The sequence below is a fragment of the Lactuca serriola genome, chromosome 5, assembly GCF_051521515.1.
Source record: "Lactuca serriola cultivar US96UC23 chromosome 5, Lser_US96UC23_V15, whole genome shotgun sequence".
Lineage (NCBI taxonomy): Eukaryota > Viridiplantae > Streptophyta > Magnoliopsida > Asterales > Asteraceae > Lactuca > Lactuca serriola.
The window spans coordinates 83,648,301-83,720,389 of record NC_136412.1 but is presented as its reverse complement, the minus strand read 5'-3'; the positions used below and the strand labels follow the sequence as shown (position 1 = coordinate 83,720,389).

Sequence of the window (72,089 nt, the reverse complement as noted above, 5' to 3'; positions counted from 1 at the left end):
TCGGACTCAATTTGATATGACCACTAGGGTCGGAATAACAATCATCTTCTTAGTCATTACCGAAACGATGATAACAACATACTTGAATAAAACGAAATCAATTACTAGCTTCTTGGTAACCTTGTGACGTTCCCTGATCCAAGCGTGAGTCATGTGCTTTCGATAGTATATGCATCTACTACCTTTCACACCTATTCATACTAGTCCCAAGTATTGTCTCGTAGTCCCCAAGTCCTAAAATCACAAAACAATTTAACACATACGAGTTTTACCAAATAATCATAAAAATTTCCCTAGACTCTACTAGGACTTCTTCCATGCATATCTTCAATCATCAATTATGCTTCAACTCGGTTGGTGATGGACATTCCAGATGATAGGAAAACTTTAGGAATTACACCAATCATTCTGTCATCCCGCCAATAAAATGTGTACATTCAGATGTACCCTACTTCTATAGACGTACTGCTATTTTATCAGACATATTCTAAAGGCAAGATCCCACTCTTAAAATATCTTCCGATAGGTATCATTCACCATCGTAAGCCTTATCATTTCCTCCATTTGCTCAGTCTGCTATGAGTCCTTATCATGACATTCTATACACCAAAACCGACGTTCGGTGTATCGAGAAGAGAATATAGACAAAGGAAGATTTAGACGCATATTCCTCCGTATTATTCCGAAAAGTTACATGTCAGTTCTAATATCGTAATTAAACGTTTAGAAACCTGAGCACATAAAATTTCCAGATCTGGTCGGCAACAGACCATAGATCCAATCAAACAATAGCATATAGCATAACAAATCATTTAGCACGTAAAAGCAATTTAGGCATCATTTCTAAAATAAGCTAGTGCTTGTGTCTATTCAGGTGTATTACCTAAATCTATTAGACACACTCCTCACAATCATTGCTTATCATTCTAAGTTTAAGTCTAGAAATAAATCCATATTCCTAGTTCGCTTAAACTAATGCTCTGATACCAACTGTGACATCCCCATTTTCAGGGCTAGAAAAGACCGATTTTGTTTATGCTTTATAAAAATCAGAGTATCTCTTTCAATAAAAACATTGCGGAATTTGTTCCTAGAAAAACATGATAATTTCATTATCAAAGCGTTTCCAAAGAAAGGTATTTTTATTCTTTTTTAAAACATTTGGGATGTCATCGTCAATACAGAAACATAAGCATAAACAGAACTTACGTTCATTTACACAAGTGATCTATATCTCCTTAATCTCTCAGTGTAATGTAACTTCACATCGTCACCTGTGATACAAGTAAACTGAGTGGGTCAGGTTGGGAAACCTGGTGAGTGCATAGGGTTTTCAACCCACAATAGTATAATTATTATGTTTAAATAGTCAAACAATCAACCCAATTACCCATCTGTATTATCTTCTTTACTCTTAAGGATCTATCTTAAGAGTCATCTATCCTGCATTCGTTTATTACGAAGTCCCTTGCTTCCAGGGTTATAGGACTGGCACTAAATCCATAGCTGCCAATACTCGTTCATAAAGCACTAATTCCATAGTTGCTATAACCAGTGTTTATCTAATAGGTACTAAGTCTATAGCTACCAATTCCTATCAGGTACTAAGTCCATAGCTACCAGTATTTGTCGAATAGGCACTAAGTCCATAGCTGCCGATGTTTATTAGGCACTAAGTCTATAGCTGTCAATGTTTACTTACATCATCTTTTATCTCTCATCATTTATCTACCCATGTCATACCCAACATATTCGTATATATAAAATACGTATACAGTTTAAATCATTTAAAACATATATAAAAATCTTTCACCAGCATAGACCGCAAGTATTCCAACAATATGCACATATAGCACGTAATTTATATTAAAATACTTCATATCTATGTGTAAGATGAAAGTAACTATGCACTCACTTGATATGGTGGTGACTCGGTACTCGGACAGCACTTCGTTACTCTTAAAACAATTTTCCTCGACAAAACCTAGTATCAATACCACTAGGGTTTAGTTTTAACGTTAACCGCGACTAATTAACAGTCTAGCTATTATTACTATTATATAAGCGTTAAATAACACTCAATATAACTCATAATAATAGCCCAAATAATTATTTTAAGGTCCTAATGATGTTACTATAATTAAATAAAAGGTATATTAAATATAGTATAGGCGTAGCTCACTTATAACGAGTTTTTATTAAAAACCGGGCTTCACTGGAGCAGCGTTTCTGAGCTGAAAGCTTTTCTTCTCGAAGCCGTCGGTCGCTCCGGAGCTTTCTTCTCGTGCTAAGGAGGTTCCCTAGACTTCGTAGGGGTTTAGGAAGGCTAGAGAGAAGTTAGAGAGAGAAAGAAAGGCTTATGGTGTGAAGAAAATATGAGGAGTTCACCCTTTATTTATAGGAGTTTTATAGTAAAGTACTCTCTAAGCTTCGTTCGTATCTTCCGCGTACGAGCTCCGTTTTCTACGTTATTTATATCCACGCGTTGGTATTTACGAGTACTACAACTTTTATTTAGACCCCGTCGGCTAATTCTCCTTCTATCTCATATTTACAAAAACCGTATCGAATTCGCCGCGCTCGAAAAGTAGAGACTAAGCTTCGTCCATAACTTTCGCATACGATCTCCGTTTTTGTCGATATTTATATCCACACGTTGGTATTTACGAGTACTACACCTTTCATTTAGACCTCTTTAGCTAATTCTCATTCTATCTCGGATTTACAAAACTGTATTGAATTTGCCGCGCTCGAAAAGTAGAGACTAAGCTTCGTCCATAACTTTCGCATACGAGCTCCGTTTTTTACTGTCTTTTTATCGTTTAGCTCCTATTAACGATATCTTCATTTCTCGTTTAGATTATTTTGGTTGAAAATCGACTGATCTAAAATTTGAATTTTCGGGCTATGCATTGTTATGCTAAATCTTAGAAAATTCATAACTTCCTCATACGAAGTCATATTTGGGCGTTCTTTTTATGGACGCTCTCAGTTTAACATATTCTACAAATTTTGTTTAGATTACTAAGGCTAAAAAGTCCTCCATCATAAATTCACTATTTACGTCTCCCGGTGTCGTGCCGGTTTTGCCGTAAAACTTCGACGAGCCATAACTTCTTCGTTATAACTCAGATTCCGGCGCTCTTTATATGTACGGAACCCTTGAGACATTTTCTAAAACTTGGTTAAGATTATTTTTTCTAAATAATCTTTTCTCGAAAAGTCGTTTTCGACCCTTATTATCTCTAAATTGACTAGTCCGGATCTACGGGCGTTACAACAACACTCTTTAAAAAGTTTTTCTTCCTAGATTGAGAGCCTTTACAGTACTTAACACTCTCTCTAACTTTAGTGACAACATTTCAAACCTCTTTTAAGCCATCCTGCATAATGAGGTTCATGATATGTGCACAGCACCTAACATGAAAATAACCACCTTCACAAACTAAATCAATTTCAGTCTTTAAATAGTCAACCATCGCATCATTAGCAGAAGCATTATCTAAAGTAATGGAAAAAACTTTTTTTTGAAGTGCCTAATCCTTCAAAAGATCAAATACATGATCACTCATAGCTAGACCGGTGTGTGGCGGAGGTAAAAAACTAAAATTTAAAATCATTTTCCGCGAATTCCAAGAACTATCAATGAAACGGGCGGTCAAAGAAAGATAACATCAGTGGTTATAGATGACCAGCAATCTGATGTCAAACAAATCCTACCTGGGATACAACTCAAAGCCTTTTTCATTTTCATCTTTTCCATTTTATATATATCAAGAATTTCGGATTTTATTGTATTCCTTGCAACCATTTTAACTTCAGGATTTAGATAAGTAAAGCATTTCCTAATACCTTCGTATTCAACAAAATTAAATGGCAGGTCATGCCTGACTATGGCAGTGGCTAACATCTCAAGGAAGGTATCAGGATTAAACTCAAGGACCCTGCTAGTTATTGAACCACCATTGCTACCAATATCCAAAACCATTTGCCCAATATCCTTAAAACGACTTGGTTTACAGCTCCTAAGATGGCGTTTTAAATTTCCAGTACCCATTCTAATTTCATCATTATAAACTTGACCATACTTTTTACATTTACAATGCAATTCACCATTTTCATAAGTATCCAGAACTTCAAAATCTTTCAAAACCTCTGATGTAAGTTTTATGTGACGTTTGACATCCACACTAGTTGTTTGTGGCTTTAATTGCTTGATGGGCTTTGGATTCTTTTCATTGTCCCCTGTTGGAGGTGTAGGAGACCATACCCCATGGACATCTTCTTCCGATATTTCAAAAATATTCGTCACTGAAAAAAGAAAGTGTTAATCTAACACTTAACATAAATCAAATTAACTAGAAAACATCTTAATGGAAGAACTTGAATAGAAATATCTTACTTTTGTTTTCATTTTTAGATGTCAAATTCTCCATGGAATCGGAGGTAAATTGCTGCCAGAGAGAATTAGAGAAGGAATATGAAGTGAAATTTGAAGTTTGCTTCTTGCTTCTTGCGTATAATCAAGTCGTACTATACTATTACTGGTTGTATAGTGTTCCAATGAAAATTGTATTGAGGAGCACATCGAGGAGCTGTGAAATCCAAATGCCAAAATTGAAACGTCAAAAAGATGAAACAACTAAAGGATATTAAGAAACCTGATGTGTAAAGCAGTAAGCTTCTAATTAATATGTAATAATTTTAAAAAAAATGTATTCTAATCTTTTGCCGACTCTAACTTAGGTCTGCGTATGGGATTCATTCACTGATTTTTCTGTGTAAAAACTAAAAAGGCTACATAGAAACTAAGACCTTTAATAAATTAGTAGGGTTATAGAAATACGGTTAAACATATTATATATATATATATATATATATATATATATATATATATATATATATATATATATATATATATATATATTACTTAAATGGGTTGGCGGGTTGAAAATAGGTCGATAATTTTTACCCAAGCCAACCTATTTAATTAAATGGGTTAGACGGGTTGACCTGTATAACTTAAACGGGTTGAAAATCTAAACCCAACCTGCTAATTTTGGGTTGGGTTGGTGGGTTGGATCGCTTTTTGCCAGCTCTATTATGGATCGTAGTCAAGAGTGATGTTTTGATCAAGGTTGTATCTTTGTATTCTTAGACATGAAATACATATTTGGGATTTGAAGTGTAAGAATTGTTGTGCTTTGACATGGTTTAACGTTGTTCCGTAAAAGGCAGTCATAAGGGCCATCGTTGGGTATGACATGAACTACATTGTGTTTGATTCGGCGTTAGGTCCTTATTTCTAATGCAAGCAAGTGTGTTTTATTTACTTGTTTTGTTCAGAGTTATGTTAGTCCCTCTTTTGGTTTATAGTTGCATATCAATGTGTGGCTCGACATGCTAGTTCACTATAAACAAAGCTCTGATACCAACCTGTCACACCCCCGAACCAGACGGCGGAAACGTCTGGGGGCTGTTGTGACTCAATTGAATACCATAACATTGAATATATATATATGAAACATAACAACATTCGTCACCATGCATTAATATAGTACAACCAGTAGCGTTTACATGAAATACATTGTTTAAACATTACATTCCCAAAAATAAATTGTTCGACTCGTACATAAATAAACTGCAGGCCACCACTGAATATTATTTCCTTTGTATCACTGGTTCCCTGAGAATACAAGTATTTTGAAAAAAAAACATCAACATATGAAATGTTGGTGAGTTCATAAGCGGTATTTGAAGAAAACAATGTTCGTATCGTTTGAAAACCACCAGAAAATCCGATATTTTCTGAAATGAAAAGCTTTCGAAAATGTTTGTGAAGATCCATAGGTATGCTTGTTTGTTTCTATACTTATAAAAATCATTCATTAAAGTTGTGTGCGTTTCGAGTCCGTATGTATTGAAAAACCCTAGGAAAACCCGATGTTTTCCTAATCCTTTGAATCCCATGAAGTTGCATTGAAACCATTGCAAAAAGAGTAGTCTCATTCCCAGGCGACGTTGGATTATTTTTTAGCATGATTAATTGCTACAAACTCGCATTACACAAACGACCAGTTTATAGCTATACTAACGATCCCGAAGGCGTCGTCCGTACTAATCACGTTATCCAACCGCCCTGACTACGTGTCGTCCCACATCCGAAGAGAAAGAGGACACGAAGACCTCGATGACTCTATTAACCGGTTGGGGGTAAAAAATGTGTACGAGGGGTCCCCGACCCGCCTCGCAAAAAAATGTAGACTTTACTAGCAATACCAAAGGACCCTTGGGGACCAGTAGTATACAAGCCATTGAAAGTCCCTCTACGTTGTGCCAAGTCGGTGAAACCCAACACTTCGTAGAAAAAAAAAGTCTTCGGGCCTTAAGATCAGGTCATTGGGCTAGCTAGGCCCAACAAACAAGATTTTACACTTTTGGGGCCCAAAGATGGTGCGTAGACGTCTGTGCACACTCACATGTATATTGAATTCCCAAACATTATTTGTATGAATCGTAGTGTCGTCGTGTTAGTAGTTTCGGATTTTCATTGGTTCGAGACCGAACCAATTCGTTTCACAACGATTTTGGTATTGTAGTGTATTGTATTTCGTCGATAGTCGCGGTACCATTGTTTGATCAAATTGCATGTATTGAATTAGCCTTGAAAGTTTTCTGTTTTCAGTCCCTCATTGTCTGAAAAATTTACTTTTTCAACCCTTTAATTAAATACTTTCCGGTTTGGTCCTTCAATCAATTTTCTTGACATTTTAACACCAAAAATCATTGAAGTTGAGGTTTTTCAGCATATTTTTCAATGAAAACAGTTTAAGTCCCTGAAATTTCAGTTTTCTCGGTTATACCCCTTCTTTTTCGAAACTTGACAATTTTGGCCCAAATTGTAAAATTTTTGCAACTTTGGTCCTTTTTAAATTTAAAAAGCATTTTAAACCTTTGAAAAGGATTTGGAACACTTATAGTCCACTGTTTTACAGAAAAATACAGTTTTGGCCCTCCAAAACAGAAAATCTCGCATAATGGGCCTCATTGGGCCGAAAATGTCATTTTTAGCCCATTAAGCTTGAAATTTATATTTTTAATCCTCTAAATGAGTATATTTCCAGAAATTGTTTTATTGAAACTGTTTTGGCACACCTCATCCATCAAAATTCGTGATATGTCAATTTGGACCCTTAATTTTGTATTTTTCACATTTTAGGCCCAAAATTTGTGTTTTTAGCCCAAAGAAAATTGTTACTAAACCACTTAGCCATTTTTCTTGAAACACTTTGTATGTAGAAATATATTTGATGCTAAAACCATTTAACATAAGATATATCTCGGTTTTGAGGGGTTTTATGGCTAGATCCAACATTATAGCACACAAAAGCATACATGTAAGCATGGAAATCATACAAGGCATACAAAACACATATAGATCTACACTTTCACTTGTATTCCCCCCCCCCCCCCACAAAACTCATAAAAACAGAAAATAGGGGGTATGAAGCTCACCTTAAGGGGGTAGTTTCGGTTTTGGAGAGAAGATGGAAGAGAAGTGAAGTGATTTTCGGCCTTAGCACCCTTCCTTGGTAGATCTCGAGTTTGGTGACTTCTAAGGTGCATGATCACAAGTTGGAATAGATTTAGAAGAGATTTTTGATGAAATGAAGTAGCTAGATCATGGATTAGTCATCAACTTACCTTAGATGATGATTTTTGGTGATGGATTTTCCTTGTGAAGCCCTTGATTCACGAAATTTTTGAAGGAGGAGGGAGGATTGTTCTTCAAGACTTGGAGAGTTTGGAATAGATTTTTGTGGTGTGTGTGTGTGTTTTCGGCCGAAAGAGAGAGAGAAAGGAGAAATAGACCATGAAGTGATACTTGCATGGAGGTATGTGACATGTTGCATGGAAGTCCTTTGGTTAATTATGAGGTGTCACTTGAAAGTCAACTCTTTCTTGGATTTGGGCCTTGGGCCGAGATTTTTGGGAGAGAAAGAAAAAAAATTGGGCCTTTGCCCCTAAGACCACTATTAGAGTTAATTTGGGTGTTTATTGACCTTATAAAATAAAATTGTGATTTTTATGCTTTAATAAGCTATATTAGGTTAATCATGGATCAAAGCTTTCAATTCATTTCATTCTAGGCCCAATATGGCCCAAAATGTTGAAATAAATTAGTGTGGGTCCAATTAGAGCCCAATTAGGGTTCTAAGCCCATGATAGTCTAATTGGAAGCTTATTGGTCCTTTTGGATCCAATAAGGAAGTCCTAGTCCAAAATGGACTTAAACAAGGACTTTTAGGGTCTCCAATTGTTTGATGACTATTTGTAGTACTTGTATAATGTATTTGATTGAAGTTTTTGATTCACATTAGCTTGAATGTATATATTACATGACACAAAATTTCCAGTTGTGACATCATCCCCCCGTTAGAGGGAATTTCGTCCCGAAATTCTGTTTGAAAGCTAGATTTGAGAATGCTAGAATAGGTGAGGGTACTTTTGCTTCATTTGATCTTCGCGTTCCCACGTGAATTCTGGCCCACGCTTTGCGTTCCACCGTACCTTCACGATCGGGATGCGACTTTGCTTAGTACGCTTCACCTCCCTGTCCATGATTTCAATTGGTTCTTCGACGAACAGGAGATTCTCATTGATTTCGATTTCGTCAAGAGGAATGACAAGGGTTTCATCTGATAGGCACTTCTTCAGATTAGAGACATGAAACACGGGGTGTACACCGTTTAGTTCTGCGGGTAGTTGTAGTCTGTATGCTACTGGGCCTATTCGGGCGACGATTTCGAAAGGTCCAATGTATCGCGGGTTCAGCTTTCCCCGTTTTCCGAAACGTATAACCCCTTTCCAGGGTGAGACTTTCAACAGTACTCGATCACCGACCTGGAATTCTAAGGGTTTTCGTCGTTTATCGGCGTAGCTCTTTTGTCTGTCACGCGATGCTTGTAATCGGGCTCTGATCTGAACGATCTTTTCTGTGGTTTCGCGAATAATCTCTGGTCCTGTTAGTGCCCTGTTTGACGTATGCGTTCTTGCTAGTTGGGTGTCACCTACTTCAGCCCAACATAACGGTGATCTACATTTACGCCCGTACAATGCTTCGAAAGGAGCCACTTTGATGCTCGAATGGTAACTATTGTTATATGAGAATTCGATCAACGGTAGGTGGGTATCCCAAGACTTTCCAAAGTCTATCACACAAGCACGAAGCATGTCTTCAAGCGTTTGGATGGTTCGTTCACTTTGACCGTCCGTTTGTGGGTGATATGCGGTACTCATATCGAGATGAGTTCCCATTGCCTTGTGGAGTGATTGCCAAAAGCGCGATGTGAACCTACTGTCCCTATCCGAGATGATAGATTTTGGCACTCCATGGAGTCTTACGTTTTCTCGTAGGTACAACCGCGTCAGTCTCTCCATCTTGTAGGATTCTTTGATTGGCAGGAAGTGGGCAGATTTCGTCAGTCGGTCGATTATTACCCATATGGTGTCCAGTCCGTCCGACGTCTTGGGCAGCTTGGTCACGAAATCCATAGAAATCCCCTCCCATTTCCACTCAGGGATTGTCGGTTGCTATAACAATCCGGAAGGTTTCTGGTATTCCACCTTTACTTTGGCGCACGTAAGGCACTTACTAACATAGGTTGCGATTTCCGCCTTCATGTTAGGCCACCAATAGTGTTGTTTAATGTCCAAATACATCTTGTCCGAACCGGGATGAATGGAGTATCGTGTCTTGTGGGCTTCCTTCATAACGGTCTCCCTAAATCCTCCGATTTTCGGGACCCAAATACGGTTCATGAAGTAGTATACCCCATTCTCTTTGGCTTCTAGGTTCTTCTCCATCCCGCGTAATGCCTCGCTAGTTCTATTTTCCGCTTTCATAGCCTCTGCCTGGGCTGATGCAATTTGAGTGGCCAGATGAGATTGAATGGTTATCGAGTGTGTTTTCGTACGGCAATTAGAGTACTTCTTCCGACTTAATGCATCAGCTACCACGTTGGCCTTGCCTGGATGGTACTTGATCTCGCATTCATAGTCGTTTAGCAATTCCACCCATCTTCGTTGTCTCATGTTCAGCTCCTTCTGATTCAAGATGTGCTGGAGGCTCTTGTGGTCCGTGAAGATGGTGCACTTTGTACCGTACAGGTAGTGCCTCCAAATTTTCAGAGCGAAGACCACGGCTCCCAGTTCTAGGTCATGGGTCGTGTAATTTACTTCGTGCGTCTTTAGTTGGCGGGACGCATATGCTATCACTCTTCCACGTTGCATGAGAACGCAACCTAAACCCTGATTCGACGCGTCACAGTAGACTACAAAATCTTCCGTTCCTTCAGGTAGAGATAGTACAGGAGCGCTGCAGAGAGCTTGCTTCAAGGTTCGAAACGCAATCTCTTGTCGGTCTGTCCACTTGAATGGAACGCCCTTTTGCGTAAGCAAGGTAAGCGGTTTGGCGATCTTAGAGAAGTTTTGGATGAATCTTCTATAGTAGCCTGCTAGGCCTAAGAACTGACGAATTTCTGTGGGCGTAGTCGGAGTTGCCCATCCTTCCACAGCTTTGACCTTAGAGGGATCCACATGAATTCCGTCCTGGCTAACTACGTGGCCTAGAAAATTCACGCTTCGGAGCCAGAACTCACACTTGGAGAGTTTGGCGTAAAGCTTTTCCGATCGCAGGGTCTCTAGGACTTGTCGGAGATGTTGGCCATGCTCCTCTTTGCTTCGAGAATAGACGAGGATGTCATCGATAAACACAATGACGAAGTTGTCGAGGAACGGTCGACAAATTAGGTCCATGAACGCGGCAGGTGCATTTGTTAGACCGAAGGGAATTACGACGAATTCATAATGTCCGTAGCGGGTTCGGAAAGCGGTTTTAGGAATATCCTCTTCTCGGACTTTGAGTTGGTGGTATCCGGACCGTAGATCTATTTTAGAAAAATAGCTAGCTCCTTGGAGCTGGTCGAATAGATCATCGATTCGTGGGAGTGGGTAGCGGTTTTTAACAGTGAGTTTATTTAACTCTCTGTAATCGATGCACATTCTGAAGGATCCGTCCTTCTTTTTGACAAAGAGCACCGGAGCTCCCCATGGCGAGTAGCTAGGTCGGATAAATCCCTTGTCCAGAAGCTCACTGAGTTGGCTGGACAATTCCTGCATTTCAGCAGGAGCCAACCGATATGGTGATTTAGCGAGAGGAGTTGCTCCTGGAATGAGGTCGATTCGGAACTCAACCTGTCTCTCTGGGGGTACTCCTGGAAGATCTTCAGGAAACACGTCCGGAAATTCACACGCTACCGGAATATCTTGGATGTTAGTTTCTTCTTTGGTCTTGTCCACTATGTGAGCCAAGAACGCCAAATTGTTCTTTCGCAGATGTTTTTGTGCTTTGATGCACGAGATAAGACGAATATTCGTGCTAGGTTTGTCTCCGTAAATTACTAGGGTTTCGTGATTCGGGAGACGAAGGCGAACGGCCTTCTCGTGGCACATAATCTCAGCATGGTGGGGGCTTAGCCAATCCATGCCGATAATCACATCGAAACTCCTAATTGATATTGGCATTAGGTCTATTCGAAAAACGTGTTGGTTGAGGGTTAGGGTACATCCGATGTAGATTTCCCTAGTGGATTCGGTTTTCCCATTGGCCATTTCCACCGTATAGGTTTCATTTAGCTTCTGGGGTTGTTGTTTCAATAAATGTTTAAACTTCTCGCTTACGAAACTTCGCTCCGCTCCGGTATCAAATAAGATGCATGCATATGTGTGGTTTAGGAGAAACGTACTGGTCACAACTGCGGGGTCCTGAACTGCATCACTCTGACCCATAGTCAGCATTCTTCCTGTTCCCCTGTTTCCTGAGTTGTTGTTAGGGCAATCTCGGCGGAAATGCCCCGTCCTTCCGCACCCGAAACAGGTGTGGCTAGGCCCTGCATTGTTGCCGCCGGCATTGGTGTTGTTGGTATTGCGGTGGTTGTTGTTGTTGTTGTTCTGATTGTTTCCCTGACTCTGATTCTGGGGAGGATAAGTCCTGCAGAACCTTGCAGTGTGTCCCCTTCGGTTGCAACTGGTGCAATGGAACTCCCTACATTCTCCATGGTGATGGAAACCGCACTTGTTGCACTTGGGAAAATTACCGGAATAGGGTTTTGAAGCATTTGAAGCAGCTGAGGCTGGAGCATGTGGTGTGGCTGGAACCGGTGCGGTGACAGCGTTAACTGCCACTGTCTGCTGCTTTTTAGAGGTCTCGGGGCCCTGACGCCCCTTTCTCTTGTTGTTCCACCCTTTCTTACCATCACCCTCCTTTTTCTTCTCAGTCTCCACTGGCTTCTCGCCCTTCTTGTTGTTATGATCATATAGCCTCTTTGCCAATCTCTTCGCACTGTCAAATGTTTCAGGGTTCGCAGCTATCACATTCCCCTGAATGGGAGGTGTCAGTCCCCAGATGAATCGTTCGATCTTCTTTCCTTCTGATGTGATCATACCCGGGCACAACAGAGATAGTTCGCTAAATCTCGATATGTAGGCATCGATGTTCGCATTCTGCACAGTGAGGTTCCATAGTTCCTGCTCCATCTTTTGTATTTCGCCTCGGGGGCAGTACTCAGCCATTAACATTTCTTTCATTTCTGCCCAGGGGATAGAGTTGGCGACAGGGAGCGTCATAGCTTCCACGTGTCCGTTCCACCAAGTGAGTGCTTGGTCCACAAAAGTACAGGCCGCGAACTTCACCTTCATCTGCTCGGGGCACTCGCATATCTCGAATACCGACTCTACCTTCTCGATCTATCGCTTCAGAGTGATCACTCCTCCAGTGCCGTTGAAAGCTCGTGGTTTAGCGTTGGTGAAGTCCTTGTAGGTGCACGTTTTAGTGGGTCCTTGGTTCGTCCCGTTGTTCGAACTTCCGGATCCTTGCCCGTTACCTCCTCCGTTGTTCCCTCGGTGAAGTTGTGCCATAGCTGCTGTGACCGCAGCAGACACGGCTGCCTGGAAAGCAGTGGTGTCAACTTCGGGCGGGGTTGGTTCGGGATTTCCGCGAGTAGCTCGGCGAGGCATCTTTCTGTCATGAAACGGAAAGATGTTGAGTGTACGTGGTTTTTGTGAGGTTGTGATCCTACTAACTAGGTGTATGGTACGAACCTAAACTTTACTACTATCGGGCATACAATCATAACGTCTCAACACATAACAACTGATAATATCATAGCAAAACACACAAAAGTTCATTAATATTATCCGCATGTAATACAAGAAAATTTGCTCGTAAGAGCATACATAAGTGACACTAATCCGACAGCATAACGGCTCCATGAGTAGTGTAGTCACTTAAACATAGAGCCGGAGTACATAACATAGTTCCTAATGACCTACTATGATAAGTCTATCCCTAACCGCAATGAGCTGCGTCAGGAGGTGGTGCCGAGGTCATATGCCGAAATGTTGCGCCAGTAGCTGCGCCATCTCTGCCATGTCTCCAATAACCTCATCCTTCTCATGCTCTGCTTGCACTGCCCGAGCCTCCATAGCATACAGCTATTGTCGCAGTGCGACGATCTCAGCTTCGAGGGAACGGTTCTCTCTTGGGGGGTTCGCTGGTGGAGCGGGGTGATCTGGTTGTGCCTCGTTCTCGCATGGCGGGACGGGGTCCTGGTCCCCGACCTAACCTTCTTCGTCGTCATCGTCGATCTCTCCAAATTCGTAGTCAGTGTCTACGTATTCGTCGGGTCTGACGTCGTGTGCTTCCCCTGGGTTCCCTCCCGGCTCATCCACAAGCATCCCGTGAGCTACTAAGACCTGATGAAACTGGATACCCTGCTGCTCTTCCTCAGGCTCCTCCTCCTCTAGCCATCCGTTGTTTCCCTGATTAGGGAAGTAGGGGTCTCCAGGGTGATGAAAACCAGCCATGCTGTCTGTGCGAGTACGTAAATATGCTAACATTATTCCTAGGTGCTATGACTACATTGTGTTTGATTCGGCGTTAGGTCCTTATTTCTAATGCAAGCAAGTGTGTTTTATTTACTTGTTTTGTTCAGAGTTATGTTAGTCCCTCTTTTGGTTTATAGTTGCATATCAATGTGTGGCTCGACATGCTAGTTCACTATAAACAAAGCTCTGATACCAACCTGTCACACCCCCGAACCAGACGGCGGAAACGTCTGGGGGCTGTTGTGACTCAATTGAATACCATAACATTGAATATATATATATGAAACATAACAACATTCGTCACCATGCATTAATATAGTACAACCAGTAGCGTTTACATGAAATACATTGTTTAAACATTACATTCCCAAAAATAAATTGTTCGACTCGTACATAAATAAACTGCAGGCCACCACTGAATATTATTTCCTTTGTATCACTGGTTCCCTGAGAATACAAGTATTTTGAAAAAAAAACATCAACATATGAAATGTTGGTGAGTTCATAAGCGGTATTTGAAGAAAACAATGTTCGTATCGTTTGAAAACCACCAGAAAATCCGATATTTTCTGAAATGAAAAGCTTTCGAAAATGTTTGTGAAGATCCATAGGTATGCTTGTTTGTTTCTATACTTATAAAAATCATTCATTAAAGTTGTGTGCGTTTCGAGTCCGTATGTATTGAAAAACCCTAGGAAAACCCGATGTTTTCCTAATCCTTTGAATCCCATGAAGTTGCATTGAAACCATTGCAAAAAGAGTAGTCTCATTCCCAGGCGACGTTGGATTATTTTTTAGCATGATTAATTGCTACAAACTCGCATTACACAAACGACCAGTTTATAGCTATACTAACGATCCCGAAGGCGTCGTCCGTACTAATCACGTTATCCAACCGCCCTGACTACGTGTCGTCCCACATCCGAAGAGAAAGAGGACACGAAGACCTCGATGACTCTATTAACCGGTTGGGGGTAAAAAATGTGTACGAGGGGTCCCCGACCCGCCTCGCAAAAAAATGTAGACTTTACTAGCAATACCAAAGGACCCTTGGGGACCAGTAGTATACAAGCCATTGAAAGTCCCTCTACGTTGTGCCAAGTCGGTGAAACCCAACACTTCGTAGAAAAAAAAAGTCTTCGGGCCTTAAGATCAGGTCATTGGGCTAGCTAGGCCCAACAAACAAGATTTTACACTTTTGGGGCCCAAAGATGGTGCGTAGACGTCTGTGCACACTCACATGTATATTGAATTCCCAAACATTATTTGTATGAATCGTAGTGTCGTCGTGTTAGTAGTTTCGGATTTTCATTGGTTCGAGACCGAACCAATTCGTTTCACAACGATTTTGGTATTGTAGTGTATTGTATTTCGTCGATAGTCGCGGTACCATTGTTTGATCAAATTGCATGTATTGAATTAGCCTTGAAAGTTTTCTGTTTTCAGTCCCTCATTGTCTGAAAAATTTACTTTTTCAACCCTTTAATTAAATACTTTCCGGTTTGGTCCTTCAATCAATTTTCTTGACATTTTAACACCAAAAATCATTGAAGTTGAGGTTTTTCAGCATATTTTTCAATGAAAACAGTTTAAGTCCCTGAAATTTCAGTTTTCTCGGTTATACCCCTTCTTTTTCGAAACTTGACAATTTTGGCCCAAATTGTAAAATTTTTGCAACTTTGGTCCTTTTTAAATTTAAAAAGCATTTTAAACCTTTGAAAAGGATTTGGAACACTTATAGTCCACTGTTTTACAGAAAAATACAGTTTTGGCCCTCCAAAACAGAAAATCTCGCATAATGGGCCTCATTGGGCCGAAAATGTCATTTTTAGCCCATTAAGCTTGAAATTTATATTTTTAATCCTCTAAATGAGTATATTTCCAGAAATTGTTTTATTGAAACTGTTTTGGCACACCTCATCCATCAAAATTCGTGATATGTCAATTTGGACCCTTAATTTTGTATTTTTCACATTTTAGGCCCAAAATTTGTGTTTTTAGCCCAAAGAAAATTGTTACTAAACCACTTAGCCATTTTTCTTGAAACACTTTGTATGTAGAAATATATTTGATGCTAAAACCATTTAACATAAGATATATCTCGGTTTTGAGGGGTTTTATGGCTAGATCCAACATTATAGCACACAAAAGCATACATGTAAGCATGGAAATCATACAAGGCATACAAAACACATATAGATCTACACTTTCACTTGTATTCCCCCCCCCCCCCACAAAACTCATAAAAACAGAAAATAGGGGGTATGAAGCTCACCTTAAGGGGGTAGTTTCGGTTTTGGAGAGAAGATGGAAGAGAAGTGAAGTGATTTTCGGCCTTAGCACCCTTCCTTGGTAGATCTCGAGTTTGGTGACTTCTAAGGTGCATGATCACAAGTTGGAATAGATTTAGAAGAGATTTTTGATGAAATGAAGTAGCTAGATCATGGATTAGTCATCAACTTACCTTAGATGATGATTTTTGGTGATGGATTTTCCTTGTGAAGCCCTTGATTCACGAAATTTTTGAAGGAGGAGGGAGGATTGTTCTTCAAGACTTGGAGAGTTTGGAATAGATTTTTGTGGTGTGTGTGTGTGTTTTCGGCCGAAAGAGAGAGAGAAAGGAGAAATAGACCATGAAGTGATACTTGCATGGAGGTATGTGACATGTTGCATGGAAGTCCTTTGGTTAATTATGAGGTGTCACTTGAAAGTCAACTCTTTCTTGGATTTGGGCCTTGGGCCGAGATTTTTGGGAGAGAAAGAAAAAAAATTGGGCCTTTGCCCCTAAGACCACTATTAGAGTTAATTTGGGTGTTTATTGACCTTATAAAATAAAATTGTGATTTTTATGCTTTAATAAGCTATATTAGGTTAATCATGGATCAAAGCTTTCAATTCATTTCATTCTAGGCCCAATATGGCCCAAAATGTTGAAATAAATTAGTGTGGGTCCAATTAGAGCCCAATTAGGGTTCTAAGCCCATGATAGTCTAATTGGAAGCTTATTGGTCCTTTTGGATCCAATAAGGAAGTCCTAGTCCAAAATGGACTTAAACAAGGACTTTTAGGGTCTCCAATTGTTTGATGACTATTTGTAGTACTTGTATAATGTATTTGATTGAAGTTTTTGATTCACATTAGCTTGAATGTATATATTACATGACACAAAATTTCCAGTTGTGACAAAAATAATGGAGGTTGCTTGTCAACCTCCATGCTTTGTCTCCCCATGCTTCTAAAGGCTATTAATACTTTAGAGTATTTTAATGGTTAGACTTTACTTCGCATGGAGTATATAAAGGATGTATCTTGCATGATTTTTGGCTAGTTTTTGTGTCTTAATACCTCTCTTAAAGAGATGGCCGGAAATTCTCTTTCTCTCCTCCTCTCTCTCTTTTGAAGTTAGTTTGGTGATTTAGAAGCCTTCTTGAGTTGTATCCTTTAGTGCTTATTTGAGTTAAACAATTAAAGGATTAAGACACTCAAGAATACAAGAAGGAACTAGCATTCCAAGTGGCTTACTCTTGATGGTGGATAAAAATAGGGAAATCACATTCTTTGATTTTTACTATCTTCATCAACACCCTAAAACCAAGTGGGTTCAAAGGCTTCAAATGTTGTCATTCTAAAAATTCTTTGGTTGTTTTTATTTCATTCTAACCTCTATAAATGGATCCTTGATGGTTTGTTTTTATTATAAACTAAAAAATAAACTTGTTATTATTTATTTATTTTTTTTAACGAAAGGGGTATTATTAAAAACTAGCAAGGAGCTAGAAAAGAAACATTACAAATGATTGGAAGCTAAGGTTGGATTATGAAGCCAAGCAATCTTAGCTTTATTACACCTATTAGAAATCCAATACGATCTATCTATGACATTATCAAAAATAAGAGATTTCCGAGGTAAGGTTGGACCAAACAGTAAGGAATTTCGATAATTCCAAAGACACCAAAAAGAAATCAAAACCACGACGCCAAATGCCTTCCGTTGTCCTCCTCGTAGAGGAATATGGTCTGCCCATGAAAGTAGAGTCAGAACAGAAATTTGGTTCGGGAGATGAACGTCCCACCAAATAGCAATATGGGTCCAAATATCACACAAGTCGCTACATCCAATGAATAGATGTTCAATAGTTTCCACTCCATTATGACAAATAGGGCATAAAATCATATCTACCTCAATACCTCTGTAAGACAACCTCTCCCGTGTGGGAATGCTATGAAAGGAACAATGACCAGATAAAAACGTTTAGTTTAATGGGAACCCAGTTATTCCATCTAGTTTCCATGACGTCCACATAAAGGAATTTATTGTCGATTAAAGCACGAATCGAAGCGACTGGGAAAATGTCTGAAGCGTCAAAGAGACGCCCTAATCTGTCCGGACTAGAATTGAGGTGAACACTCTGCATTAACAACATGAACTAGTCCCACTGAGATTGCTCAATTTCACCTCTAGGCAATCGGCGATAGTTCTCTTCGCCCCATCCAAGAGAAACACGATCTCTAACAAACACCTGTTTGTAACTGTCCAAGGAAAAAATCCTATGAAAAGCAACCACAAGAGGAACATTTCCTTTCCAAACATCATGCAAAAACAAGTAGCAGCCCCATTACCAACACGAATTGGAGTGAGGGAATGTAAGTCTAAGCCATGGTCACAGAGTTGAACTAACATCCGTATCAAACTAATCCAAGGCCCTGATCCAGCCCTTAAGGGTTTCAAATCAACACAACCCCCATCAGAACCATAGATGGTTTTAACAACCTGCACCCAAATGAGATCAGGATGGTGGTAAAATCTCCACCGCCAACGAAAGATCATTGATATATTAAACGAGAACATACTCCCAACACCTAAGCCACCATTAGATTTAGGAGCCAAAACTCTATCCCACTTGACCCAGTGCATGTGTCTGTCATCCAAATCAGCACCCCAAAAGAATCTGGCTCGTAAGGACTCCAATAGGCTAAGGACCGTGACTGGAGTAGGGTAGACCGACATCAAGTAACTACCAATAGAGCCCAATACTGACTTGATTAAAGTCAATCTACCACTAAAAGAAAGGGTTTTAGCCTTCCAACTCGCTAATCTATTTCGACATCTATCTATAATGGAAGACCAAGCAGTGACCCTAGACATGTTTTTGCCCACCAGAATGCCAAGATGCATGAAAGTAAGGGATTCCGAAGTACATCCCATCTGATTAGCAGTAGTCGTAACTTGGGAAGAATCAACCCCCACTCCAATTAATTTGCTTTTATGCAAATTAATTTTAAGACCCGAAGCCAAGAAAAAACATCACAAAATATGAACAATATAGGAAGCATTTTCCAAAGACCAAGGAGAAAGCAACACTACATCATCAGCATACATAAGGTGAGAGATAGTAATGCCACCAATAGAAATCCCCCTTAAAATATTAGCCTCCTGAGCTCTAGTAAGTGCAATACGTAACCCTTCCATAGCAAGAATAAAGAGAAAGGGAGAGAGTGGATCTCCATGTCTCAATCCTCTATGTATCTGGAATTCCTGTGTTGGGGATCCATTAACAAGGACAGAAGCCCTAGCAAATGAGAGTAACTCCATAATCCAACGACACCAAGTCGAACGAAATCCCATAATCTCCATAATTTCATGAAGATATTCCCATGAGAGGGAATCGAAGGCTTTTTCGAAATCCACTTTAAAGACCATAAGAAGATTTTTATAGGCCTTACACCAAGCTACCACCTCATTAAGAAGAAAATGCCCATCTAAAATATGTATGCCTTTAATGAAAGCAGACTGCAAACTTATTATTTTAAAGACTTCCGTTACGGTTTTTATAAAAAACTAACTTATAGTTTGTATCAAAATCCATCATTATCAAACTTATTCTTGAAAATTTTGTGTACAAGTTAGGGCTTAAAAATTTATAGAACATATCACTCAATGGTTACATTAGACATATTCATTACCCAAGTGTAATACTTAGAAGACCCCCGACTTATAATTGTTAATCTTTGTGAGCGAGAGAGTAATGTATAGATCTATACTGGTTGACACCCCCACCTATAGTTGCTAACTACAACCTTGACGACCGAGTCATAATGGGTGATAATTATCTATCATTTACGACGTCCAATGAAGCATTGAGAGGGGCATTTTGATCTAGTCGGTAGTTCAGTTATAACGACTCATTGTAATGTTGATAGAGTACTTAATTTATTCATAATATTTTAGATGGGATGACACTTATATACATATTTGAGAACCTACTTTTGTTTAAAAGTATATTTAATTCAAACATTTCAAACATGTGAACTTACCAACATCATGTTGACACTCTTCAAAATCACATGTATTCTCAGGGAATTAAGAGCTAGAAGTTTACACTCACAGAATAATCATGGGATTACATACTACTTAGTTTAGTATAGTACTTTTATAGAGTGGCCTACTGTTTAAGGCTTGTTTTTGTAGTTTCAAGTTATTGTACCCGTAGAATATGGCTTATGTAATTTCCCTTCAGTAATAAAGTTTTCACTTTTATGTTATTTTTTGTATCTATTTTATGTATGCAATGACTGTGATCTATGATGTTGTCCCACCGCCTGACGTTTTAGCAACCGGCTAGGGGTGTGATAGTTTTGTCATATCACTATTTGTTTGGTATTCAAACATATTATTTTGAAAATGATAAGTGATTTAGGCAATGAAAATGGTTAATTATAGATCATATTGAATTGTTAAAATGACTAATTATAAGTTACACTACATAACAAAAGTATTTGTTAAAACTATCTACCTAGCCACTCTTTGTTTAGCCATTCTTTACCCAATGGTTAATCGTATGTAATGTTATGAACCAATTTTTAAGTCCTTTTATATTGATGAAATATTTGCGTTTAAGTGTAGTTTCACATTTATTCACACATTTGTTACATTCTAAAAATGTGTGACATGCAATGACACAATTCCCTTCACTTGTATATAAACCACCACAATTTTTTAAATGCATTTTCAACGACTCAGAAGCCCTTTCAACCAAATCAAAAGTTGCCTATTAGTTTGTCGTTAAATTGTCAAAACAAATACAACAATATCTTTCGAGATTGTAACCATTAATTTGAATTAAAAGAGTTTTTTTTTTTCTACGTGTGGTTACACAAACCCAATTATCACATATTTTTAGGATCTTGGAAGGATAAATGGTCAAAATATTGATACTCTTGTTATAAACCACCAAACTTTGACCTAACAACAATATAACTCCAACCTAACTCGAACATTTATGAAATGACCAAACTCTTACCTACCAACAAGGCAACAATCTAATACAACTCTTTATGTATATGAACCGGAAAAGAAAATATGTCCAAAAAAACTTAAATCTAAATAAAAAAAGTGAGAGCAAAGACCATGAAACCTGACTAGTTTAGGCCAAACTAGGACCTAAAAAAACCACACGAGACCAAACCGCTTCGAGACTATTTTTGTGCACATCTACTATATATGTAAAAGATACAATTGTATTGTTCAGAAATTAATTAAAACATATTTCGTTAACATGTGGATGTATCGCGATTATCCCAATCATAATGAACATCTCAATCATGTGAACCACGTTAATTTTTATTTTCTTAGGTGTTGTTTGTTTTTTTGAAGCGAAAATGTCTGAAGTCTGCGAACCACATCTACAACCTTCTGTAGCAGAAGATGTGGACCAAACAGCTGCAACATTTAATAAAAAGTCTGTTTGTTTTTTAACGTCTGCAGACTGCTGTAATAAGTTAAAATAAGGTGTAAAGATGTTTGAAGCAGTTAGTCTACTGTTGCACCACGCAGCACACGCGCAACAGTATTTAAGTCAGAAGTCTTCTGAAAAACAAACAATTGTGAAGGACCAAGTGTTGCGCGTGTGTTGCGCGGTGCAACAATAAGTGGTCTGAAGTGATTTAAAAAAAACAAACAACGCCTTAGTGTTGTATAAAAACATGTCCAATGTTAACTTATTTTATAGATTTTTACTGTTTGATTAACCACTTATCTGCCACTTAGTACCATTATAATGGAGTGTATTGTTTTTTTTTTAATATATTTTTATTGGCCTTTCAATACATATATTCAATATATATTATACAATATAATTTTTTTGTACATCCATCCCTTTTCTTTTTAATGATATTTTAAGTTTACACCCTTACCTATATTTTAGTTTTAAATATTTTCTATTTCTTTAACTAATAAACTATTTCTATCATAGTTTTTCAATTTGGAAATGATTATATACTAATTTCTAGTGATAATATTTATTTAAGATATTTCGTATTGAAATATTATGTATTTAAAAAACAACGGACTAAATGAGGAGGGTTATGAAATATTTTAAATAGATGGAGATCAATAAGTTAAATTCACGTAAGAAAAACTATTAGAAAAAAAAACTTAATACTTAAAGATACCACTTGATTTAAGGACAAAATTAATAGAAAAATAAGATACCAAAAATATTAAGTTATAATACAAGTTTATCACTAAAAATATTCTAACTTTTTATTTTGTCTTTGTGTGTCCTAATTTCATAAAGAATTTAAAGATAATCACAATAGTGGAAGATAGAAATGAATAAGATATTTACATTTATTTATTTGAATTAAACTAGGTGTAAAACCCGTGTACTACACGGGTTGATTAAAAAAATATTAAAATGTAAATAATAAATAATTTTTAAAATAAAATTTTGAAATAAAGAATGAAGAAACATATTAATTGCAATTTAGTATAGTATTTATTACATTTGATACTTTACATATATAACTATAAATATTATATGACTTTTTAATTTTGAAAATTAGAAAAAACCATAAATTGATATATAGATATTATTTATTAAAAAATTATCACAAAATGATAAGTGTCAAACTTATTAAAGATTGTCAAACTTATTAAAGATTGACATGTGATAAAATTATATTCATTTATGCATCAACTAGTTTATAACCCGTGATAACCACGGTTATAAAATTAATTAAAATTTCTTATTAAAAAATCAAAATTATTAATCAATTATTTTAAATAAATTATTATTTAAGAGATATTTTTTAGTTATATAAAATTATAACCGTTGATTTAAATAAATAAGTGGAGTTATATCATTTTATAATTTATATTAATTTTATTTTATTTTTTTATCTAATGTTATCTACTATAATAAATGAAGGTTTTTTGCCACATGTCATCTTTTCATTCATTTGGACACATGACATTTTCTAGAATTTTTAAATTTTCTATTTTCCACTTGTTATTTTATTGTATTTTTCATTTTATTAAATTAAAATTTCATATTTAATATGTAAGGTAATATATATGTAAAGTATTTATTAGAAATGGTTTATATATATTTAATGTATTCAATACATTAAAGCCTTACTAATTTTAATAATTTAAATTTTTTCTCATTTTTCTTATAAATTCAAACTTTTTCAAATTGTTAAAATTTCAAATTTAATTTTTTTTTTTAATTAAACCCATGTAATACATGGGTCTCACACCTAGTTAATTTAATATAATTAAAGGAAGAAATTTTAAATTTTGAAATTTAAAATTAAGAATCAATTATTAATTTAATAAAATTAGAGTGGGAAATTTAAAATTTGAAATTTGAAATTTGAAATTAATAATTAATAGGTTGACAAGTGGCATGATAAATGGTATATAACATTAATGAGGGGTTCTAATTGCATGACATTTGTCAATATGAGATTAAACCTATTCTTTTACTAGGTGTGAGACCCATGTATTACATGAGTTTATTTAAAAAAAATTAAATATAAAATTTTAACAATTTGAAAACTTTAAATTTATAAGAAAAATAAGAAATTTTTTGAATTATTAAAATTAATGAGACTTTAATGCATTAGATACATTACATATATAAACCATTTTCTAATAAATACCTTACATATATATTACCTTATATATTAAATGTGGATTTAATTTAATAAAATCAAAAATACAATAAAATGACAAGTGAAAAATAGAAAAATTTTAAATTTCTAGAAAATGTCTGTGTCCAAATGAATGAGAAGAGAACATATGACAAAGTTATTTTTATTTATTAGGATAGATAAGAAAGAAAGTGACACAAAAGCATCATGTCAACATACTAAAACTAAACTAAAATAAATTTACATTTACATTTGATTATATAAATTGGTCAAACCTCCGTTTGTACTTTGTACATCTAAGAAACCAAATTCATGGCAATATTCCCGGTAGGAGTATCGTGTGGATGTTCGACACCTTAACACCGTCAATTACAGGATTCTTATTTAAAAAACTGAAACATATGTAATATTCCCTTCACTCCAATTTCACTGGATTTTGTCTTTCTTCGATTGCAATAAGATTCATGTGTAGTGTTTGACTTGACTACTGCTAAATCACTCTGCCCCTGTCTCTTTCAATTTCTCTCCTGATCCTCAGGTTTGCTTTCTCATCCCCTTTTACTTTGTTATGTGTATGTGTATGTGTATGAATAGATATGTCTTTGTTTCTGGTGATGTATGAAGGTCTCAATTGGTGTTGGCAATGGTGTCAGTGGTTGAAAGCCCATGGCCAAACGTGATAATAGCGGCGGAGGAGGTTGATCCTGAGTCGTCTTCAAATCCTACTGACGCGGTGTTGTTCGTTGGGATTTCATTGGTGTTAGGAATCGCATCGAGGCATTTACTTAGAGGAACTAGAGTTCCTTATACAGTAGCACTGCTCGTTCTAGGCATCGCCATGGGATCAATAGGTTTGTGTAATTCGACAATTACGTGATCATGTCTTCATTCGTTGTTTTGATTTGATTTCGCGTTGAAGAAAACAATCGGAGTTCACGATTTGATGTATGTGGTTCAGTTGAACTATAACATCATACTTTCTCCAGCTGAGGTTTATGATATCTCGTTTCCTTGGTTCTCATTTATGATTTGAGTTGCTATATACTCTCTACTCACTTCAATATCAACTGATTGAAACAAAGTAAGCCACTGAAAAGGGTTCAGTGTTCTTACCAATTTCTATTTGATGATAAATTAGAATTTTGTCCATTGTAGATCACTTTAGTTACTGGAAAAAGGAATTACTAACTCAAAAGATCTTTATTCTGTAGAATATGGAACAAGCCATCGGTTAGGAAAAATTGGTGATGGAATCCGGATCTGTAAGTTCAATCAATCAACTTCTTTTCTTCAAATCAACTTCAAAAAAAAGAAAAAAGTCTTTGTGTATGTTATAGTTGCTTTATGCTTTAGGTCACATATTTGGTTCATGTGCAGGGGCAAATATTGATCCTGATCTTCTATTAGCTGTTTTTCTTCCTGCTCTTCTTTTTGAAAGTTCATTTTCAATGGAGGTGCATCAAATAAAGGTTTGATTCTATACTTCTTTATGATAGTGTCTGAAATAAATTCTACTTCTCTTACGGTAATTTTTTTTTTAAATGTAACTTGTAAGATTATTCTTTGAAATAAATTCCACTTTTCTTTACAGAAATGCATGACACAAATGATGATTCTTGCTGGACCTGGGGTTCTAATATCCACATTCATTCTTGGAGCAGCTTTAAAGGTTTTCTTTAGGGTTTTGCTGTTTATGATGTGATTTTCTGTTTTCTAAAAAGTGCAAATTACAGAAAACAAAACATTATAATTTGTGCACTATAGCAGTTTAATCACTTATACTTTATTGTTTTCTGTCAAACCATAAAAGTTTCAGACATTTTTCCAAATTAACCTGTTTGACCTGATATAACTACTCAAAATGGTTAATTTAGAAATTTAGGTATAATAGGTCAAATGATTGATTTGGAAAAACATCTCAAATTTAGGTATATTAGTGGTTAAACCAAAGTAATGCCCAAAATATATGGCTTTTCTTTTTCTTTTTTATAATTTGAAGTTTCCCCTTTTAAGAAGAACCAAAATATATAACTGCAGCTAATTTTTCCATATAACTGGAGCTGGAAAACATCATTGTTGCTTGGAGGACTTCTAAGTGCTACAGATCCTGTTGCTGTTGTTGCTTTGTTAAAAGAACTTGGTGCAAGCAAAAAACTAAGCACTATTATAGAAGGCGAATCATTAATGAATGATGGGTATCAGTTTTCTGTTCCTCTATTACCTTGTCCAATTCCATTCCATTCTTTTGTGATTCCATTCCATCATTACAAGTTACATTTTTACATTCAGGACTGCAATTGTTGTGTATACACTTTTCTTCCGAATGGTAACTGGATCAACCTTTAGTTGGGGTTCTGTCATCAAGTTTTTAGCAACAGTATCTCTTGGAGCGTAAGTTTTTTTTTTTTTTTTTTAATCTTGAATTGTTTATATGATTTTTATGGTGTTTTTGATAATATTATTTATTTGAATTTGAATCAGTGTGGGAATGGGTATTGCATTTGGTTTGGTGTCTTATTTGTGGCTTGGATTTATTTTCAATGATACAGTGATAGAAATCACATTGACTCTTGCTGTTAGCTACCTTGCTTACTTTGCAGTATGTTTCCATTAAAGCTACATTTAGTTTAGGGAAGACTCAATAAAAGTCCTTATATTTTGGCCTTATAATCGATTTAGTCCTTATATATATATATATATATATATATATATATATATATATATATATATATATATATATATTCAGTTAAATCCCAGAAACCGGAAATTGTATTCATTGTGACCCTTTTACCCGGTCAAAAAGTCATCCCACTTTCAAAATTTACACTTTTGGCCCTGATTTAAAAATTATATATATATATATATATATATATATATATATATATATATATATATATTTATATATAATATATAAGGACTAAATCGATTATGAGGCCAAAATATAAGGACTTTTATGGAGTTTTTCCTTTAGTTTATATAAATACATTTTGTATAAACCTAATTTGTATCTTTCTGTTAATAGTCTCAAGAAGGTGCTGATATATCTGGAGTATTAACAGTGATGACATTGGGAATGTGAGTTAAAATTAACATCAAATTTGTAAGATATTGACATTTGGTAATTATTGGATTTTGTTGACAAAAATGAATATTGTGGAATTTGTTGGTAAATGCTAATTTGAATAGGCAAAAATTTGAACAGGTTCTATGCTGCTGTTGCTAGAACTGCTTTCAAGGGTGAAGGACAACAAAGCTTGCATCATTTCTGGTATTTTCTTATCTTGATTTTTGTTATAATTAGTAGTAATAATCTTTAAAGGACAACACATTAGTAAAATATTCATCATTTTTTCTGTGTCATTGAAACTCATAATACATTTTACGGATTTTTATTTGCTGATTTTGCAGGTTTTTTGATAAGATTTAAAGGGTTTCATATCATCTTTGCATCAATTGAAAACAAGATGTCTAATGCTTGTTCTAGTAGTTTAGTACAATCTATTGTCTTCTTAAAACATGCATGAGAAATTTGAGAATACCAAATCTTGTGTAATACCCTTTTAATAATTAAGCCTTCTTTATGTTGTAATGTAGGGAAATGGTGGCATATATTGCTAATACACTGATCTTCATCTTAAGGTATGCATTCGTTGAAAAAAATAAATAAATAAATAACTTCTTGTATTTCATTATTTTGAGACACAAATTAATTAGAGGAATAACTTGATATGATCATTTTGTTTTTATTCTATTTTATAGTGGAGTAGTCATAGCTGAAGGTATACTTGGAGGTGATAGTATTCTTAAACATGAAAGTAAGCTCTCTTATTTGTTAAACATGAAATTAAGTGTTGTATGGGTAAAGTGATGAGTGTATGAATGATGGAAAATGACCATTTTACCCTTCTGTTTAAAAGTGATCCCAAATAATAATCGACTATTTAGTTAAGAATTGTTATAAAAAAGAAAATTTTTTAACTACGTGATTAATAATATCTAACAATCTATTCTTGGGGAAGAAGATGAGTGGGTTTAAAAATTTAAATAGGTTTAAAAAGAAATAAAAAAGGAGAAAGTTTGGTTAAAGGGTAGCAACATTAAAAAAAAAAAAGGTCTTAATGGATAAAAAGTAAAAACACCCTTCTCTCACTTAACCCATTAAGCCCATCTGTTTATATTAAGTCAAAAATAAACACTACTCTATATCTATCCAGAATAAGGCCCTGTTTCTTTTTTTTCTTCACTAAGTCCTGAATTTAAAAACTGTACTAAATATCTGAACTGATAAAGTATTGCTAATATAAATATTGTTTCTTTTTTGGACTGAATACACTGCCTGAATCTGAATAACCGTCTATTTTACCCTCCTGTTTAAAAACAATAACTCATCATTTCTTTAATAATTGTTATAAAATATAAATATACATATTGACCATTTATTTAATATCCATAATAAACTAAAAAACGTACATCATCACATTAAATAACTTTTATACTTTTAAGTAAAGAAGAAACAACTATATACATCTTAACCCATTAATGTGTCTTATAGTCCCATGTTCTTATTCTGGAAATAACTACATTGGTGTTATCCACTTTCTCTTAACATATTTAAGCATTTTGATTTATATATTTTTATTATGTGTTACACAGAAAGTGCTTGGGGATACCTGATCCTTCTGTATGTTTTTCTGCAAATCTCAAGGGGTATAGTGGTTGCATCATTATATCCATTTTTAAGATATTTTGGTTATGGATTGGATTGGAAAGAAGGTGTTGTACTTGTGTGGTCTGGTTTAAGAGGTGCTGTAGCATTGTCTCTTTCCCTATCTGTTAAGGCAAGTTTTTTTTTTTTTTTTTTTTTTTTTTTTTTTTTCATTAACGAGTTGCAAAAAACAAGCGGAAGATTATTTTTTAGGTTAAAGACAGGTTTTTATACAAAAAATTTAACTTTCAGTAGTTAATTCGAAAAGAAAAATTTCTTAGAGTGGTTAAACCGAAAAAATTCCAAACTATAGTGGGTTGTAGAGAATTCAAAGTTTTATGTAGTGGTTATTTTTTGAAAACAGAAACAAACTCACTACAGTTAAAACAGATAAATAAAATAAATAAATAAATACTTCTTTTGGTGGTTAAACCAAAAAAAAAAAAAAAAAAAAAAAAAAAGAAAAAAAAAAAAAAACTACATTGGTTTTTATGGACTTTTCCCTTTGTTAAATTTAAAATGTTTATGTACTTGTAATAGAGAGAAATGAAAGTAGGATGCTATAATTAACAAATAAATGAAAATATGTTGCTATTTCTTTTATATTTAAATATTCTTAAATATTTAGTTTTTATAATAAATCCCTTCTTATGTTTCTTTTCACAGCAATCCAGTGACACATCAACATACATTAATCGTGAAACAGGAGTACTGGTACTTTTCTTTCACTATACTGTATCTTTACATTATATATATATATATATATATATATATATATATATATATATATATATATATATATATATATATATATATATATATATATAGATCCTTGAAACTAAGTAAATTAGGAACAAGAAATTTGATGAATGATTTAAGTTATCAGATTGTTTGATGAATTATGCAGTTTGTATTCTTCACTGGAGGAATTGTGTTTTTAACACTTATCATAAATGGATCAACTACTCAGTTTGTTTTGAGGATGTTGGAAATGGATAAGCTGTCAGCTGCTAAGGTACATTTTATAAACTGGAATAAGTTACATTTTTGGTCCCTGAGTATAGCTGATTTTTGCAATTTTGGTCCCAAAATGTTTTCTCTTGCAATTCTGGTCCTTATTTGCAGTATCCTAACAATTTTGGTTCTTATTTTGAACTATCATAATGATTTTGGTGCTTGCCCTGCCCCAAGTAAAATGACTATATTGCCCTTTTATCTGATTTTTTGTATGAGTGTTGTACAAGGGCAAGTATGCTTATGTTTTTCTTTCAAGTGAACCATTTTCTAAAAGGGCAACTAAAATGACTATATTGCCCTTTATCTGAATTTATGTATGAAGACAATGACATGTGTTGTACAACTACAAGGGCAAGTATACTTATGTTTTTCTTTTCAAGTAAACGATTTTTCTTTCAAGTGAACCATTTTCTACAAGGGCAACTAAAATGACTATATTGCCCTTTTAAGTGGTTTTTAATGATTGTGGTAGAAACGTATACTGGATTACACAAAGTATGAAATGATGAACAAAGCTTTGGAGGCATTTGGTGATCTTGTAGATGATGAGGAATTAGGTCCTGCAGATTGGCCCACTGTAAAGAAATACATCACATGTTTACATGAGGCAGAAGGAGAACGTATTCACCCTCACACTACATCACAAAATGATACAGATGTCCACCACATGCATCTTTCTGATATACGTATACGCTTCTTAAATGGTAACCAACTTAACTTCTTAAATGACCATTTTACCCTTACATTCCAAAACAACAAAAATTTTCCACAATACACATCAATTATACACCACATGCATCTTTCTGATATCTTAAATGGTAACCAACTTCTTAAATGACCATTTTACCCTTACATTCCAAAACACAAAAATTTCACAATACACATCAATATAACAATACTCATCAATGATACTGAATTACTGATGTACACCACATGCATCTTTCTGATATCTTAAATGGTAACCAACCCAACTTCTTAAATGACTATTTTACCCTTACTCATCAATTCATTGAGATAATATCTCTCGTCATTTGTTAGGTGTGCAAGCTGCTTATTGGGGGATGTTGGAGGAAGGAAGGATCAATCAGTTCACAGCAAACATTTTAATGCAATCTGTAGATGAAGCACTTGATTTGGTGTCATCTGAACCCTTATGTGATTGGAATGGATTGAAATCAAATGTTCATTTCCCTAATTATTATAAATTTCTCCAAACAAGCACTTTTCCTAGAAAGCTTGTGACATATTTCACAGTTGAAAGGTTGGAATCTGCATGTTACATATCTGCTGCATTTCTTCGTGCTCATAGGATTGCTAGACAACAACTACATGATTTCATTGGTAAGCATCTTTTTAATAAGAAAAAGAAAAAAAAATACTAAGTTTGTTGAGGTACTAACATTATTATACTTCTTATTTAGGTGATAGTGAAATTGCTTTGGCTGTAATTAATGAGAGTGAAACAGAAGGAGAAGAAGCAAAAAAGTTCCTTGAAGATGTTCGCATTACATTTCCACAGGTTACCCTTTAAACAATATTTTCATTTATAGAAGACTCATGTGCTTTTTCTTTTTGACTTAATGAATTTCAAACACTTAAAAAATTGCATGCCTTTATGCTAACATGCTCCTTGTCATTGTGCTAACCTGCACCTAAATTATCTAATCTACAGTTTAGTGACCCTGTAGTTTGAAAATGGAATAATTACATGTTTAGTCCCTGTAGTTATATACTATTGTGGCCACTTTAGGTTGATTACAGTTTTTGTCCTTATAGTATCAGATATTTATAGAAATAGTTTCTGCTTCCTGTACTATCAAATATTTTAAGAAATGGTCCCTATGGAATAGTGTGATTACAGAAATTGTCCCCTGTTTCTTAAAACTACAGAATTGGTCCATGTTTAATTGAAAAGTTACAAAATATATATTATATTTGATAAATGATGTCGAAAATACAAGATTATATGAATCCCGATGGTATTATTAGTTAATGAATAATAAATACTTGAAGAGTAATACATTTTTATGCAAAAAAATCATGTATTATAATTTATAATTTATAATATAATGATGATTTTTTAGGTTTTACGTGTTTTAAAAACAAGGCAAGTGACATATTCAGTGCTGAATCATCTAATTGAATACGTTCAAGACCTTGAAAAGTCTGGATTATTAGAGGAGAAGGAATTGGTTCATCTTCATGATGCTGTCCAGGTAAATATTTTCTTCCCTAATTACCCTTTTTGGTAGTTTAAGAATTGAGAAGTAAGTAATTAATTATTCTAGTTTTTTAATGCAGACTGACTTGAAGAAACTTTTAAGAAATCCTCCTTTAGTTAAGATTCCCAAACCACATGATTTGATTAGTGCAAATCCTTTATTAGGAGCCCTTCCGGAAGCTGTTCGTGAGCAAATTGTGGGGTCCACAAAGGAGACAATGAAACTACGTGGGGTGGCTCTTTATAAGGAGGGATCCAAACCTAATGGCATTTGGTTGATTTCTAATGGCGTGGTGAAGGTAATTGATCCATTTCATGGAATCGGAATCGGAATGGTCCATTCCATTGGAATGAAAACAAGATGTTTGTACTTTTACCTGAGGGAAAAGAATGGAATGGGCCATTAGTTCCTTTCATTTTTGTTATTTTCCATTCTTTAAGTCCATTGTGGGATATTTATACAATCTTTTATCTCAACTTTTTTGAGGATTTCATGATTTTAATTTAATAATAATTTTATGTTCTAAAGATAACGAAAAAATATCTTTTTTTATAATCTTATTTGGACTTTAATGAGCTTTTACTATGTTTTACTTTTTTAGTTTTGTAAAGAGTAAATTACACGAATGGTCCCTATGGTTTGGGGGTAATTTGCACATTTGGTCCCTAACTTATTTTTTTAACTCGGAAGGTCCCTACAGTTAGTTTTTGTTGCGCGCTTGGTTCCTGTCTTACCTAAAAAGACTATTTTGCCCTTGATTTTTTAATTTATTTAAATAAACACACCCCAACCCCACTTCCACCTCACCTTACCTTATCTTACCTACCCCACCTCATTTAAATAAATTAAAAAATCAAGGGCAAAATAGTATTTTTAGGTAAGACAGGGACCAAGCGCGCAACAAAAACTAACTGTAGGGACCTTCCGAGTTAAAAAAAGTAAGTTAGGGACCAAACATGCAAATTACCCCAAACCGTAGGGACCATTCGTGTAATTTACTCTTTGTTAAATAAATAATTCTACAATTATGCTTAATTTCTTAATTTTTTGATATATACATATAATATAAAATATTCATAATTCGTTCCTGTAACATTCCATTCCATTCAACTAACATGGGTGTTTACTGTTAATTTCAATCCATCATAGAATGGAAAGGAAAAACGGAATGTAATTACTCATTCCATTCAGTCCAACCAAACATTTTTTAATTTTTGATAAATAGTTAATATATTTTTTTATTTCTACAGTGGGGAAGCAAGAGAATAAGAAACAAATACTCATTGCATCCAACATTTGCACATGGAAGCACTTTAGGCCTATATGAGGTCCTAATTGGAAAGCCTTACATATGTGACATTATTACTGATTCTGTAATAATGGGCTTCTTCATTGAATCTGAAAAAATACTTTCAGTTCTTGGAACCAATAATGCAGTTGAAGATTTTTTGTGGCAGGTAAGTAAGTTGAAAACAACAATTTCAGTTAATCTGGTAAAAAAAAAAAGTAAAAACTATATGCTATATAATAAACAAATAAACAAAATACTATATTTTGGTATTTTGATTACAGGAAAGCTCAATCATACTATTGAAATTGTTACTTCCTCAAATATTTGAAAAAATGACAATGCATGAGCTGAGAAGTCTTGTGGCAGAAAGATCAAGTATGAGCACGTATATAACAGGAGAAAGCTTTGAAATACCTCACAATATGATTGGTTTATTATTAGAAGGATTTATAAAAACACAATCCACTTTCGAACTTATTACTCCCCCAGCTGCTTTATTCCCTACTTCATCACCTGACAAAAGTTTCCGAGTCTCAGAAATAGCAGCAGGTATTTTAAATATCCATTTTTTTTTATATATAAAAACTCAGGTTGTTGTACTGTGTTTGGTGTGCACTGGACTGAGATTGAGACTGAGACCTAGGCTGATGTTAACGGGACAAAATTGCAATTCTTTGCCCCGCCCAAAAAAAGGTGGGACAGGGACTCACTCTCGATCTCTCACTTGTGTAAAAAGACGTGAATGCCCCTCTCCTCCTCCTCAATCATCAAAAATATCCGTAGGAGGCTTGTCCAGTCCTGTCCTGTCCTATCCTAAGAACGCAATCTGGACAAGCTTTTTAGGGCTATTTCTGACAATTGAGGACGAGGAGGGCATTTACGTCTTTTTACACAAGTGAGAGATCGAGAGTGAGTCCCTGTCCCACCTTCTTAAATTGGGCAAAATTTTACGGCTATTTTCCATGAGGAGGGCATTTTTGTGTTTTTACACACAAGATAGCATTTCATGTCCCAAGCCCACTTTTCTACTACAAAAATTTCAACCTTTTTTGTTTTGAGTTATAACAATGATTAATTTCATCATTTGTTTTTTTTTTTTTTTTTAATGTGTTAAAAAGGAGCAAGTTTTACTCATCATGTGACATCATACGTAGTGGAGACAAGGGCAAGGGTGATCATGTTTGAGATTGGTGGATTTGAAACACTTCAAAGAAGGAAATCTTCATTAATATCACATAATGCCGAAAATAACCCTGGAAGATCATCCCCCTCAAGGGAACATAGTGGACTAATGATCTGGCCTGAACGCCATATTAAATCCAGACAACTTCTTGAAAATCCCAATCCCAATCCCAATCTGGATCATCATCAACACGGGAACAACTTTTCTGCCCGAGCAATGCAATTGAGCATGTATGGAAGCATGGTATGTTCCTTCATCTTCAAAAAAAAAAAAAAAAAAAAAAAACTTTGTTGTAACATGTTTTAAAAAGTTTGTTAATGAATAATCAGATTTCAAACGAAAGACACGGTAGTATCCATGCGTCTCCAAACAGAGAAACAAAACCACCAACCAGAAAGGCGTCTCAGTCTCAGCCTCAGTCTCACAGTAGGTCTTATCCGTGGGTCCCACCGACGGAAACCCGGCGGCTGATTTCTGTGAGATCCGAAGGGTCAGCGACAGTTGGAAGAAAAGTGAGTGTGGGAGAATTAAGGGGCCCGGGCCCACGTTTTAACCCACCATTAGAGACAAATGAAAATGAAAATGAAAATGAAAATCAGGAAATGGGTTATTCAAGTGATGATGATGATGGTGGTGATGATGAACATATTGTTAGAATCGATTCACCAAGTACACTCTCTTTCACACGACCTCCATAGGACCATAATAACCTTTTTTTTTTTAAACCTTTTTAGAAAATTAAAATTTCTAGAGGTGTTAAAAATGTCAAGTATGGTAATAATATCTCTGGTATGGTGTTGTAATTTTGTAAAATTAACAAATCAACTACGTTTCCTTTTTTGTTTATATTCTTTTAAGTTTTAATAAATGGGGACCACCAACCAGTCTCAATCTTGGATCATGTAGTATATTATTACTTATTTTGTTATGATCATAATTAGTTTTTCCGGAAAGTAATACTAGTAGTTTTCATAAACTTATAGAAAGATTGCTTCCACTGATTTAAACGTGAGACCTCCTGCGTAGATTCGATTCTTAAATCTTACCAACTCCAAGATCAAACTGAACTAAATATCCGGTTGGGTTTGGTTGATAAACAGACATGAAAATCAGTAATCACGTACCAAAATCATTTTTTTTGTTTTTTTACAAATTTGTTGTGGTTTGAAACTTTGAATTTAGGTGTTTTTAGAGTTCAACCCAAATACCCAACAATTTTTGTAGTGTCAAAGTGTTTGTTTATAAGTTCGTTCCAAACATATATAGGATTCCAAACAAAATAAAATATAGGCACTCAAATTTTTTTATCCAAATGAATATGATCAATAATTTTATTAAAATTATATATATATATATATATATATATATATATATATATATATATATATATATATATATATATATATAGGGTTAAATATGAATCACATATATAACATGAGTGTAAGACTATTTTTGGTACATTAGATTAAAAAATAAGTGGTTAAGATGATGATGACATGATGATAATTAATTTGAATAAAATTAATGATTTTCTATTTTAAAATAACCAGTAATGGTAGATTGGTAAAATTGGCTAATAAGAAATTTTAGAAAGTGAATATATTAAGGGATACAATTTAAACTAGATTTCAAAAAATAAAATTAGATTTTATACATTTTAAGTTAATTAACACTAACAACATTATGATTGTAATCGATTGCAAATGGCTAGAAATTCTTATACAAAAAATGATTGTTGTGTGCCGATTCTTTAAGAATATTGTATGCTATATTCATTATTAATTAACACCATCGATTAAATTATATTCCTTGAGAATGATTGATAACTTCATTCATTCATTTCTTTTTGTTAATTATTGTTCCTACATTCTTCAAGAATATTGTATACTACAACATATATCATTAAGAATAACAATTTATATAAAAGATCATCTTTCTTATTTCAATATTAACATATTCTGTTAAAAATTATGAAAAAGTAATACAAATTATATTAAAAATATAAAAAATGACAAGTACATTCTATGAGAATGGAGTATATCCGATTAACAATGTACACAAGCTATCAATAAAAAACGTTTTCACCAAACAAACCTATAATCCAAATCTTTATCACAGATTATGTGAGAATGATTGAGAATACGTGAGTATAAATGAGAACGATATTCTTAGAGAATGTTTTCCATCAAATTCAAGTCCTCATATTGCCGCCATCACCTTCTTGCCTCGGGATACAAAATTCTTTAAAACATTATTGACAAAAAAACCTAAATAAAAAACAAAAATCATTATGAGTGGAATGTTTTTTTTTTTATCTAAGTAAAGATTATGTGAGAATGAACACTAAATTTATAGTAATCAGTCTTTAAGAATGTGTTTTATCAAATTTATCGAAATAAATTTAGCAAAAACTGTCAAAATAATTTTAGCAAATTTATCTAAATTTTATAGTAATCATTCTTTAAGAATGTGTTTCATTGCCATTGCCAAAATGTAATCGTTTTACAATTTAGCAAAATTATAGGTTTTTTCACATTGTTTTAATTTTAATAGGTAAAATAAAAATAAATAAATAAAGTGTACCTGAGTGTATATAAAACAAATACTCTGACATGGAAGTCCATTTGAGTAGTGTTAACCAATGTATCACTTATACCAATTTCTATACTCTGGAAGGGATGAAAGACCATAGAATTTTAAACTTGAATTGAAATAAAAATTAGAAGAAAGGGACATAAATTACCTCAATACACGCAAGAAGGATCTGCAAAGCCAATTCGTGGCAATATTTTCCTTAAGTGGATGGAACCATATCTAGCTCATACCACCAGAACACAAAATGAGTCCATCTTGTTTTTAAGCAATCATGTATTTCAGGATAAAAATTACATAAATTACATATTTGTCAATTGTTTTTCATGTGTACTAAATACCAAATAACATATAGATAAAAGAATCTTATCTGAAATACCATACTTGTCCATTGCCTCCACATAGAATATGTTGATGTTTACATCAGCATCCCTCAATCAATAATTGACTGAACCACAAAGTCAAGAAACACAGACGGTGAATCATATGGATCAAGATCAACCTGAACAACATTAAATTAATAAATTCTAGTTATCATTACAATATTATAAGTTAATCACGTAACATTACTTGAATGATAAAATTATAGTAAGAACTTAAATATATAAATCATACCATCTCAAATTCCACTTGATAGTAGGCCCACTTGGCGCTTCTAATCCATAATCATGGTCTTTTGATACCTTCATTGATTTTTTTTTTGTTCTTTTAGATAATTGAGCTTCATGTTCTTCTTTAATTTTTAATATAAAAGTCTTGAGAACAACAACCTACATATCTCTATATTGTTAACCTGCTGATTTTAGAATTTTAATAGTCATGAATGTTTTTGTTAATAGATAATATCAAAACTTGTAGCAAAATAAGGATAATCAAATTTATACCAAAACTTGTAGCAAAATAAGGATAATCAAATTTATACCAGACATCTTGTTAGGTCCAGTTTAGTGTTGCATCCTTTGGGCTCGTTAGCTAGTCCAAGTTTTGTCTCCGGTATGGGCCTGTCCATCCGTGAGTTTAGTTTAGGGTTTATTATATATAGATGCTTTCATGCATTCTTAACGTAAGATTGAGATAGATTTGATAGCGTACAATTTCTTATCTTTTGTAACCCTAGAATCCTCTACAGCGGAAGTTCTTCATCGAGCTCTGCTGAGGATTGAGTTAATCAAATCATTCGATACATTCAGATCCATACTTGTGTTTATTTCGTTACTGTTTCTGTTTTATTTATTTACCTGTTACAAAGATCTAATCGATCAAAGAGTTTCCGAACTCATCAATTGGTATCAGAGCAGGAGGCTGTGTAATTCATACACATCTTTTCTGTGAAAGAAGCGATTAGGGTTATTCCGCATTAACTGATATTTATTGAGTTGTCACTCCATAATTGACGTATCTCTTTATTTATTCATTTGCCCTAATATTAAATATTACAAGTCTGATCTTTCAAACAGGTTAAACGATCAAGCATGGACGATTCTCAATCTAATCCTATCAACATCTCAAACAGCATTGGATCAACGACGAAGATTCCTATTCTATACACCCAGGATTACGAAGTTTGGGCTCATCATTTTGAAGACTATGTCATCGGATCTAAAGATAATGGGTATCTTATTTGGGAAGCCATTGTGTCTGGACCATTTGCTCACTCAGGAACATCCAAGATCATTAAAACTCAGAAAGAGTATAATGATCTGTTAAAAGATGTTAAAGACGTTGCTCAAGACGAAAAGGAAAAGTTTCAGTGCAACATTAAAGCATTGAGACTGATCCGATTCCTGTAGTACCGCTAAAGAAATCTGGGATAGGTTGCGAGAGCTGTATTCCACTGATGAAGATTTAGAGCATTATATTCAGACCTTGCTTTTGTCTGAGTTTGGTGAATTTAAGTAGAATTCCGATGAAACTGTCACTCAGACGTTTGATCGCTTCAATCATCTTCTTAGCAAGATGATCAAACATGATATAGAAAGGAAGTTGATTGAACAGAAGGTCACCTTTTTGAATGGCCTAAGATCTGAATGGAGAGCTGTCGTGTCTACAGTTAAAGCTCATGAGCAGTTCAAGTCATATTCATTGGCAAAGCTGGTGGGAATTCTGAAATCCCAAGAAAAGATTGTCATGCAAGAAAAGAATGTGGTCTCAAGTTTGGGGTCCTTGGCCCTCCTATCAAAAGGCAAGAATGCAGTGGAAGACGAAGATCTGAACCTAGAGGACTATGATCTTACATTAGAAGATTATGCTATGATGGTATCCAATCCCAAGAGGTTCATCAAGAAGAGGTTTCCTACCAATAAAAACAGAAATTGGCAGGAAAGCTACAGTTCTGAGAAGGTAAGGGAGGAGCCGAAGACAGAGGAACCAAAGAAAGAGGCGAAGGTTGAAGGAGATTTTGGCGTTAGCTGCTATTATTGTGGAGGAAAGAACCATTATGCTAAAGATTGTGTTCTGAAGAAAATGGCAGAGAAAGATGAGGAAAAAGATGAAGAGGCTGTCTTGATGAAAAAGCTGGAAGAGATCAAGAGGAAGAAAGTTGCTACTAACCCTTCTATGAATGCTCTTATTGTATAGGGTTCGGCAGAGGATGACGAGTTCGGTGGCGTGCAGGTATGGTCAACCGACTCAGAGGATGATGAAGTGAGAAAGCCTTCACATGGAAAGGCATATGTTGCAAGGGGTGACAAAAGCAGTGGAAAGTGTTTTGTGGTGACTGATGTATCTCACATAAGGGGATACAATACTGATGGTGGAAACGAGGACACCAAGGAGCGAGAGGACTTATGCTTCACAGCAAAACCTCTCAGTGTGCAGATCAATGAGCTTGATGAATTGATCAAGAAGGTACAATCTCTCTTTATTTCATTCAAAGTCCCACAGAAATCATATGAAAAAGAATTAAATAGCTTAAATTCAAGAATCTCAAATCTGGATAGTTGTTTAACTCAAACACGGGTCACCAATTCTAACCTAACTGACCAAATAAGTAGGGTGTCTTCCAAGAGTGAGGAGCGGAGGATGTGGATAGAGCAAAAAGAGTCGGAGCTGATAAAGTCTAGGGATGAAAACATTTATTTACAAAGAGACAATTTAAAACTTTTAAAACAGAGAAATGTTTTTTGTTTGATTGCTAAACGACTTTATGCTAACATCACTCAATTACATTTAAATTGTGAAATAGGGCAGAAAATACATCGCATGATTTTACCCCTCCTTGAGTTCAAGGAGGATGAAATCGATGCTGAAGCATATAACTGCGAAAGTGTTGTATCGTCTGATGATGTGAATCCCACTTACATGTATGGTCTGGACAAAATAGAATCTTTCATAAAGTCCAAGGACCATAAGGACATGCTGAAAAACCTTTTGGATGAAAGCGATAAGCTGAAACTAAGGACTGAAACTATACAAAAATTTGACTCGTTGAGTGCCAATTTGAGTTCAGAAAATAAAATTGATGTTGAAAACGCATCTGAACTTAATGAGGACGATAATATGAGTGAAATTTTTGTAGAGGAAGTAGTCGACTGTTCTGAGTTTATCAAGAGCGAACCCGAAAACCACAAAAATCTTATTTCTGAAAATTTTGTGGAGTTCGCTCGTTTGTCCCAAAATAGGTCCCTGATTCTTGAAGAAAAGGCTGTGGTGTACCAAAAGGTGAGAACAACACCAAATCAAGTGTACAAGGTCACAGGAGTAACCGAGCATCAAACAGCCGAACTCACTGCTATAGTGAACGAAGATAACACAGATGGTTGTGATGAGTTCTTTTGGTCTGCTCCTATAGATAATGCCGACGAAACTGTTGGTCTGTCAGAACGAACGTCCTGGAAAACCAAAGGCAGATATGTACCAGAGCCACTGAACAAGCCTGACAACTTCGACGTGCCAAGCACTAGTGGTACAAAAGAAGTTCCTGTAGAAGAAGTCACTTCCACAAGCGAAACATCATCTGTGAAAAGTGAACCGGCTGACAAGAAGCAGAAGCAAAAGGCTAACATCCACAAATAGCCAAAACAAGTGAAAGATCAAAAGCAGCAGAGGAATCTGAGATACAAAAAGAACCTCTCAGAGCGAAAGCAGTTTTGGCGATCTCAAAACGCCCATTTCTCATATCACGATAAGAATTCAAAGCAAGAGAAAAAGGATTTCAGGCCACATGAGGAACATAACCGAAAGGACATGTTCGGTTCAGAGAGCAACAACAACCGAAAGGACAAGTTCGGTTCAAGTAGCAACCGAAAGGACAGGTTCGGTCCCGAAAACAATAGCTACCGAATGTCCAGGTTCGATCCTTTCAATGACCAAAAACAAAAGGGTCATATCGAACCGCAAGTCAGAAGAACTTACCATTCTAATTCTTCTTGTTCTCAATTCTCTTCTAAACCCAAGTCTGTTCCTGCTCAGCATTCTAAATCATCAACGAACCTGAAAGGAAAATCGAAGATTTCCTCTGTCCAGGAAGACCGAAAGCAGTCTAAAGCTCAAACACCAAAACCTGAAACCAAACCCACTATTGCTAATCCTAACAAAATCAAAGTGTTTACCATTAAAAGAAAAGATGAAACAACATTAATAAAAAGAACATATCTTATTGATGTTTCTCTTACTATTCCTGTTCCTGTGAAAGGCTCACGTGGACCCATGAAACTTTGGGTTCCTAAATCTGCTTAATTTATGCAGGTTATAAGTGACGAGCAGTTCGACGAAGAATGGTACATTGACAGTGGTTGCTCACGTCACATGACAGGGAGGAAGGAAGAGCTAAAAGAGTTTTGATCTCTTCAGAATGGTGGAAATGTCAAATTCGGCAATAATTCTTATGGAACAATAAAGGGTTATGGGATGATAACCAATGGAGACTTCACAATTAGAAAGGTGGCATATGTTGAAGGTCTACAGCATAATCTCATCAGTGTGTCTCAACTGGTAGGAGGCACCGGTCTCAAAGTTTCATTTGATGATGAAGGTTCAGAAATCATAGAGAAGAAATCAAAAAGCGTAATTCTCAAATCAGAACACAAAGGCGAAATGCTTCCTCTCAATCTCAAACCAATCAAAGGAAATCCAGCTATATGCCTATTATCCAAAGCTCATTCTGACGAAAGCTGGTTGTGGCACCGAAGGCTCTCACATCTCAACTTCAAGGACATCAACAAGCTTGTCACAGGAGGTCATGTTCGGGGTCTCCCATTGCTCAAGTTTGATCGAGAACATTTGTGTGATGCGTGTGAAATGGGGAAGTAGAGTCGTCAAAGTCACCCATCCATTATAAACACAAAAGTTGTTGAACCACTTGAGTTGCTTCACATTGACTTGTGTGGTCCATCATCTATCGAAAGCATTGGCGGTAGCAAGTATATTCTTGTTATTGTTGATAATTTCTCACGTTTTACATGGGTATTCTTTCTGAAGCACAAATATGAGGCCACTCCTAAGCTAAAGATGTTTATTAAGCAGGTTGAAGTACAACTGAGAAAAGTCGTTCGCAACATCAGGAGCAATAATGGACTGGAGTTCAAGAATAAAGAATTTGAAGACTTTTTGGCAGAAAAAGGAACCAGTCACAACTTCTCTGCTCCCAATACGCCTCAACAGAACGGAATTGTCAAAAGACGAAACCGATCCTTGTGTGAGGCGGCCCGAACGAGGCTAAGTTTCGCTTCTCTTCCTTTATATTTCTGGGCTGACGCTATTGCTGCAGCACGTTTCATGCAGAATAGGTCTTATCTCAACAAGCGCTTTTCTCTTACTCCCCATGAGATCATTAATAACAGAAAGCCGAACGTAAAATTCTTCCATGTGTTCGGCTCACGTTGCTTCATCTTCAACTCCAAAGAACATCGTAACAAGTTTGATGTTAAACCTGATGAAGGAATTTTTCTGGGATATTCTCTTACTTCAAAAGCTTACCGGGTCTTAAATAAGCACTCTAGGGAGATCGAAGAAACATATTATGTGACTTTCGATGATAACTACGTTAAAAAGCTGAAGGCTTCTGAAGAAGCAATTGGAGAAATTTTTACTCAAACTGGTCAAGTTACGGCTTCGATTGCTAATCTGTTCGATCAGTTTGTGGAACTATTCGATGAACCTGAGAAAGCTACTCTCTCGGAGGCCAAGGCAGCAGACAACAAAGTCGACCATCTGAAGCAAATTGTCGAAGATGCCGCCAAACGAATGGGTGAAGGAGAACAAGTTTCAAACGAACCTCCTAAGCAGGGTGCTTCAGTTGAGGGGGAGAATCCAACTTCTTCAAAACAACCAAACTCACAAATTGAGGGGGAGAATTCTACTCCAGTTCCACTCGAAAGCTCAACTGCACCCGAAAGCCCTTCAGCTTCCGAAAGCTCGACAACACCCGAAAGTCCTGTAGCACCAGAAAGTCCAGCTACACCTGAAAGCTCATCAGTCGAGGGGGAGAATGCCGATATGTTCTACGACGAAGATAGTCAATCTGAATTGGAAGAAATGGTGAATGCTGAATTGGATCCGTCCTATGATCCAAATTACCCTCCTCTTGTTAAGTGGACCAGAGATCATCCTGTATCCCAGGTAGTGGGTAATGTCTCTGAAAAGGTCCTGACCCGATCTCAACTAAAGGCAAAGCAAACATCTCTATTCTCCAAAGTAGAGTTATGCATGTATAATTCTTTCGTCTCAAAAGTTGAACCGAAGACACTAAATACTGCTCTTGATCACTCTGACTGGGTTCAAGCTATGCAAGATGAGCTCAACGAGTTCAAAAGAAACAAAGTATGGCACCTCATTCCAACTCCTAAAGATGCCTCAGTTGTTGGTCTCAAATGGGTATTTAGAAATGAAATGGACAAGGAAGGCAATGTGATTCGAAACAAAGCTCGTCTCGTGGTGAAAGGATATTGCCAGGAGGAAGGAATTGATTATGAGGAAACTTTTGCTCCGGTAGCGAGGCTGGAATCTGTTCAAATATTTCTGGCCTATGTTGCACACAAGAACTTTGAGATCTACCAAATGGACGTGAAATGCGCCTTTCTTAATGGAGAACTTGAAGAAACAGTTTACGTGGAGCAACCTCCTGGATTTGTTAATGAAAAGTACCCCAATCACTGTTATATTCTAGACAAGGTGGTATACAGTCTGAAACAAGCACCTAGGGCATGGTATGAAATGCTAACTAAGTTTTTAAAGATGTCAAAATTCAAACAAGGTTCGGTTGACCCAACCTTCTTTCGTAAGAAGGAAGGTAACCACCTTATGATTGTTCAAATCTATGTCGATGATATCATCTTTGGCTCAACGAATCCTAGCTTAACAGCTGAATTCAGAAAGCTGATGGAGACTACATTTGAAATGAGCTAAATGGGTCCGATTAACTTTTTCCTTGGTTTAAATATTAGACAGGGACCCGAAGGCATCTTTATCAACCAGGAAGCTTACACCAAGACTCTTCTTGCTAAATTTGGCATGATGGGAGACTCAAAGGTTAAAGTTCCAATGGCATTCGGCACCAAGCTCACACCATCCTTGGAAAAACCTGTAGTCGATATTACGTTATATCGCTAGATGATTGGTTCTTTGATGTACCTCACTGCTAGCAGACCTGATATAATGTTTTCTGTGTGTTACTGTGCTAGATTTCAGGCGAATCCTCGTGAACCACATATGCTTGCAGTGAAAAACATACTCCGGTATCTGAAACGAACCACCTCTCTCGGTTTATGGTATCCATTAAACTCAGGATTCTTCGTTCAAGCCTACTCAGATGTAGACCTTGGAGGTTGTGGGTTAGATAGGAAAACCACCACTGGAGGCTGCCAATTCCTAGACGAGAAGTTGGTTAGCTGGCAATCAAAGAAACAAACATGTGTATCTTTGTCTACAGCCGAAGCAGAGTACATCGCAGCTGCCTCCTGTACATCTTAAGTGATTTGGATCCAAAGCCAGCTCCGGGACTATGGACTAAATATGAAAAAGATCCCACTATATTGCGATTCAGAAAGTGCAATTAGGATCTGTCATAACCCAGTGCAACATTCCAAGACCAAGCATATAGCACTGAGGTATCACTTCATTAAAGATCATGTAGAAGATGGGAACGTCGAAATTCACTTTGTTCGAACAACTAATCAACTGTCTGACATCTTCACCAAAGCTCTTCCTGAAGCATCTTTCAACAACATTCTACAAGGGCTAGGAATGATGGAATCGGAGTCAGTACCAAAGACTACTTCTCAAAATTAAACGTTGGAAGCGAAATAGACCGAACGTTCGGGTTCGGGTCTCATGTGTGCCGAAATGCACTGAACGCTCGGGTTCGGGTCTTGTTCTGGTATACCGAAATGAACCGAATGCTCGGGTTCGGTTGTATTCTCTGATCGTCGCTTATCACTCTAAGGTAGTTTCTTTGTTTGTAAACCTTTTGTATCATTTTCTTTACTTCACTTATTTTCAAAGTTCTTTTCTTTTTCAAACTTATTTTTTTTGTAACCGAAATAAACCGAACGCTCGGGTTCAGTTCCAAATTTTTTTGTGTGTCTCATTTTTTTTTATTTATTTATCTATTTTTTCTTTAAATCAAAAATTCCAAAAATATTTTTTTTATTTTCTTTTTGTGAATTCAAAAACTCCAAAAATATTTTTTTTATTTTTTTTTTATTATTTTGTTTTGTTTTGTGTCTTATCTTTTTGTGTGTCTATTTGTGGGGAAATCATTTAACTAGTTAAGTGTTCCTAGAAGCATGCTGCTGTATGTGTCCAAAGCCTCACCTGATTCTGAATAATAGCCTTACTGACTTTGTACATACAAACCTTGTCTTCCCAATTAGGCTTTCATATTTATTCTAATCATGAGCTACCTGACTCTCTTCTCACATGAGATAAGAGTTTTCTGCTTGGTCCTTATTTTAACAGCAGAGGTACTTTGGTTTCTTTACACCATCTACACTACTTTTCTCCATCTCATTCGCTTCATAAACATAACCCTTGAGACTCTCAGAAATTACCGCTGAGGTTTATGGTTACACAAATTCTGTGTTTATGATCTTAGCTTCGTGTCACTACGAACTAAGTGAAACCCACTATTCAATACCTACTATGCTTTGACGGTGAACAAACAACTTTGTTCTAGCAATCACTAACGAATTGACGGATTTATCAATGAGGATGGCAAGTCAAATCTCTAATTTTCTTTTGTGTGATTCCTATGAAATTGTTAAGTCCTATAACATTTCTTCCCTTGGAATCCAGTTTAAATTTTTTTGAGATTTTACATAAACTATTTTATCTAGCCACTTAAATTATTTCAAACCTACTTGTTCAACAGACTGCATTGGTCTCACAAGTACTTCGTTCGATTTCTATCTTATATCAAGATCAGGAATTCTGAATTGAAGCGAAGCCACCCAAATTAGCCTGATTAAAAGAAGCCTTTCAACACTTCTCAATAAGTGTCTGATCGTTATTCAACGGGAAACCATACAAACACTTTAAAGTCTCTCTTGACTTTGAAAGAAGAGATTCGTGCCCGGGATCCTTTGCTTCGTGTCTCTACTGACATCACAAAATCTCTCATATGTGTTGCTTTATTTCTTTTTCTTTTACACACTACGCACGAAAATCTTTTTGATTTTCCAAAATTCTGGTTTCCTTAGTTACAAGGCATAATTTCAAATGGGATTTGCAGTTATAAGGGAGTTGTGGTTAATATTGATCCACGTGGTCAATTTTGCTTAAGGATGGCGTTTAATCTAAAAGGATAAGATGCTGACTCAGGCGGGAGTCCCATCGATTTGATTTTCAAACGGCGCTTGACAGCCAGGCGTGCGAAGAGGAACCGTTTCGTTTAATAACGGCACCTGATGGGAAGGCGTGTAAATCGGGACTGACACTCTCTCTCATGCATAATCATCGGTGCTACCAACTATCACGCATCAATCACTTCCGAAAAACCCTTTGTATTTCCCTCAAAGATTTGGGACAGATTCATCTCTCTCCTCTACCCACAGTATAAAAGGTAACGTAAACCATTGTTTACCTCTTTACTGCACCTATATTTTCAGAGAGCAATAAAACCTTCAAGTATTCTATTGTTCATCATCTCTCCCATCCTCTTCACAACAATGGCGGATTCATCCTCAGTTCATGCCACTTCCCACATCCTTCCGATTCGTCCCCAGCAGAGTTTGATCATCGATCTTACTCCTCAGGTCTATGATGCTTTCATGTTCCCGATAATTGAATGCCTCAAGTGCTCACCGATTGCTCCTGCTCTCACCAAAGTTGAAGCAGTTCCTATGGAATTCTTATCTCAGATTTTCGCCACTGCTCATTACGACAAGGCAGTGGACAGGATCTTCTTTGACGTGCCTAATCACAAGGCGTCCATCTCCAAGCAGAGGTTTTGCTTAATTTTAGGGTTTGAACCTGATTCAACTAGGGTTAACCCTGAATCGATTCCGGTGGGTCACATGTTCTCTATGTTCTACAACATGGGGTATACTGAGGTGCTGACAACATTTACGAAGTTCAAGAAATCGTGCCTGCCTCCTCAGTGGAATGGGTTGTTTATAGTGCTGTTCAAGGGGTTGTCTGAACGTAGTGCTGGATCAGACGGAGCTAGTCGTCTGTTCATCACGATTCTGTACGGGATCTACAACGGTATCAACTTGGACTACGGGTCGGTCCTATGGCAACAGCTCATTCAGAGTCTGTCTTCTACATCTCGGCATTCCGAGATTTCCTATGCTCGATTTTGGACTCTTATTACAAAATGGGTGATGGACAAGTACCAAGTCCCCATTGTTGCTGGTTCTCCAATGTCTTCGATTGGTACTTTCCATACCACGAAGATCATTGTCTCTGATGCCTCAAAATTTCAATTCATTGGCTCTATTCCTGAGACGATGTATGGAGATGTTCCTGCCGACAACCGGATCATTCGAACCTACAAGGAGTTTCGACGCTCTGGTCCGAGAGAGCTTACTCCTGAAATGCTCAAGTCCATCCATGATGCTGACAAGCATGCGCCAAGGGGAAAGAAAAATGACAAAGGAAAAGACAAGCAAGTTGGTAAGGGAGCGAAAGGACCTTCTCCCAAGAAGCGTAAAACTACACAGACTGTTCAGTCTCCTCCACTGAAGAAGAGAAAAACTCAACCAAGGCGAAAGTTGATAATCGCTTCCTCCTCAAGCGAATCTGAGGAAGAGAATTCTGCCTCTGACGGATCTCCTCGTGGTAACACTCCACCACGATCGCCTACTCCTGAAGTTCACTTTCCCACTTCTCCAATCTCTTCTCCACCAACTACCATTCCCATTTCCATTCCCCCCATAACCTCCACCACTCACATATCATCCACCTCCATCCCAGTACCCCCTCCCATCTTTACCAAAGCAACCACCACCACCGCAGAAGTAAGAACCAACGTATCTGATACGGGGGTTCCTACTGACGCACCCAAACCCCCACCAACTACCGAACATACAACCCAACCCGAACCTACTACAGCTACCGAGCCTCCACCCTCACCATCACCATCATCTCCTGCTCAGTCAGCAGAGGACGAAGAACCATTCCTCGGCGGGGAGGATGTGACCTTTGATTCGGTCTATTACAGTCCGTTTCAGGTACAGAGTGACGACGATGATGATGCTCTCATTACCAAGAGGCATCTCAAGGAACTTCACGATAAAATCGATTCGCTCATCGCCTCCTCTTCTTTATCCCAGTCTACCATCTCTGAAGCTGCCATTCAGAAAATTGTTGATGCTTTTTCCAAAGCTCATCAAGTATCTCTTGACTCCGCCACTGCAACCATTGATGCCTCAATTAAATCCTGTGAGGCAGCGACCGAAAAAGTCGATCAGCTATTCACTGATGCTTCTTCTCTGTTACAATCTTTACAGGAATCTGCTGAGGCCACCAAAACGAAGCTGGAACCCATTGTCCACCAGCTGGCTACCTCAGTTGCATCAGAACTGAAGTCTTTTGCTTCTCTTCATCAGACTCTCTCAGACGACAATTCAGCGTTTAAGGCGACGATTGACGAACGATTGACTAAGCTCCATGAGGACCTTGCTGCTGAAAACTAACTCATGGACGCTCTTACCAGAAAGACCACCGCTCTGAAGGTCAAGAGTCTTCAACTCTCCAATTCTCACAAGGAGATTGAGTCTCTTCGATCTGAAAGAGAGGTAATTTCATTGTGTGTTTCGGATGTCCACACATCCCTTTCAAACATCCTGGAAGCACATGACCCGATCCTCAACTATTCTGTGAGGCGTACTCTTACAGAAAAACTTGCTCCTGCCCTCTCTCTCCTGAGCAAGATTAAAGGGCTCCTTGATTTCGTGTCCATTCTGAAACAAGGGGGAGAAAAAGAAAATGTGTCTCAACCGCCTCCCACTTCAACAGCAACTCACACAACCGAACCTCCTCCTACAAGCCAAGCCTCAAGTTCAGGTGTTAAAGACAAGGGCAAGCAAATTGCTGAGGAGAGCGATGATGAAGATAAGGAGACCATTGCCGACCTTCTGAAGAAGCATGGTTGAGAGAAAGATGCTGACATCAGCGCTCGTGTAGCTAGAGAGGCTGAAGAAGCTGAAAGAAGACAGAAAGAAGCTCACGACCTTCTCGAGAGCAGGAAAACTCTTTTTCCTCCTTGGACTCTTGAGAAGTTGCTGAAAGAAGCTATAGAAACTCCAAGTATCTTGTGGCTAGAACCGGTGATCTCACTTGATCGTGATAATACTGTCAATTCTCAATTCGACATGCCACTGACCCGAAAGGCATTTGTCTTCCATGCCTTTGACAACGTTGCTGAGTTCCCTCATCCTCATCCAAAGGTTGACAGGGACTTAGTCGAATTCTATCTGAGGGCCGCTCAACCACAGTACCAAACATGGAGCGCTCAGAAAATTGTCAATGTTCGGGTTCTGAAGCCGTACAAGGAAGGAAACTTTACCAACATTCGGTTTAAGGTGCTAAGAGGATCTGCCAAGACCGAACATGCCATCTCGCTTGCTGATCTTCCCAACTTGAATCCACATGACTGGATCATCTTGCACAACATCCTTCTTACTAATGAAGCAGAATATGGTCCGATCATCGACCATTTCAAGAGGATGCTTGTTTGTTACATTATGGAAGTCGCCAAGATGGATCAGGAGATAGCGAATGTATTCAAGAAAAAGCCTACTATATCTCCTGTTGGCTCAGCAAGTGACCTAAACATGATGCAGATGGGAAAGATAGACCCGAAGAGAAACTCCGTTATGTTTACCAGAAACGAAGGCCAAAAATGCCTGTTCGCTTTGGCAGACAAACATCTCTATACCACTGCATGTCTGGAACATGTCTTAGGGATCATCCATCGGTGCAAGCAGAATTCGGCGGATGACAAGAAGTACTTTGATGATATGATTCAATGGTACATTCGCTTCAGACAGAATATTCTCGTACTTATCTCTCGTCTACTTGATACAACCAAGAAGGTTCCATCAGCTTGTCCAAGCAAGAAGAAATGATAGTCTCGCTCCAAATTGACGCAAAGGGGGAGATTGTTAGGTCCAGTTTAGTGTTGCGTCCTTTGGGCTCGTTAGCTAGTCCAAGTTTTGTCTCTGGTATGGGCCTGTCCATCCGTGAGTTTAGTTTAGGGTTTATTATATATAGATGCTTGCATGCATTCTTAACGTAAGATTGAGATAGATTTGATAGCGTACAATTTCTTATCTTTTGTAACCCTAGAATCCTCTACAGCGGAAGTTCTTCATCGAGCTCTGCTGAGGATTGAGTTAATCAAATCATTCGATACATTCAGATCCATACTTGTGTTTATTTCGTTATTGTTTATGTTTTATTTATTTACCTGTTACAAAGATCTAATCGATCAAAGAGTTTTCGAACTCATCACATCTAGTGATTAATAAGCAAACCATTGACCTGGATTTTTATTTTAAAAGACTTCATTCTTGGTAAGCATCAAACTCTCAACTTGTACTTCTTTGATGATGGTATAATCATTTAGATAGAAAAGTATTGTACTCTTGTACTTCTCTTCTTCCCATTTTTTTTTGTTTTTTTCACCGCATCTCGTGTTATTAGGTCTTTCTTGCACTCCTCCTTGATTTGTATGTTTGGGTAATTGGTGGCTGGTGGTGCAAGTGAGTGGGAGTTCGAAGGCAAGTAAACAATTGAGACTTTAAACCCTATTTTTTTTCTTCAGTTTCATGCCCAATTGAAGATGTTTGTAGTTATTATACTACTTTTCAAAGTAAATTACATATTACAAATTTTGACCACCAACGGATGAAAATTCATCTGATGCCAATTTGGGTGAACCACTATTGCTTGATGTTTCTTCTAACTAAACTCTAATCAGCCGTATTGATTATGTCTTGCAAGATCGACGACATGATTGATTCTTCAGTCTCTTAAGATATTTCAGTAGATCCAGATCATAATCTGTCATGTAACATCCTGGATTCCCAGGTATTATTTTATCCTTTTATTTTGGGTAAATTGTGAGGATACTCGGCGAGTTGGAATCCAAACTCGCCGAGTAGGATCGCGGTTTTGGGCGCGGGTTTGCGTCTGGACTCGGCGAGTCCACGCTGTTTAATGAAACCCTAATTTCCAGGGTTTGAGACCTATTTAAAGGGGCTTATGGCCGTCATTTGCGGCCACCAACCCCTAGAGAGAAACCCTAAAGAGATATGAGCGTTTTGGGAGAGAGAAGAGGCCATTGTTGACCTTTGAAGCTTTGTTTGGCAAGGCAAAGGAGATTCTAGCTAAGAGAAGGCAAGGGAGGTGGACATCATTTGATTTTGGAGCTCAGAGCATCATCTTGGAGGTATATTTTGGCTCCCTTTTCTGTTGTTATGATGAACATGGGGGTTTAGGGTTTCTTGACCCCTTTATTGGTTAGATTTGATGTCCATTTCATCCCTATTTGTGATGAGGCTTGAGATGAGATCCATAGAGGTCCAGAGAAGCTTTATTCCTTAAGCTTTATGAGGGTTCATGAGAGTATTGGCCTAGAGTTATGAGATATGGGGCTAAAACATCATTTATGAGCAAATAGTTGTTGTTTGAGCACCAAGGTTTGGACTTTACGTGATTATCATGCCTGGGGAGGCCAGATCTATGATTGTATGGAACAGATCTGACCTCAGAAGTGAGTTTGAGTTTATGCATGGCATGGACTCGTCGAGTCTGAAGAACAGACTCGGCGAGTAGCATGAAGTTTGCCCGTAACCACTTATCGAGTGGTCTTGCCAAGTTGAGGGGTCGACTCAGCGAGTAAGGGAGAGTCAAGGGGGGGGGGCTGAGTCAAGCCGGAAATCGCCGAGTTGTTCTTGAGACTCGGCGAGTTGAGTCGTGGTAGCCCCGCGATTCATGCCAGGTGGAACTCGTTGAGTTAGGGAAGTACTCAACGTGTCAAGAGAGGATCCAAGGGAGTTAGTGGACACGTATAGACTCGCCGAGTCGCCCTAGTGCACTCGCCGAGTCTGGTCAAAGTTGACCATTGACCTGGTTGACCTTTAGGGTTGAGTTCAGTTGTATTTATGGGTGTATTACTTTGTGTGATTAGGCGGAGGCTAGATCACATTTATTCCAAGGCAGATATTTACCGAGACACCCGATGTGAGTCTTCTCACTATACTTTACCTAGTGAGGTAATAGAGTTCAGAGACAGAGTATTATAGAGTTATATGCCAGTGTGATTGCATGTTATTATGTGTTGTGATTTGTTGTGATATGTGATATGCATGATTATAGAGTTACAGATTTGGGACTTTCGGGTCCCTAGAGTTAGAGCCAGAGGGCCCACAAAGAGTTGGGGCTGGAGGTCCCCACTGAGACACATTGACCAGAGGGTCAACAGAGTTACAGCCTCGAGTGGCTATTATGTGATTAGTGTGGTATTTTGGGGAAACTCACTAAGCTTATGCTTACATTGTTCAGTGTTATGTGTTTCAGGTACCAGTGATGACTTCGGGAAGGCGCCGGCTTGATTCGTACACACATATGGGATTGTATGTATTTTGATCTTGGGAGACATTGTGATTTGAAAACTTGATGTTATGACATTTTGTGAATGAATGTTTTAATTAAAAATGTATTTTTCAAAAGTGAAAAATAGTTTTAATTTTTACGGTGTTACATGTCAGGTGTTGTTTAGATGGCTGATTCTATATTGATGAATCTGGTGATGAGGTCGGTGGTGTTTTTGTATGATTGTTTTCGGTGGCTTACGGTGGTTGGATGATGAAGATGATTATGGTGGTGGTAGAGTTCGGTGGGCTATCATCGACAGCAAGACGGACGACAATAATAGGAGGATTTGAGATTGATCAGATTTTATGTATGGTCAAATATAGGATATCAATATAATTCCATAGATTTAGGCTTATGTGTTTCAGGTACTAGTGATGACTGCGCGAAGGCGCCGGCTTGATTCGTACACACATATGGGATTGGATGTATTTTGATCTTGGGAGACATTGTGATTTGAAAACTTGATGCTATGACATTTTGTGAATGAATGTTTTAATTAAAAATGTATTTTTCAAAAGTGAAAAATAGTTTTAATTTTTACGGTGTTACAAGTTGGTATCAGAGCCTAGGTTTGAGGGATTCGGGTGCACCTTCGGGCGTATCTGAACTCAAAACGAGGATTTGAGAAAATTTTGATAATAAAACAAGTTTTCAAAAGAAGAACTTGCGAGATAAACAGAGCAAAGTCGTGTGTACGAACAGCCAGCCCCCGAACGGTGATTTCCTAAAATACCATCATTATAAGTGTTATAATATATGATGTGATATGTTATCTGATGAGCTATGATATGCATGCTAGAGTAGACTAGGTATTCTTTTTAGGACTAGAGTGGCCTGATATGTGATGCCTGAGTCTAGGAGTCTTGCTGCTATGAATATTTCAGAGTGGTTAGGTAGCAGCGAGGAGATTTTGAGAGATCTGTTGTGAGTATCATATGTTTAGAGAGATTAGAGTGCTTGGGACTTGGGACTCTGGGAGGAGGACTTGGGGTGGATGCTGATGCGGTGTGGATGGTAGTATTGGGCCCGTACTACTGAAGACACCGGGTCAGTGCACAGTCCAAGTAAGAATCGTTGGAGTACCAAGGAACAAGTAGGATGGAGTACTCGAGTGTGAGTATACTCGAGCGAGTCCCTGATATAATTCTTATGTTATATTTCAGAGAGAGAGATCATGGTTGGGACTCGCCAAGCATCAGGGACCAGTGATACGAGGGATGAGGAGATCCGTTGGATCATCCAGGAGGAGGTGGCTGCGGCCATCAGGGCAGAGATACCAGAGATGTTCGGGTCTATCAAGACCACATTGATAGAGACATTTGATGAGAAGTACGCTGCTCTTTCTGAGGCTGCTGTTGCTGCAGCCACTGCAGCTATAGCTGCGACGAGGCCGCAAGGTGGTGATGCGTTGCTGTTCCGAGAGTTCAGCAACACAAAACCACCGGAGTTTGACGGGACCCAGGACCCGATTGCGGCGATGAGATGGATTTCAGATATAGAGGGGTGTTTCTTCACTTGCTCATCTCCTGAGCATTTGAGAGTCCGGTTCGCGCTGAACCAGCTTCGCTTGGGAGCGAAGGACTGGTGGAAATTTGTGACGGCGCACTATACGCCTGCTGAGCTTGCAGCAGTGACCTGGGAGAGGTTCACTGCTATGTTCTGAGATGAGTACGTTCCCCAGGTGGAGAGGGAGCGTTTGGGCCAGGAGTTTCTAACCCTCAAGCAGGGTACTGAGTTTGTTACGGTGATTACGAGGATATTTCATGAGCGGGCGATGTTCTGCCCAGAGCACGTGTCCTCCGAGCAGGCACGTATGAGTCGATATTTGAGCATTCGGAGGAGGGACATACGTGAGTTCGTGGCGAACTCGAAGTACCGGACATTTGCCGAGCTTCAGGCAAATGCCCGAAAGAGGGAGATAGAGCTGGAGACTCAGGCTAGAGAGGAGGCTGAGTCTTTGGGGAGGGATCGGCGATCGGTGCAGTCTCAGCCGGTAGCCAAGCGGGCCAAGCCCGCCAATTCGAGATCAGGGAGCCAGAGGGGCCGCACTTATGGCAAGTGCGGCAAGAGCCACGACGGAGTGTGCAGAGCAGGGTCTTGCTACAAATGTGGCAAAGAGGGGCATATGGCCAAGGACTGCCCCAAGGGGTTTGCAGTATGTTTTCACTGCAACCAGACCGGACACCGGAAGGCAGAGTGTCCGCAGTTGCGGGGATCAGCACAGGGAGCACCTCAGGGATCTGCCCCTGCTGCCATCAGAGCTACCGAGAGTCGGCCAGTGAAGGCCGAGGCGCCGAGGGCACGAGGGAGAGCCTTTCAGTTGACCGCGGAGGAGGTCCGCGCAGTGCCCGATGTCATGGCTGGTATGTATTCTTTCGTGTATTTATTTTGAGGTTGAGATATTGTGCTTATATTATGTTATGCGTAGGTACTTTTCTTGTGAATTTTGTACCTGCCTTGGTGTTATTTGACTCGGGTGCGAGTCGGTCTTTTGTAGCTCTGGCTTTTAGTCAGCATATCAGTGCTAGTCGTGAGGCGTTGAGTCGGCCCTTGAGAGTTTTCATAGCTGACGAGAGAGTGATATATGCCATGGAGGTGATCCGTGGGTGCGTATTTGAGATTTTCGGTGTTGAGTTCCCGATTGATCTGGTTCCTATTGTGATGGGTGATGTCTGTGTCATTGTGGGCATGGACTGGTTGAGCAGATTCAGTGCGGTTATCGACTGCGAGTGACAGCTGGTGACCATACGAGACCCTAGTGGGGGAGTCCTTATGGTGTACAGCGAGGGTACACGTTCTGGGTCAACGTTTTGTTCGGCCGCTAGGGTGAGGCAGTGTCTACAGCAGGGCTATAAGGGCTTTGTGGCGTATGTGATGGATACGCGGGTTGATTCAGGGAGACCGAGGTCAGTTGAGGAGGTTCCGATAGTGCGTGAGTTCCCGGATGTATTTCCAGAGGAGTTGCTGGGTGTGCCTCCCGTGAGGCAAGTGGAGTTCAGTATCGATTTGGTTCCAGGGGCCGCGCCTATTGCCAAGGTGCCCTATCGCCTTGCACCTCCAGAGATGCAAGAGTTATCCTCACGGCTTCAGGAGCTGTTGGGGAAGGGGTTTATTCGGCCGAGCAGCTCTCCATGGGGAGCACCTATCATTTTTGTCAAGAAGAAGGATGGTTCACACCGGATGTGCATTGATTACCGGGAGTTGAACAAGCTGACGGTCAAGAACCGTTACCCGTTGCCGAGGATCGATGATTTGTTCGATCAGTTGCATGGAGCATCTTGGTTCTCCAAGATTGATTTGAGGTCGGGGTATCATCAGGTAAGGGTGCGAGATGAGGACATCCAGAAGACAGCGTTCAGGACTCGTTATGGGCATTATGAGTTTGTGATGATGCCTTTCAGACTCACCAATGCCCCGGCAGTATTCATGGATCTCATGAACAGAGTGTGCAGGCCGATGTTGGATCGGTCGGTGATCGTGTTTATCGACGATATTTTGGTGTATTCGAGATCTAGAGAGCAGCATGAGGAGCATTTGAGGGAGATCCTCGGAGTTCTGAGATCATAGAGGCTTTACGCCAAATTCTCCAAGTGTGATTTCTGGTTGCGAGAGGTCCAGTTCCTAGGGCACCTCGTTAACCAGAAGGGGACTTTGGTCGACCCGGCCAAAGTAGAGGCAGTGATGAGTTGGGAGGTGCCGAGGTCACCGTCCGAGATCAGGAGTTTCTTGGGGTTGGCAGGCTATAATCGGAGATTTATCAGGGATTTCTCCAAGATTGTTGTGCCACTCACCAGATTAACCCGGAAGGGTGTCGTTTTTTCATGGGGACCAGAGCAGCAGACCTCTTTTGAGACGCTTCGCCAGATGCTATGTGAAGCCCCAGTGTTAGCCCTCCCAGACGGGATGGAGGACTTTGTGGTGTATTGTGATGCGTCGATCTTGGGATTGGGAGCGGTGCTGATGCATAGAGGGCATGTGATAACATACGCATCGAGGTAGCTGAAGCCTCATGAGACGAGGTATCCCACCCACGATCTAGAGTTGGGGGCAGTGGTTTTCGCCTTCAAGATTTGGCATCACTATCTGTACGGGGTTCGGTGTACGATATACACAGACCACAAGAGCCTGAAGTATTTGATGGACCAGCCCAACCTAAACATGCGATAGAGGAGGTGGTTGCATGTGGTCAAGGATTATGATTGTGAGATCATGTACCACCCGGGCAAGGCTAATGTTGTAGCCGATGCACTGAACCGCAGGGCGGAGAGCACCCCGTTGTGAGATCTATGTTTGAGGTTGACTGTGATAGCTCCAGTATTGGGCGCCATTTGTGGGGCACAGGCTGAGGCTGTGCAGCCCGAGATGCAGAAGAAAGAGCGAGTTGTTGGGTTGGTTTCGGAGTTCGTTACCGATGGTCGGGGGCTTATGACATTCCAGGGGGGTATCTGGGTACCGTTTGTGGGAGGGACGCGTACCATTTTGATGGAAGAGGCTCGTCGGTCGAAATTATCGATCCATCCTGGGGCTACTAAGATGTATTTAGACCTGAGAAGAGAGTATTGGTGGCCCTGTATGAAGAGGGATGTCATGTGGTTTGTTGAGAGGTGCTTAACCTGCCGTAGGGTTAAGGCCGAGCACCAGAGACCGCATGGTAAGTTGCAGCCGTTGGAGGTTCCCGAATGGAAATGGGAGCAGATTACCATGGATTTTATCACCAAATTTCCAAGGACTGGTAGGGGAGTTGATGCAATTTGGGTGATTATGGACAGGTTGACGAAGAGCGCCCACTTCCTTGCTATCAGTGAAAGCTCTTCCGCAGAGAAGTTAGCAGAGATGTACGTGAGGGAAGTGGTATCACGGCATGGAGTGCCGATCTCGATTGTCTCAGACCGAGATGTGCATTTCACTTCCAGATTCTGGAAGAAGTTTCACGAGGAGTTGGGTACTAGGCTGCATTTTAGTACCGCATATCACCCCCAGACAGACGGACAGAGCGATCGGACGATTCAGACGCTCGAGGACATGATCCGGGCATGTGTGTTGGATTTCGGGGGGGAGTTGGGACACGTATTTGCCCTTGGCAGAGTTTTCCTACAACAACAGACATCATTCGAGCATTGGTATGATACCCTTTGAGCTGTTGTATGGGAGGAGGTGTCGGACCCCCATTTGCTGGGGAGAGGTCGGGCAACGTGTTATGGGTAGTACTGAGATCGTGCTTCAGACGACAGAGCAGATCCAGCAGGTCAGACAGAGGTTGTTGACCGCTCAGAGTCGTCAGAAGAGTTATGCTGACAGACGTCGGTCCGAGCTTGAGTTTCAGGTCGGCGACTTTGTGCTCCTGAAGGTCTCTCCTTGGAAAGGAGTGATTCGATTCAGGAAGAGGGGCAAGTTGGGGCCCCGATATATGGGTCCTTTCAGGGTGGTTGCGAGGGTAGGCAAGGTAGCCTATCGTTTGGAATTGCCAGCAGTTTTGGGTCAGATTCACGACACTTTCCACGTGTCGCAATTACGGAAGTGTATAGCCGACGAGTCGGCAGTGGTACCATTAGAGGATATTCAGGTGGATGCGAGCCTGAATTATGCTGAGAGACCGGTGGCAATCAGAGATCGGAAAATCAAGGTTTTGAGAAACAAGGAGGTACCTTTGGTTTTGGTTCAGTGGCAACATCGGAAGGGGTCCGAGATGACTTGGGAGCCAGAGACTGAGATGCGTGAGCAGCATCCGAAGTTATTTGCAGAGCGAGACTTCGAGGGCGAAGTCTAATTCTAGTGGGGGATAATTGTAACATCCCGGATTCCCAGGTATTATTTTATCCTTTTATTTTGGGTAAATTATGAGGAGACTCGGCGAGTTGGAGTCCAAACTCGCCGAGTAGGATCGCGGTTTTGGGCGCAGGTTCGCGTCTGGACTCGGCGAGTCCAAAAGTGGACTGGCGAGTCCACGTTGTTTAATGAAACCCTAATTTCCAGGGTTTGGGACATATTTAAAAGGGCTTATGGCCGTCATTTGCGGCCACCAACCCCTAGAGAGAAACCCTAAAGAGATTTGAGCGTTTTGGGAGAGAGAAGAGGTCATTGTTGACCTTTGAAGCTTTTTTTGGCAAGGCAATGGAGATTCTAGCTAAGAGAAGGCAAGGGAGGTGGACATCCTTCGATTTTGGAGCTCAGAGCATCATCTTGGAGGTATATTTTGGCTCCCTTTTTTGTTGTTATGATGAACATGGGGGTTTAGGGTTTCTTGACCCCTTTGTTGGTTAGATTTGATGTCCATTTCGTCCCTATTTGTGATAAGGCTTGAGATGAGATCCATAGAGGTCCAGAGAAGCTTTATGAGGGTTCATGAGAGTATTGGCCTAGAGTTATGAGATATGGGGCTAAAACATCATTTATGAGCAAATAGTTGTTGTTTGAGAACCAAGGTTTGGACTTTACGTGATTATCATGCATGGGGAGGCCAGATCTATGATTGTATGGAACAGATCTGACCTCAGAAGTGAGTTTGAATTTATGCATGGCATGGACTCGCCGAGTCTAAAGAACAGACTCGGCGAGTAGCATGAAGTTTGCCCGTAACCACTTATCGAGTGGTCTTGCCGAGTTGAGGGGTCGACTCGGCGAGTCAGGGAGAGTCAAGGGGGGGGGGGGGGGCTGAGTCAAGCCGGAACTCGCCGAGTTGTTCTTGAGACTCGGCGAGTTGAGTCGTGGTGGCCCCGCGATTCATGCCAGGTGGAACTCGTCGAGTTAGGGAAGTACTCGATGTGTCAAGAGAGGATCCAAGGGAGTCAGTGGACACGTATAGACTCGCCGAGTCGCCCTAGTGCACTCGCCGAGTCCAGTAAAAGTTGACCGTTGACCTGGTTGACCTTTAGGGTTGAGTTCAGTTGTATTTATGGTTGTATTACTTTGTGTGATTAGGCGGAGGCTAGATCACATTTATTCTGAGGCAGATATTTTCCGAGACACCCAAAGTGAGTCTTCTCACTATACTTTACCTAGTGAGGTAATAGAGTTCAGAGACAGAGTATTATAGAGTTATATGCCAGTGTGATTGCATGTTATTATGTGTTGTGATTTGTTGTGATATGTGATATGCATGATTATAGAGTTACAGAGTTGGGACTTTCGGGTCCCTAGAGTTAGGGCCAGAGGGCCCACAAAGAGTTGGGGTTGGAGGTCCCCACTGAGACACATTGACCAGAGGGTCAACAGAGTTACAGCCTCGAGTGGCTATTATGTGATTAGTGTGGTATTTTGGGGAAACTCACTAAGCTTATGCTTACATTGTTCAGTGTTATGTGTTTCAGGTACCAGTGATGACTTCGGGAAGGCGCCGGCTTGATTCGTACACACATATGGGATTGTATGTATTTTGATCTTGGGAGACATTGTGATTTGAAAACTTGATGTTATGACATTTTGTGAATGAATGTTTTAATTAAAAATGTATTTTTCAAAAGTGAAAAATAGTTTTAATTTTTACGGTGTTACATGTCAGGTGTTGTTTAGATGGCTGATTCTATATTGATGAATCTGGTGATGAGGTCGGTGGTGTTTTTGTATGATTGTTTTCGGTGGCTTACGGTGGTTGGATGATGAAGATGATTATGGTGGTGGTAGAGTTCGGTGGGCTATCATCGACAGCAAGACGGACGACAATAATAGGAGGATTTGAGATTGATCAGATTTTACGTATGGTCAAATATAGGATATCAATATAATTCCATAGATTTAGGCTTATAATTTTGGATACGTAATTAATTAACTAGTAAATTACTATAATACCCTTATGTATTGGTTGGTTTAAAATTGGTCATACATTCACACAATAGATAGATGTTATATATGAACCCCCCCTTTCTCTCTCTCTCTCTCTCTCTCTCTATATATATATATATATATATATATACATATATAGTTAATATGTAACTAATTCTCACCCAATCATTTAAAAAGGGATAATGACTTAAGAGGTCAACCAACTATACCCTTTGTACATATTTGGTTACTTAACTTTTTGACAAAACTGCAAAAATGGTTCCATGGTTTCTCATTTTATGTGGTTTTGGTCCCTCTTCTGTTAACTTTAACAGCTTGGCTGTTAACTATTTTAAAAGACAAAACTGCACAAATGGTCCCTATGGTTTACACAAAATTGCCACTTTGGTCCAAAAAAGTTTTGGCTAGCACCACAAGTCCAAAGTTTTCATTTTCTTGCATATTTGGTCCAATGGGTTAACTTCTGTCTATTTCCCTCTGTTAAGTTATGCTTGACTAGTCAAATCAGGGGTATTTTGGTCATTCCCTATTTATGCCCCTTATTTTATATTATTAAAGGAGAGTTTGTGTGTATGCATCGCCATACGGATAATACCGAGCCTAATTCACATTTATAGTCCTTAAAAACCGTGAGTCGATACAATTTCCCTCCTCATTGACTGAGGATCAAGAACCCTAAACTAATTACCAAGGTTGATAGCTTTGATCAGACGAGTTTCGTAGTGAATGCATATACCCAAGGATGGTTTATGGTACGTAATTTTGTTTTTGATCATTTTCTTGATCTGCTTACAAAAAATCATACCTTCTGAAGTTCTTTTTTTGCTCTTGTGTTGAAGATGGACACCCTACATTGTTTACCATCAAGCTACATCATGGAGGTGAGTTCACAAAGTTTCCAAATGTCAACTACATTGAGGGTACTGTGACGTACGTAGATATGGTGGATATAGAAGTGTTTTCTATTCACAAGATGGATGCAATTATGAAAGGGTTAGGATACTCAGTTCGTCCAGTTATCTATTATCATTTTCGAGTGCCAAAGGGAGATATGCATTTTGGGCTACGGGCCCTAGGAAATGATGATGATGTCCTCAATCTTGCCCACTATGTGAAGGAGCAAAACTAATAAGGGTTTACACCGAACATGGTATTACTAACTTGTTTACTTACTTTATGGCTCCTAAACCTATAAGAAAAGTTATTATTGAGCAATTAGAGGAGACTGATGAACATCAAACCCCCCAACTAATAACCAACCCAGTGGCATGCCACAAATGTAACGTCCGCAGATCCGGGCTAGTCAATTTAGAGGCAATAGGGGTCGAAAACGACTTTTTGACAAAATATAATTTAGAATAAATAATCTTAACCAAGTTTTAGAATATGTCACAAGGTTTCCGTACATATAAAGAACGCCAAAATCCGAGTTATAACGAAGAAGTTATAGCCCGTCGAAGTTTTACGGCAAAACCGGCACGACATCGGGAGACGTAAATAGTGAATTAAGATAGATGACTTTTTAGCCTTAGTGATCTAAACCAAAGTTGTAGTATACGTTAAACGGAGAACATCCATAAAAAGAACGCCCAAATCTGACTTCGTATGAGGAAGTTATGATTTTTCTAAGATTCGGCTTAGCAGTGCACGGCTCGAAACTCAAATTTTAGTTCGAGCGGTTTTGGCTTATGCGGCCTAAATGAGAGTTGAATATCTCATTAATAGGAACTCAACGGTAAAAACATAGACAAAAACGGAGTCCGTATGAAAGAGTTACGAATTCTTCGCGGTCATTTAACAGTCTAAACTCCTCCTACTGTTAAATTTAAGATCGGTAGAGAATTAGCCGACGGAGTCTAAACGAAAGTTGTAGATCTTGATTTTACCTACGCGTGGATATAAAGAATGTCGAAAATGGAGCTCGTATGCGAGATTTATGATTTTTCTAAGTCAGGAGGCTGATACGCGATATTGGGTGACGTGGCGCGATCACAGCCATTGCTTTCTCTCCAAGGAAAGCCATCAAATGATGACACGTGGCACCAAATTGGCGAGTAGGTCCTCCTACTCGGCGAGTCCATCAGGATTTCACACTATAAATAGATGTGTCGGGTTCCATTCATTCTCACACCTTTCCTCTTCCACTTTCTCTCTCTAAACTCTCTATCTAGCCCCCCTTAAGCCCCCTAACGCCTAGGTCAACCCCCTAGCACCCAAAGGAAGCCCCGAGGCTCCCGGAGTTCCGAGAAAAGAGCCTTTCGGCTCGGGAACTCTGCTCCAGCGAAGCCCGGTTTTGCGAAAAAACCCGCTGTAAGTGAGCTGTACCTATCATATCTTTAGTATAGCTTATGTTACAATATAGTAATGTTATTAGGACCTTGTAAGGAGTATTTGGGCTATTATTATTATGGGTTATATAAGTATTGTTTAACGCTTATATAATAATAATAATAGCTAGACTATTAAATTAGTCTCGTCAAACATTAGACTAAACTCTAGTGGTAATGATACTAGGTTTCGTCAAGGGATAATTGTTTTAAGAGTAACGAAGTGCTGTCCGAGTGCCGAGTCACCACCTTCCCAGGTGAGTGCATAGTTACTTTCATCTTACACATAGATATGAAGTATTTTACATAAATTACGTGCTATGTGTGCATATTATCTGAATACTTGTTGTCTATGCTGGATGAATGATTTTATACACGTTTTAAATGATTTAAACTGTATATTTATTTTATATCTACAAATATGTTGGGATAAAACATGGGTAGATGAAATAGTTGGTGTGTGATGAAATAAAATAATGAGAGATAGGTGATGATAATTAGGTGATGATAGATAGGTGATGATGAATCGGTGATGTAGGATACTACAACCTTGTCCGACAATTTGGAGATATAGTCATCTACCAGAGTATAGATGGCGACCATGGACTATTATAGAAAACCCCATGGAAACACCAGCAGGCTCATAACCTGTAGGTGATGAATTACGAGTTCAGGCGATGTTGTAACTACGTATTCATGCGATGATACTCTAACCCCTTACTATGAATTACGAGTTCAGGCGGTGTTGTAACTACGTATTCATCCGATGATACTCTAATCCCCTTACTATGAATTACGAGTTCAGGCGATGTTGTAACTACATATTCATGCGATGATACTCTAACCCCCTTACTATGAATTACGAGTTCAAGCGATGTTGTAACTACATATTCATGCGATGATACCCTAACCCTTGGTGGGCACGTATTGAGGGAGCAATCCCTGCATCAGTACTGTCTAGGCGATGTATGTGATGATCCTTAGGGAAAGTCCTTAGGAACAAACATAAAAGGAGATGCCATGTAAGGAGATGAGAGGTAAAATATGATGTAGGAGACGACCCTTAGGATAAATCCTTAGGGAGGGTACATAGGAATAAAGAAGATAATGGGGATGGGTAATTGGGTTAATTGTTTGATGATTGAACATAATAATTATATTATTGTTGGTTGAAAACCCTATGTACTCACCAGGTTTCCCAACCTGACCCACTCAGTTTATTTATATCACAGGTGTTGTTATGAAGTCACATTACACTGAGAGATTAAAGAGATGTAGATCACTAGTGTAAATAAATGTAAGTTCTGTTTATGCTTATGTTTTTATATTGACGATGACATCCCAAACGTTTTAAAATGAATAAAATATGTTTCTTCGAAAATGTTTTGATAACGTATTTAACATGTTTTTCTGGGAACAAATTCCGCAACATTTTTATGAAAAAAAGTACTCTGATTTTTACAAAGCATAAACAAAATCGGTCTTTTCTAGCCGTGAAAATGGGGATGTCATAACAAACATGCATACCACCTGTGATAGCAAATGAAGCTGCTTTCCCCTTGTCGATATCCCCTTAATATACTAAGAAAAGGGAATTTATTAAGGACAAACCATTGTCATCATGTATTAAGAAATTGGTGATGGATGATGTTGGTGTTGATAGGATTGGTGGGAATAAGGATTATGTAGCTAATGAATTTGACCACAGATTTAATGAATTTGATGAGGCATGTAATGATATTAACCATGATTTTAATGAATTTCATGAGGCATGTAATGATATTGACCAGGGATTTAATGAATTTGATGAGGCAGCTAATGACTTTGATATTTGGTTGTATCGACAGATTTTACAGTCTAATGAACAAAATGTAGACGATGAGGTTCATGAAGGTGAGGAAAATGCAGTTAATAAGGAAGTCACTGAAGAAGAGAATCATGACAGAAATGAAATGAATGATGAGAATGTAGAGATGAGAGATTTTGCAGTTGATGATGGAAGTGAAGATAACATAGAGACTGATGAAGAGAATCATGAAAGAAATGATGAGAGTGAGGACAATGATGATAGTGATTTCTGGGTGGATGAAGACAACATAATCCCTGATGTAGAAGTAGATATGAGGGATTTTTACATGAATATAGATCTTGAAGCAGAATTTCTTGAAAAAATATTATCAAAGCATAAAGAGAATGAGAGTGATGAGGTCAATGAAGAGTTGGATGTTATAGGTAATGATCAATGGGATTCATTGGATGAGGGTTCTGATATATATAGGAAAAGAAGAGATGTAATAAAGGAATTGGGGAAGGAGACTAGGTGCTCTCAAGGTTAGATACATAAGGTAACTTTTAGGATAGGACAAAACTATAAAAATAAGGAGTTAAAGGAAAAGATACAAGTGCATGCACTGGAAACAAGAAGGAATATATTCTTTGTGAAAAACGACAAAATGAGGTTAAGGGCAATCTGTAAAGGAACTATAGCCTTTAATGATGGTCATGTGGGTGAACCTACCCGTTGTCCTTGGGTGATACAAGGTTCTAGGTTAGATGTAAATAGTAATTGGTTCATAAAAACTTACAACCACGAAAATAAATGCATGCAGACAAGAAAAGTTAGATCTGCAACAGCAAAGTTTATCTCTAAGCAGATAATGGACCAGATTGAATCCAACCCAACAATCCCAATCAGAGCTCTTCAAGAACAACTTCAAAAGGATTATCAAGTTGGATTCTCTATTCACAAGGTATTCAGGGCCAAATCTACTACAAAAAAAACTTGTCCAGGGTGATTACAAAAATCAATATGATGTTCTTAAAGATTACATCCTGGAGTTGCAGTCTACTAATCCAGAAACCACTGTGAAGTTAGAGTTTGATTCATAACCCAACCTAAGTGCTACCTCAAGAAGGTTTAAAAGGATGTATGTGTGTTTGGGTGGAATGAAGAAGGGATTTAGAGCTTGCCTGAGGGGTTTTCTAGGTTTTGATGGGGAATTTATGAAGGGCCCTTTCCCAGGACAAATTTTAACCGCAGTTGGGGTAGACTCCAACAATGGAATATACCCCCTAGCTTATGCCATTGTTGAGACTGAGAACACTGATAATTGGAAGTGGTTTCTAGAGTGTATTGCAGATGATCTAGACTTATATACAAACTCAAACTTCACATTTATAACTGACAGACAAAAGGTTTGTAATTTGTTGTTTATATTTGACATATTTGGATGTACTATATTAACTATGTTTTAATTCCTTTACAGGGATTGCAGGCTGCCATTTCTTAGTTGTTCCCATATACTGAGCACATGTTTTGTCTCAGGCATATACATGACAATATGAGAAAAGCATGGATAACTAATGAGTACAAAGAACACTTTTGGAATTGTGCTACAGCTACAACACTACCAGAGTTCAATCATAGGATGCAACAATTCAGCTCATATGATATAGAAGCTTATAATTGGTTGAAGCAGATTCCCCCACAATACTGGGCAAGAAGCCACTTCACAGGTGTATACTTCAGCTTCCAAATTTACCCTTTTTTGTTGGTATATGTTTGATCCTTTTGTGTTAGTATATGTTTGATCCTGACATTATTGTGGTGTTTTCAGGTAGAGTAGTTTCAGATATGCTTCTGAATAATCTTTGTGAAATTTTTAATAGCAAATTTATTGAGGGAAGGGACAATCCACTGATAACCTGCTTGGAGTACATTAGGGAGTATATGATGAAAAGAATATACAATTTCATAAAGGTGCAAAAGAAGTGTGTGGGTCCACTAACCCTATCTGCAACAAAGATCATGGAGAAGAATGTGAATTGGGCATCTCAGTACACAACTAGGTGGAATGGGTCAGATAAATACCAAGTGCAAGGGACATGGCAGGATCAACATGTTGTTGACATGGTTGAAAGAGTATGCAGTTGTATGAAGTGGGAATTAACAGGACTCCCTTGTAAGCATGTCATTGCAGTCCTAAATGACAAAGCAGATAATGGTGAGGAAGTTGGAGAGTTGCACACTTACGCCCACAGGGTGCACTGGCTAGAAACATGGAAAGCAGCCTATGTGTACAAGGTAGAGCCTATTAAAGGTCGAGCAATGTGGCCTATAAGTGAATGCCCAATTAAAATCACCCCTCCTCTACACAAAAATCAGCCTGGAAGGCCCAAGAAAAAAAGGAGGCAATCTGCTAAGGTGAAAAGCCAGAAGAAAGGAGACAAAGTTGCTAGTGGGAGTGGGAGTCAAAGCCATATTGCTAGTGGGAGTGGAAAGCTTACAAGAAAGTTTATCCAAGTAACTTGCAGCAAGTGTAAAATTAAAGGGCACAATGCTAGAACTTGCAAAGGCCAAGGGGGTAAGTGATTGGATTTCAAGGGATTTTGATGTATGTAGGGGTATAAGTGTATTTTTGGGATAATGTTATGTTTATGTGTATTGTATGTTTAGTACTTTATGTGTTTTGCGGTTTAAGCATTTTGGATGTTATTTTTGGTACTTGATAGTGTACCCTTGTGATGTATGGGAACAATTTACACTGGATTTGATGTAATGGCTTATGTTATGTTTAATGTCTTGATGTTATTCTCATGTATAATTTTTTGTTGTAGAACTTGACCAATATGCCCTTTTAAACAAAACATACAATTGTCATTCATAATGTGTAAACCACAAACTAAATAAATTGACCAATATGCCCTTTTAAACAAAACATACATTTGTCATTGATAATGTGTAAACCACATACAAAACAAATTGACCAATATGCCCTTTTAAACAAAACCACAAACAAAATAAATTGGTCAAAATGTACATACCAAATATAATCACCATTGACAAATTCTTGCAAAACATGTCTTACATTGCTTACATTTTAACCACAAAAGACTACCAAAAAGTATTGCCCAAAAGATTACATTGCTTAAACAAGATACTACCAACAAAATTAAAACACTACCCAAACCATTACACTTCAATATAATGCTTAGAAACCACCCAAACCATTACACTTCAATCTACTTCTTATAAACCAAAACAAACACGAACAACACCCAACTGCATAATAGGTAACACTTGAGTCTTGTGTTTTGTGACTTCAATTTGTTGATTGACCTCAATAGCCCAAGTATAATAGCTTTTGAACGTTCACAAATTGGACCATCAAACCACCCAATAAATTGACATTTGGATCCCTTCAAAATTTAAGAAACAAAAAAAGATCGGAACATGTAATGGGAGATTTATGCTGAAATCCAAAAAAAACATCTGCGTACCTCAGTAGGGCATCCCCAGAAGCGTCTACCTGTATTTTTATCAGTCCATGTTGTGCGAACTATGGCCATTTTACCACAAAAACAAAGCACCATTTTTGATTTTGATTTCTTGAAGAAATCGAAGACGATCGCAGAGTTGAAGAAGACCAAAATGAGAACAACGACAAAGAGGGATTAAGATTCGTTCTTATAGGACTCCTTTATTAATATAAAATAAGGGGCATAAATAGGGAATGACCAAAATACCCCTGATTTAACTAGTCAAACATAACTTAACAGAGGGAAATAGACGGAAGTTAACCCATTGGACCAAATATGCAAGAAAATGAAAACTTTGGACTTGTGGTGCTAGCCAAAACTTTTTTGGACCAAAGTTGCAATTTTGTGTAAACCACATGGACCATTTGTGGAGTTTTTTCATTTTAAATTAACTATTTTATCCTCAGGGACCATTTCTACAACCAAACTACAAGGACCATTTCTATATATCTTATTTTTATTTTTATTGAATTATTATATATTAATAAATATTATTTTTAATATATACTATTTATATATTAATAAATATTGTTTTATTAGATTATTTATTTCTTTTAATTAAATTTTTTTAATTTCTTTGTTATAAGATATTTTAATTAGATTATTATATATGAATAAATATTATTTTTAATATATAATATTTATATATTACAACGAATGATGATGGTAGTCACCTACGATAACACCATTACCATCACCCGATCACCACCACCACTTTTAATGTTCATTGGAGTTTGAGTAGGATTTTGTTGGACCTCTAATGAAGGTTTTTTTGCGGTGATCCCAGAGCTTTTCGTTGATGAGCAGACGACGCTTTTGCGTATTCTGATAACTTTGTGGTGGAACTAATAAAATTAAAAAGAATTAATATTATAGAATAAAATAAATTAATAATATAATAAATAATATTTGTTATATAAAAAATAATAAACTAACAGTAATATTCCAATAAAAAAGAATTAATCCAAAAAAAGGAGTTGGAAAATTAACTAAAAGAAATTAATAATTTGATAATGTAGTATTTTGTAACACCCCAAAAATATGGATAAAATTTTGTTTTTAAATTCACTCAATTCATATGATAGCAATCTCAAAATAGTCAAAAGTGTGTCATAACAACGTGTTATCAGAGTACAAATTCCTAAAATCTCAAAATGCGGAAACCATAGGGTGATGTGGTGCGATCAGGCCGGACCCTTCCCCTTTGAGCTGGAAGTACCTAAAAAATAAACTGAAAACTGTAAGCACAAAGCTTAGTGAGTTCCCCTAAAATATCACATACCATACAAACATACAACCAAACATATTTGGGTGCTTGTAATCCCCTTCGGTCTATTTCAATTGGATACTATCAAGCATATCTGGGTGCTTGGAATTCCCTTCGGTCTATTTCAACCGGATATTGTCAAGCATATCCAGGTACTTGCAATCCTCTTCGGTCTATTTCAACCGGTGATGCGACCTTGGCTCCGACCACCGACACTGAGGATGAATTCCTTTATCGGAGGGATCTGCAAGTCACAACAAGCAAGGTCGTCAGTCATTCTCTAGGAGGAAGTCCTGGGAAAATGCTCCGACGTTCAAGTCGGTGGGAGATATCTGGGTATGAGTGATGAGAACTGAGAGAGATCACTTACTTCTTAAGGCAAGATAGAGATCCTTTTATATTGAGGATCCTCGTTGGTCCGTAAAGGGGAAAAAAATTGTAGTTCCGACAGGATCCGTTACTCTGATTAGCCAATCGTGTCCCCTCTTTGTCATCTGTAGCTATTGTATTTGTACTGTAGCAGAGAGTGCTCTTGATGGGGCCGGACCTTCCGTGCGGGCATCTCACCCTGAGGAAATGCTCAGGCGCTAGGGCCCTGTTGGAGTGACCATGTTGGGCGTGGCTAAGTTGACTGGAGAATCCTCCGGCCCGAGGATCCTTCACTTGGCCTGCGCCAGGAGGCGCATCATCAACCGACTTGAGTACGCAAGTATACGCATGGGTACACCCAGCGTACGCCGGGATCACCCCGATGATGTGCATGCAAGGAGTATGACGTGCGTACCTAATGTACGCCAAACATACTCACGAACCCTTCACCACCCTTTAATTGAAATTAGTAGAATAATAGATTAATTGGCGACTCCGACGCTACACATTTATTAGGATAAAAATATTATAAATTAAAAATAATATTTATTAATATATAATAATCCAATAAAAAAGAATTACTCCAATAAAAAATAACTAAAATAAATTAATAATCCAATAAAATAATAATTATTAATATATAAATATTATATATTAAAAATAATATTTATTAATATATAATAATTCAATTAAAATATCCGATAACAAAGAACTTAAAAAAATTTAATTAAAAGAAATTAATAATCTAATAAAACAATATTTATTATATATAAATAGTATATATTAAAAATAACATTTATTAATATATAATAATTCAATAAAAATAAAAAGAAGATATGTAGAAATGATCCGTGTAGTTTGGTTGCAGAAATGGTCACTGATGGTAAAATAGTCATTTTAAAAAAGTTAACAGCCAAGCTGTAAAAGTTAACAGAAGAGGGACCAAAACCATAACAAAACTTGTTGAAAATGACCAAATCTGCAACTTTTCAAAGGTTTGGACCATAACCACATAAAATGAAAAACCACAGGGACCATTTTTGTTGTTTTGTGTAACTTTTATTTTCGTGTTAACCATTAAACATGTCTTTCTGTTTAAAATATACCATTATGACCGGTAATAGAAGATTTTTCCGGTTTCCGACGTCTTTTCTGGCCAAGTATGATTTTTCCGGTCATCTTCTCCGGCGAAAATAAATTTCCGATGAGATGAGTTCTTGACATATTTTTCAGATTTCTTGTTTCTCTTTTTCTCTCTCTTTCTTATCTTTTGCCTCTTCTCTGAAACAAACCCAAATCAAGGTTTACATACACAATCACAAATCTAGAAATCGAATCTGAAAAAAGGGTGTTCTTGAGCCAAAAAACCTTTCAACTTCAAATAAAAAAAGATTTTTCAGAACATGTAAACCCTAGAACTCAATCTTGAAATAGAGCAGCCTAGAAATCATAAACCCACTAAAATGTTGTGTTCCTAAAATCGTAAACCCCTACTGAAATCTTAAACCCACAACACGATCTTGAAGTTCTTGAAATTAGAGTTCAAAGGGTTTTCGAGTTCTGAAATCGTTTTAAGATCTGCTCAAGAATACCATTTTCCAAATGTGAAGTTCAAAGAGTTTTTTGAGTTATCAAAATTGTTTCAAATAATCAAGGGTTTCATGTTCGAAATCTGAAATGAAGCTTCAAAATCTAAAAAGAAACTCGAATAGCTCAAAATGTGTATGTGTTTATGTTTCAGATTTTAGAACCCAAAAAAGTCTAGAAAAAAAAGTGTCATTCAAGAACTTCATTCGCCGGAAAAATCATGTTTCAAGTCATTATCTCTTTAAAAAATCTGAATAAAGACATTAATAATTTACAAATAGATTAATTAAGGAAAAATGTCATTGTGGCCCAACAAACTTACACATTTTGGTTTAAAAAGTCCATTTTGTTATTTTTTTGGTTTTATAAGGGCATGAATTCACATTTTACCGACTTTTAAGACCATTTTCTAAAAAGTGAAGGGGTTCACTCGGTGACCCCCTTCCCAATCAGCTGGTTATCTTGTACATGTCATTAAAAAAAAGCCAACTCAAATGCCAAATCATA

At 37.8% G+C, this 72,089-nt stretch overlaps 2 protein-coding genes and 1 long non-coding RNA gene across 3 annotated transcripts; 2 read left to right on the top strand and 1 right to left on the bottom strand.

Moving 5' to 3' along the window:
* Positions 1-24,180: 24,180 nt before the first annotated feature.
* Positions 24,181-35,202, top strand: SOS1 (sodium proton exchanger, putative (NHX7) (SOS1)). Its single transcript, XM_079000566.1, has 24 exons — positions 24,181-24,421; positions 24,508-24,734; positions 25,095-25,145; positions 25,261-25,352; positions 25,475-25,552; positions 25,921-26,078; positions 26,173-26,274; positions 26,365-26,482; positions 26,906-26,958; positions 27,086-27,151; positions 27,478-27,522; positions 27,643-27,698; positions 28,537-28,721; positions 29,255-29,302; positions 29,496-29,603; positions 30,078-30,309; positions 30,644-30,946; positions 31,027-31,124; positions 31,690-31,821; positions 31,907-32,125; positions 33,078-33,284; positions 33,400-33,667; positions 34,237-34,544; positions 34,631-35,202. The coding sequence occupies exons 2-24, from the start codon at positions 24,527-24,529 to the stop codon at positions 34,997-34,999; spliced, it is 3,504 nt and encodes a 1,167-aa protein (XP_078856692.1). The 5' UTR covers positions 24,181-24,421; positions 24,508-24,526; the 3' UTR covers positions 35,000-35,202.
* A 1,144-nt stretch (positions 35,203-36,346) lies between these two features.
* LOC145052706 (uncharacterized) lies at positions 36,347-37,176 on the bottom strand. The gene is made up of 3 exons (XR_013684145.1): positions 37,045-37,176; positions 36,885-36,970; positions 36,347-36,568 (listed from the first exon to the last, which is right to left on the bottom strand). It is a non-coding gene; the product is annotated as an uncharacterized LOC145052706 (long non-coding RNA).
* A 29,205-nt stretch (positions 37,177-66,381) lies between these two features.
* Positions 66,382-67,412, top strand: LOC145049641 (uncharacterized). The gene is made up of 2 exons (XM_078998022.1): positions 66,382-66,556; positions 66,658-67,412. The coding sequence occupies exons 1-2, from the start codon at positions 66,382-66,384 to the stop codon at positions 67,410-67,412; spliced, it is 930 nt and encodes a 309-aa protein (XP_078854148.1).
* Positions 67,413-72,089: the final 4,677 nt, after the last annotated feature.

Coding starts and splice junctions, on each gene's coding strand:
- SOS1 (XM_079000566.1), top strand. CDS start 24,527: ATGGTGTCAGTGGTTGAAAGCCCATGGCCAAACGTGATAATAGCGGCG. Junction 26,079..26,172: donor GAATCATTAATGAATGATGG/GTATCAGTTTTC, acceptor TTTTACATTCAG/GACTGCAATTGTTGTGTATA. Junction 29,604..30,077: donor ATAAGCTGTCAGCTGCTAAG/GTACATTTTATA, acceptor TGATTGTGGTAG/AAACGTATACTGGATTACAC.
- LOC145049641 (XM_078998022.1), top strand. CDS start 66,382: ATGAGAAAAGCATGGATAACTAATGAGTACAAAGAACACTTTTGGAAT. Junction 66,557..66,657: donor GGCAAGAAGCCACTTCACAG/GTGTATACTTCA, acceptor TGGTGTTTTCAG/GTAGAGTAGTTTCAGATATG.